This window comes from Prionailurus bengalensis, chromosome E3, assembly GCF_016509475.1.
Source record: "Prionailurus bengalensis isolate Pbe53 chromosome E3, Fcat_Pben_1.1_paternal_pri, whole genome shotgun sequence".
NCBI classification, from domain to species: Eukaryota; Metazoa; Chordata; class Mammalia; order Carnivora; family Felidae; genus Prionailurus; species Prionailurus bengalensis.
This window is the reverse complement of record NC_057357.1, coordinates 17,455,640-17,517,012: the sequence shown is the minus strand read 5'-3', so window position 1 is coordinate 17,517,012 and position 61,373 is coordinate 17,455,640. Positions and strand designations below refer to the sequence as shown.

The 61,373-nt window shown below is 47.9% G+C and overlaps 4 protein-coding genes across 16 annotated transcripts; 3 read left to right on the top strand and 1 right to left on the bottom strand.

The window, feature by feature from the left end:
* The first annotated feature begins 22,443 nt into the window (after positions 1–22,443).
* Positions 22,444–29,328, top strand: ARMC5 (armadillo repeat containing 5). The gene is made up of 6 exons (XM_043559936.1): positions 22,444–23,292; positions 25,185–25,292; positions 25,392–26,178; positions 26,921–27,426; positions 28,028–28,160; positions 28,263–29,328. Exons 1-6 carry the CDS (start codon positions 22,815–22,817, stop codon positions 29,080–29,082), a joined length of 2,832 nt encoding a protein of 943 aa, XP_043415871.1. The 5' UTR covers positions 22,444–22,814; the 3' UTR covers positions 29,083–29,328.
* Positions 29,329–30,952: 1,624 nt separating this feature from the next.
* TGFB1I1 (transforming growth factor beta 1 induced transcript 1) lies at positions 30,953–36,600 on the top strand. 4 transcript variants are annotated; one of them, XM_043559950.1, is made up of 11 exons: positions 30,953–31,174; positions 32,473–32,588; positions 32,714–32,766; positions 32,869–33,011; positions 33,176–33,263; positions 33,380–33,494; positions 33,597–33,791; positions 34,710–34,883; positions 35,157–35,238; positions 35,519–35,667; positions 35,899–36,600. In XM_043559950.1, exons 1-11 carry the CDS (start codon positions 31,162–31,164, stop codon positions 36,163–36,165), a joined length of 1,395 nt encoding a protein of 464 aa, XP_043415885.1. In that variant the 5' UTR covers positions 30,953–31,161; the 3' UTR covers positions 36,166–36,600. The 4 variants fall into 4 exon arrangements, with proteins under 4 accessions (XP_043415885.1, XP_043415886.1, XP_043415888.1 ...); XM_043559951.1 differs by having other exon boundaries at positions 31,037–31,174; positions 33,380–33,485; XM_043559953.1 differs by lacking the exon at positions 35,157–35,238 and having other exon boundaries at positions 31,080–31,174; positions 33,380–33,485.
* Positions 36,601–38,640: 2,040 nt separating this feature from the next.
* On the top strand, positions 38,641–46,314 carry SLC5A2 (solute carrier family 5 member 2). 5 transcript variants are annotated; one of them, XM_043559939.1, is made up of 14 exons: positions 38,641–39,020; positions 40,560–40,631; positions 40,708–40,812; positions 41,659–41,823; positions 42,125–42,230; positions 42,473–42,553; positions 42,706–42,935; positions 43,243–43,378; positions 43,625–43,732; positions 43,848–43,998; positions 44,124–44,292; positions 44,371–44,586; positions 45,629–45,758; positions 45,844–46,314. In XM_043559939.1, the coding sequence occupies exons 1-14, from the start codon at positions 38,967–38,969 to the stop codon at positions 46,068–46,070; spliced, it is 1,950 nt and encodes a 649-aa protein (XP_043415874.1). In that variant the 5' UTR covers positions 38,641–38,966; the 3' UTR covers positions 46,071–46,314. The 5 variants fall into 5 exon arrangements, with proteins under 5 accessions (XP_043415874.1, XP_043415877.1, XP_043415876.1 ...); XM_043559938.1 differs by lacking the exon at positions 38,641–39,020 and adding an exon at positions 39,404–40,015; XM_043559942.1 differs by lacking the exons at positions 38,641–39,020; positions 45,844–46,314 and adding an exon at positions 39,072–40,015 and having other exon boundaries at positions 44,451–44,586; positions 45,629–45,744.
* RUSF1 (RUS family member 1) lies at positions 45,032–59,774 on the bottom strand. Of its 6 annotated transcripts, none has more exons than XM_043559943.1 (13): positions 59,425–59,772; positions 59,092–59,206; positions 55,228–55,273; positions 53,563–53,595; positions 53,367–53,472; positions 50,803–50,904; positions 48,780–48,850; positions 48,516–48,700; positions 48,371–48,428; positions 47,934–48,004; positions 47,156–47,299; positions 46,971–47,048; positions 45,032–46,476 (listed from the first exon to the last, which is right to left on the bottom strand). In XM_043559943.1, exons 1-13 carry the CDS (start codon positions 59,722–59,724, stop codon positions 46,379–46,381), a joined length of 1,407 nt encoding a protein of 468 aa, XP_043415878.1. In that variant the 5' UTR covers positions 59,725–59,772; the 3' UTR covers positions 45,032–46,378. The 6 variants fall into 6 exon arrangements, with proteins under 6 accessions (XP_043415878.1, XP_043415883.1, XP_043415879.1 ...); XM_043559948.1 differs by having other exon boundaries at positions 53,563–53,648; positions 59,425–59,758; XM_043559944.1 differs by lacking the exon at positions 46,971–47,048 and having other exon boundaries at positions 59,425–59,774.
* Positions 59,775–61,373: the final 1,599 nt, after the last annotated feature.

The following is a 61,373-nucleotide window of genomic DNA, read 5'->3' as shown; positions in this document are numbered from 1 at the left end:
GATACATGCTACAACATGGATGAGCCTTGAAAACATTATGGTAAGTGAAAGAAGCCAATCATAAAGACCCATATGTTGTATGATTCCACTTATATGAAATGTCTAGAATAGGTCATATATAGAGATAGGAAGTATATTAGTGAGTTGCCTAGGGCTGGAATGATAGGAGGTATTATGGACTGAAAGTTCATTTCCCCCTGAAGTTCATACATTGAAACTCTAAATTTTTTTTTTCAACGTTTATTTATTTTTGGGACAGAGAGACAGAGCATGAATGGGGGAGGGGCAGAGAGAGAGGGAGACACAGAATCAGAAACAGGCTCCAGGCTCTGAGCCATCAGCCCAGAGCCTGACGCGGGGCTCGAACTCACGGACCGCGAGATCGTGACCTGGCTGAAGTCGGACGCTTAACCGACTGCGCCACCCAGGCGCCCCCATACACTGAAACTCTAATGTGACTATATTTGGAGATGAGGCTGGCAAGGGTGTGATAAAGGCTAAATAATATAATAAGGGTGGAACCTTAATCTGACAGGTCTGGTGACCTTATAAAAAGATAAAGATACCAGAGTGCTCTCTCTCTCTCTCTCTCTCTCTCTCTCTCTCTCCATATGAGAATACAGCAAGAAGGCAACTGTCTGCAAGCCAGGAAGAGAGCTCTCACCAGGAACCCAACTGACCAGCATCTTGATCTTGGAATTCTCAACCTCCAGAACTATGATAAAGTAAATTTCTGTTGTTTAGGGCACCCAGTCTATGGTATTTGTTATGGTAGCCTGAGCAGACAAATACAGGGGATTGTGAGATTATAACTAATGTGTATGGGATTTCTTTTGGGATAATACAATTTTTCTAGCTTGATTGTGGTAATGATTGTACAATTCTGTGAATATACAAAAGCCATTGAATTGTACACTTAAAAATGGTGAAGTATATGGTATGTGAATTATATCTCAATAAAGTTGTTTTTCAAAAAGACACTATAGCTTTTCTCCTTCTCTTCTCCCCTACACTCAGATCACTTACTCTTGGGGAGGTCAGCAGCTTATTGTCATTAGCCCTGTGGAGAATCCTACATAGTGAGGAACTATGAGGACTTCAAACAATAGCCCGTGAGGAATTGAGGCTTTCTGACAATAGCCATGTTGATAATGGATCTTGTAGTCCCAGTCATGACTTCAGATGGCTGCAGCTCATCTGGATGGTAACTTGACACTACTCTCATGAGAGACCCTGAACCAGAATTGTCATAGACTCTGGGACTAAAGTTCTTTCTTGTTTAGCAAGAAAGCAGGATGCAGGATTAAAATATGAGAGATGGCTAATGTCCAGGAAAAGACAAGAGCCCTGATTAAGGGTCCTTTCTCCATTTTTATTAAGATCAGAAAGCTTACAAACATGGTGATGGACGTGCACAAAGGGACAATGAAACTGTGAACATTAACTCATGGGTGTGAGAGAGAGGGGATTTTGAATATATGTGGAGTTAGGGGTTTGGGCCAATACAAAACAAAATCCTGGCGCCTGGCAGCCAGGCAGAAGGTTGTTTACAGCAGATGTGAGGCGCCACCTCTGTTTACCTAAACTGGTCTAGGGGACAAGAAAGAGCATGTAACCTCAGGGTCAACAAGGCACCTTTCTTTTGTTAATTAGCTCCTCTCTGGGCAACTTCACCCTGCAGAGGTCTATAGCCCTATTTACTTGTTTACCTAATTTGGTCATTCCTTCCTGTGAAAGCAGCTTTCTGCTATAGTACTAAATTGGGGGGAATATCTGCCCTCAAAACCTAATCTTATTTACCTCATATACCTTTGTATTGGGGCCTTTCCCCCCACCTGTATCCTGGGGTCCTTTGACCCCCCCCCTACTCAATCCTGGGAGCCTTTGCCTTCCCTACTCTATCCCTGTTTAAACTTGGGTGTGAGCATCCTATGGCTTTGTAATTCTTTATGCCTTGTTAACCCATCAGTGCAGGCTCAGGGAATTCCTAAGCTTATTCCCCACACAGAATCACCAGCTAAACTGCTCCTGAATTTCTGGCTCTCAGAAACTGTGTGAGACAATAAATATTGTCATTTTAAGCTGTTAAATTTGGGGATAATTTGTTATGCAGCAATAGATGACCAATATAGTAGCTGTAGTAACAGCAGTCACAAATGTGTGAAACTTCCCAAGACTCTGAGGTTCCTTCCATCTCTAAAATCCTGTGATTCTGTGATACCTGCTTCCCCAGGGAGGAGAATCTTTAGCCAGTTCAGGGAGTAGCCTGGCTAAGTTTCTTTGCTTTTAGTAAGAGTTAAATCAGTGGGGTTACTTCAGGCCAAACCACACTTACTGAGTGTGTAGAGGGGGAAGTATAACTTCTGTTTGGTTTTGGGAAATGTTGACAACTCTCTGTCTCTTATCACTGCCTACACAATCTCCCCCTTTATGAAAAGAAAGGATGTCAGACTTGCTGGAAGGGCAGTGTTTCTATCCCACTCCATATTCTGCCTCTTCACCCTCCAGGTAGAGAGGATCGAGTGTACAGCTGAGGGGTATAACAGGGAAGGCAGGAGAATCAAGGATTCCAGCATGGCAGGAACTCAGGGATTTGAAAGAATAGTAGTTTCCTAGGACTACATATATTACCATCTACTAGGTAATTACCAATATATGGTGTCTTAAAACAATAGAAATTTATTCTCTTGTAGTTCTGAAGGTTGGAGTTCTGAAATCAAGGTGTTGGCAGGGCTGTACTACTTCTGAAGGCTGTAGACGAGAATCATTCCTTGTCTTTTCCAGGTTCTGTTGGCTGTAATATTCCTCGGCTTCCTTGGTTTGTGGCCATATCACTCCCATCTCTGACTCTGTCTTCACATCTCCTCCTCTGTGTGTGTTGTCTCTTCTTTCTTTTATAAGGACAATTACCATTAAATGTGGGACCTACTGGGTAATCCAGGATGATTTCATCTCAAGACTCTTAATTTAATTACATATGCAAGGACCCCCTTTTCCAAATGAAGCAACATTCACAAGTTCCAGAAATTAAAACGTGGGCATATATTTGGGGGGGGGGAGGGGTCACCATTCAATCCACTGCTAGAAGCAAATGGACCTGTTTCAAATCCCAGCTCTAACACTTTGTAGTTGAGTGACCCTGAGCAAGTCACTCTCCCTTTCTGAGACTTGGTTTTCTAACCTGTGAAAGGGGGACAATTGTACCTATGGTGTGAGGAGGATGTAAGGAAAGCTTAACATAAGGGAAGTACTCAACAGGGTGGCCACTGGGAGGCAGTTGAAATAGTTCCCTCTCCTGAATTCTTCTAGAGCCTTGGCATTCTGTCCTACTCCTTTGTCTCTCATTCATTGTCCTTATTATTTCATGCCAAAGTCTTATCTTTTCAGTGAGTTTTCACCTCTAGAAGGCAGGGTCAGTTTGTATTTCATCTGTTACCTCTTTATATTCCCTACAATTATAATAATGGTGAGAGATATCATCACTGAGATCCTGTATGTGCTGGATACTTTATATAAATTATCTCATTTTCACAGTAAGTATTATATAAACCATTGTACATTATTTAAATTTCACTGAAGTTTAAATAAGTTAGCATACCCTATGTGTGACAGTGTCAGGGCAAAACTAAAGTAGTTTTGAGCAGTACATTAATTGATTACAAAACTGTTGACTAGGCTAGACTTATGAGGATGGCTCTGTTAATACTACCATATTGACTCACTGAAGGAGCTTCTGCTACAATCATGAAGTGAGGAATCAGGTGGCTGCATTTCAAGTATTAAGTTTAAAATCCACACAACAGTAACTAAGGTCACTTGTGTACAATTGTGCAGATTGTACCCTACCAAAAGATTCCTGGATGGAGGGTAAATGGAAATTGAAGTCAAGCCCATGTTCTACTCACCAGGCCATGTATCCTGATGTGGAACTGCCTCCTACTAGGGGGAAGGTGCTAGATTTTCTTTGCACAAATGCATTTTTGACTCCCTAAACAACATGCACTCAGTGTGTGTCTTCCTCGGGAGGCACCTTTTTCTTCATATGGTGTTATATAAGCTAGAGGAGACTTGGATTATAATCTAAGCTATAGCTATAGCTGCAGCTATAGCTGAAAACCAGGGATTAAGAGGCTGCTTCAGGGGTGCCTGGGTGGCTAAGTTGGTTAAGTGACTGACTTGATTTCAGCTCAGATCATGATCTCACAGTTGTGAGATCAAGCCCCCAGGACAGGCTTTGTGCTGACAGGGGGAACCTTCTTGGGATCCTCCCTCTCCCCTACTCCCTCCTTCTCCCCCACTCATAATCTCTATCTCTTTCTCAAAATAAACAAATAAACATTTTTTAAAAAGGTTGCTCCATTACCTCCAACCTGCCTCTTAACCCAAAAGGCAGGAGATTGGATACTGCAATATTGCTACAGAAGACTCCCATGCTTACTCTCCTCTACCTTACTAGTCATCAGAAAATAGCCAATAGTAGTAAGAAAATGGCTCCTGTTTCATTTCCCCCTTCTAAATCTCATGCAAGGACATCTAGATGGAAGAACCTAATGTGCAAAGGGATGCAGGAAATGTAGTATTTAGTTTTCCAACATTTACAGTCCAAAGAGGGTCATTAGAAGGTAAGAATAGAATCTGGGTGTCAAATGTCACCCAAAGTAGTGGGAAAGACAAGATTTTTTTTTCCATTTACATCCAAGTTAGTTAGCATATAGTGCAACAATGATTTCAGGGGTAGATTCCTTAAGGCCCCTTACCCATTTAGCCCACCCCCCCATAATTCCTCCAGTAACACTCTTTGTTCTCTGAAAAGTCTTTTCTGTTTTGTCCCCCTCCCTGTTTTTATATTATTTTTACTTCCCTTCCCTTGTGTTCATCTTTTTTATGTCTTAAAGTCTTCATACAAGTGAAGCCATATGATATTTGTCTTTCTCTGACTAATTTCGCTTAGCATAATACCCTCTAGTTCCATCCATGTAGTTGCAAATGGCAAGATTTCATTCTTTTTAATTGCCGAGTAATACCAAATTGTATATACATATACCACATCTTCTTTATCCATTCATCCATTGATGGACATTTGGACTCTTTCCATACTTTGGCTATTGTTGATAGTGCTGCTATAAACATTGGGGTGCATGTGCCCCCTTCAAAACAGCATACCTATCCTGTGGAAAAATACCCAGAAGTGGAATTCCTGGGTCATAGGGTAGTTCTATTTTTAATTTTTTGAGAAACCTCCTTACTGTTTTCCAGAGTGGCTGCACCAGTTTGCATTCCACCATAAATACAAAAGAGATCCTCTTTCTCCACATCTTTGCCAACATCTCTTGTTGCCTGAGTTGTTAATGTTAGCCATTTTGACAGGTGTGAGGTGGTATCTCATTGTGGTTTTGGCTTGTATTTCCCTGATGATGAGTGATGTTGAGCATTTTTTCATGTGTCAGTTGGCCATCTGGATGTCTTCTTTGGAAAAGTGTCTTCATGTCTTTTGCCCATTTCTTCACTGGATTATTTGTTTTTTGGGCATTGAGTTTGACAAGTTCTTTATAGATTTTGGACAGTAACCCTTTATCTGATATGTCATTTGCAAGTATCTTCCCCCATTCTGTCGGTTGCCTTTAGTTTTGCTGATTGTTTCCTTCGCTGTGCAGAAACCTTTTATTTTGATTATGTCCCAGTAGTTCATTTTTGCTTTTGTTTCCCTTGCCTCTGGAGACGTGTTGAGTGAGAAGTTGCTGTGGCCAGGGTCAAAGAGGTTTTGCCTGCTTTCTCCTCGAGGATATTGATGGCTTCCTGTCTTACATTTAGGTCTTTCATCCATTTTAAGTTTATTTTTGTGTGTGGTGTAAGAAAGTGGTCTGGATTCTTTCTTCTGCATGTCGCTGTCCAGTTTTCCCAGCACCACTTGCTGAAGAGACTTTCTTTATTCCACTGAATATTCTTTCCTGCTTTGTCAAAGATTAGTTGGCCATACGTTTGTGGGTCCATTTCTGGGTTCTCCATTCTGTTCCATTGATTTGAGTGTCTATTCTTATGCTAGTACCATACTGTCTTGATGATTACAACTTTGTAATACAGCTTGAAGTTCAGGATTGTGATGCCTCCTGCTTTGGCTTTCTTTTTCAAGATTGCTTTGGCTATTCAGGGTCTTTTCTTATTCCATACAAATTTTAGGGTTGTTTGTTATAGCTCTGTGAAGAATGCTGGTGTTATTTTTATAAGGATTGCATTGAATATGTAGATTTCTTTGGGTAGTATTGACATTTTAACAATATTTGTTCTTCCTATCCAGGAGCATGGAATCTTTTTCCATTTTTTTGTGTCTTCTTCAATTTCTTTAATAAGCTTTCTATAGTTTTCAGAGTATAGATTTTTCACCTCTTTGGTTAGATTTATTCCTAGGTATTTTATGTTTTTTTGTGCAATTGTAAATGGGATTGATTCCTTGATTTCTCTTTCTGTCGCTTCATTGTTGGTGTATAGGAATGCAACCGATTTCTGTGCATTGATTTTATATCCTGCAACCTTGCTGAATTCATGGATCAGTTCTAGCAGTTTTTTGGTGGAATTTTAGGGTTTTCCATATAGAATATCATGTAATCTGTGAAGAGTGAAAGTTTGATCTTCTCCTGGCTGATTTGGATGCCTTTTATTTCTTTGTGTTGTCTGATTGCTGAGGCTAAGACTTCCAATATTATGTTGGATCACAGTGGCGAGAGTGGACATCCCTGTCTTGTTCCTGACCTTAGGGGGAAAGCTCTCAGTTTTTCCCCATTGAGGATAATATTAGCTTTGGGTCATTCATATATGGCCTTTATGATCCCCAGGTATGATCCTTCTATCCCTACTTTCTTGAGGGTTATTATCAAGAAAGGATGCTGTATTTTGTTAAATGCTTTCTCTGCATCTATTCAGAGGATCATGTGGTTCTTGTCCTTTCTTTTATTGATGTAATGAATCACTTTAATTGTTTTGTGGATAATGAACCAGCCCTGAATCCCAGATATAAATCCCACTTGGTTATGGTGAATAATTTTTTTAATGTATTGTTGAATCAGGTTGGCTAATATCTTGTTGAGGATTTTTGCATCCATGTTCATCAGGTAAAATGGTCTATAGTTCTCCTTTTTAGTGGGGTCTTTGGTTTTGGAATCAAGGTAATGCTGGCTTCATAAAAAGAGTTTGGAAGTGTTCCTTGTATTACTATTTTTTGGAACAGCTTCAAGAGAATAGGTGTTAACTCTTCCTTAAATGTTTGGTATAATTCCCCTGGAAAACCATATGGCCCTGGACTCTTGTTTTCTGGGAGATTTTTGATTACTAATTCGATTTCTTTACTGGCTATGGGTCTGTTCAAATTTTCTATTTCTTCCTGTTTCAGTTTTGGTAGTGTATATGTTTCTAGGAATTTGTCCATTTCTTCCAGATTGCCCATTTTATTTGCATATAATTGCTCATAATATTCTCTTATTACTGTATTTCTGCTGTATTGGTTGTGATCTCTCCTCTTTCATTCTTGATTTTATTTATTTGGGTCCTTTCCTTTTTCTTTTTGATCAAACTGGCTAGTGGTTTATCAATTTTGTTAATTCTTTCAAAGAACCAGCTTCTGGTTTCACTGATCTGTTCTACTGTTTTTTGTTTGTTGGTTGGTTGATTGGTTGGTTTTGATAGCATTGATTTCTGTTCTAATCTTTATTACTTTCTGTATTCTGCTGGTTTGGGGTTATATTTGCTGTTCTTTTTCCAGCTCCTTAAGGTGTAAGGTTAGGTTGTGTATCTGAGATCTTTCTTCCGTCTTTAGGAAGGCCTAGATTGCTGTATACTTTCCTCTTATGACCGCCTATGTTGCGTCTTGGAGGTTTTGGGTTATGGTGTTATCATTTTCATTGGCCTTCATGTACTTTCTAATTTCCACTTTAACTTCTTGGGTAGCCCATTCGTTCTTTAATAGGATGTACTTTAGTCTCCAAGTATTTGTTACCTTTCCAAATTTTTTCTTGTGGTTGATTCCGAGTTTCATAGTGTTGTGGTCTGAAAATATGCACTCGATCTTTTTGTACTTATTTAGGGCTGATTTGTGACCCAGTATGTGGTCTATTCTGGAGAATGTTCCATGTGCACTGGAGAAGAATGTATATTCTGCTGCTTTAGGATGAAATGTTCTGAATATATCTGTTAAGTCCATCTGGTCCAGTGTGTCATTCAAAGCCATTGTTTCCTCATTGATTTTCAGATTAGATGATCTGTCCATTGCTGTGAGTGAAGTGTTGAAGTGCCCTACTATTATGGTATTATTATCAATGAGTTTCTTTATGTTTGTGATTCATTGATTTATATATTTGGGTACACCACATTTGGCGCATAAATGTTTACAATTGTTAGGTCTTCTTGGTGGATAGAATCCTTAATTATGATATAATGCCCTTTTTCACCTCTTGTTACAGTCTTTATTTTAAAGTCTAGATTGTCTGATATAAGTATGGCTACTCCGGCTTTCTTTTGTTGACCATTAGCATGATAGATGGTTCTCTATCCCCTTATTTTCAATCTGAGGATGTCTTTAGGTCTAAAGTGGGTGTCTTGTAAACAGCATATAGATGGATCTTGTTTTCTTATCCATTCTGTTACCCTATGTCTTTTGATTGGAGCATTGAGTCCATTGACATTTAGACTGAGTACTGAAAGATATGAATTTATTGCCATTATGTTACTTGTAGAGTTGGAGTTTCTGGTGGTGTTCTCTGGTCCTTTATAGTCTTTGTTGCTTTTGGTATGTATGTATGTTTGTATGTATGTATTTATGTACATATTTTTTCATCTTTTCTTCCCTCAGAGAGTCCCCCTTAAAATTTCTTGCAGGACTGGTTTAGTGGTCATGAACTCCTTTAATTTTTGTTTGTCTGGGAAACTTTTAATCTCTCCTTCTATTTTGAATGACAGCCTTGCTGGATAAAGAATTCTTGGCTACATATTTTTCTGATTCAGCACATTGAGTATATCTTGCCATTCCTTTCTGGCCTGCCAAGTTTCGGTGGATAGGTCTGCTGCAAACCTGATCTGTCTTCCCTTGTAGGTTACAGACTTTTTTCCCTTGCTGCTTTTTGATTCTTTCCTTGCCTGAATATTTTGTGAATTTGACTATCCTATGCCTTGTTGATGGTTGGTTTTTGTTGAATCTAATGGGAGTCCTCTGTGCTTCCTGGATTTTGATGTCTGTGTCTTCCCCCAGGTTAGGAAACTTTTCCGCTATGATTTGCTCACATAAGTCTTCTACCTCTGTTTCTCTCTCTTCTTCTTCTGGGACCCTATGATTCTGATATTGTTCCTTTTTAATGAGTCATTGATGTCTCTAATTCTTAAATCGTGCTCTTTTGCCTTAGTTTCTCTCTCTCTCTCTCTCTCTCTCTCTTTTTTTTTTTTTTTGGCTTCATTATTCTCCATAAGTGTGTCCTCTATATCACTGATTGTCTGCTCTGCCTTGCTGCTGTGGCATCCATTCAAGATTGCAGCTCAGTTATAACATTTTTTATTTCATTCTGACCAGATTTTACTTCTTTTATCTCCACAGAAGGGGATTCTAATCTATTTCCAACTCCAGCTAGTATTCTTATTATTGTGATTCTAAATTCTGTTCAGACATCTTGCTTGTATCTGTGTTAGTTACGTCCCTGGCTGTTGTTTCTTCCTTCTCTTTCTTTTGGGGTGAATTCCTTTGTTTCATCATTTCAAATGGAGAAAAGGAATTAATAAGATTAAAAAATTTTTAATTAAAATTAAAAAAAATTAACATTAAAAGATTAAAAACAACAAACACACAAAAAATCAAATAAATGATGCTATATCCTAGGTGTGTTTGGGTGGGTGTTGAAATGGGCTTGATAGATTAGAGAAAAAAATGGGAAAGAAAAGAAAGTAAATGATTTAAAAATTTGAAAAAATGAATACACTGAAATAGAATAAAATGAAATGATGGAAGTAAAATAGAATTTGAAAAAATTTACACAAAAGAAAAATACATAGTAGAAAAAAGTTAAAGAAAAATATTTTCAATAAAAATTGAAAAAAAAAACTGTTTCTCTTTCTGTATTCAAGAAAAAGAAAAGAAATGAAAAAGAGGAAAAGAAGATAATTGAATAGATGGACCAGCAAACAGACTGAAATACGATTGAAATTACTTCATTTTCCCAAGATGTCAAACTATGAAGTGCTTTATAGTCTGTAAGCCAAGCAGGTGGAGAGACTTGTGTTCCTGAAGAGCAAGTTTGGCCCATTTGGGCTGGGCTTAGCCTAATGGCTTTGTTCTCCACTAGATGGTGTTGCTTAGCTTACTGTGGTGGATTGTTGTGGCACTTGTAGGTGTGTATGCTCATGCTGGGAGTGGTGAAAATGGCGTCACCCAGCTACCCAGTCTCTAGTGTTGGAACTCTTCTCCCCGATCAGCAGTCACGCACCCATCCTTTGTCTTTGGCTTCCATCAGCTCCCTGCTTTTACACTGTCCGTGACCAAGCCCCAGGCAGCACCTCCCTCCTGAGTTTTACCTCAGATGTGGCTGTGTTTCCTGACCCCTTAGTTCTGAAGGACTTCAGCTTTGACCTGTTCTGACCCTCTGCAGGGGGGTCTCAGTGCACAATGGCTGGGTGCCGGCCACACTCAGGAACATTCATGGGACTGTGCTGCTGCTGATGCCCAGAGACTGTGACTGGATTTCAGTCACAGAAAAAGTTAATGTGACTATGTGGCAGCAGTGTTTCAGGGATTATGGCAAATCACAACATGCATCTGGAACCAGGCTTCACTCCCAATGACCTTGTTCCAGGAGCAGCAAATGTGGTTGTTCTCCCAGGTCCACTGGGGCCTTTATCTTTGGGGGATCCACACAGCCTCTACCAGATGTCCTCCTAGCAGAGGAACCACCTCTCCCCATGTGGCCCAAAGACCCCCAGACTTCACTCTGCTCCTGGGGATTCACTCTTCCCACCAGAGCACTGCCGGGTATCAAGCTGTGGAGTTTCAGACTCTGTACTCCCCCTATTTATAGAGTCTTAATGGAATTTAAACCCTCTCTTTTCTCCTTTCTCTCTTTTTAGTTCAGTCCCTGTGGCTGTTTCCACTTTTCCACTTTATTTCCAGCTGCTTTTGGGGGTAGGTGCTTTTCTTATATTCTCCCCCTACCCCATTTCTGTCCTCTCTCCACAAGCAAAAACACCTCCCTGCCCTCCACAGCTTCTCTCTCCCACAGTTCACCTTTCCGTGCCACATACCTGCTGAGTTCTGTGGTTCAGGTTGTGCAGATTGTTGTGTTAGTCCTCAAATCAGTTTTCTAGGTTTGCATGATGGGTTAGTGTTGATCTGGCTTTATTTCATGGATGTGAGACACAATGCTGCTCTGCCATCTTGGCTCCTCCTGGGAAAGCCAAGTTTAATGCAACTAAGAACACCTGCTTACAAGCATGCACCCTATATATAATAGAATCATTAACTCATTTCAGGATAGCTCTGGAAAAGGCCTTGAAGACCATTTAATCCTGTTGCTCATTTTGCAGATGAAGAAACTGAGGCCCAGATAGAGGAAGTGATGGGGGGTTGTTAAAAAAAAAGTGGCATAAAATGGTTGGCATGGATTGACTGAAAGAAGAATTTTCAGGAAACTTCTAGGTGTCCAAAGAGTTTCTGACTTTACAAAGATTGAATGTGTTGATTCTAATTCAGATCCAATGGGATGCTGGTCATTAATAGATGCAAGCATTTTGAACTGGGAGAAGATAAGAATAAAAAGGTCCATGTGATCCAATTCTAAGCTTTAGGATTTTTTGTTGTTGTTCTAATTTTAAGAGGGAAAATGTTGAAACAATAGAAAAATTACATATAGGAGAATAAGTACAATGATATTTTTACTTCCAAAAAAGAAAAATCTGCACAGGGTGCCGACAAAGCTCAAAATCTCCAGGTTGCAAACACTTTCACATCTGCTTATATGTGAGAATATAGTGACTTGTGCCTAATTACTTAGAAAATGTGATCAACTGCTGAACAGAGCAGCAGTGTCATGCACAACGAAGGTGATGGAAGTAGTTCTCTGTACTTTGCCCTTATGTCTCTCTGACTTGTTCTACACCTCCATGTCCTCACCCTTGCCAAGGTCTTCCTTCCAAACCATTCGGGGTTTTTAGCCTAGAAAATTGCTACCATCAAAATTAGGGTGGGATCTAGGGAGAATGTTACATTTGACAGACAGAAACATTTTACAAGGCATGTGAGTGGTCAATGAACTCCTAGTTCAACTAGGAGTATGGAAAACGACCTTGAAGATAGGCCCAATTATTTCTACCTCCTAATACTCATGCCTTCCTATAATCCCCTCTCCTTGAATGTGGACTGGATTTAGTAGACTTCCTTTTAGCAAATAGAATGTGGCAGAAATGATGGGATGTCACTTCCAAGATTAGGTTACAAACAGATTGGCTTCTGCTTGGGTGTCCTCTCTATCTTGGTTGCTTGGTCTCTGGAAGCCAGCTGCCATGTTGTAAGCTACCCTAAAGATTGACCCACATGTCAAAGAACTTATGTCTCTGGCTAATAGCTGTGAGAACCTGAGGCCTGTTGAGAACTTCAATAGTTATGAGAATGATCTTAGGAGTGGATACTCCTCCTGTCAAGGCTTGATATGACTGCAGTCCTGGCTGACACCTTGATGCCAAAGGCACCCAGTGAATCTGAGACAAAATTCTTGACCCACAGAAATGGAGATGATAAAGATTTGTTGTTTTAACTCTCTTAGGGAAATGATACAGGAGTCATTTACTGACTACTGTTGACTGTTTTCTGGTGGCCAGTAAGATAGAGACATGGGGATTTCCTATGGCAATGTTGTAGTGATAGATAATCAAAAAAGGAAGAAAATAATCTATTCATTTCTTATATGTAACTGAACCATGGTTTTCCTTCCATGTTAAGGCCTCACCAAGCTGAAGTTGGCAAGCTATCTGGAGTTGGACTAAACTGAGATTCTCAAAAGCATGTGGGCTCCTCTTGTGAAGCTAGCCTTTCCTATACATCTCCTACCCTTTCCCTTTGATACCCAGTCCCAGTCCCTATTTCCCACCGCCATCTTTCTGACATCACCAAGACCCTTAACTCTAGCCCCTTGTTCTGCCCAATAAGCATTAATAAAAAACTATGTGAAGAGTGGGTTCTGGGTTTCCAAACTCCAGCCCTCAGATTTCCACTGGGGGAATCCACTCTAGACTCTTGCAACTATTACACTGGCTCTGGGGCTCTCATTTCCAAGTATGCCCACATAGCTCAAGATGAAGTGAGTGGAAAGAGGGAATACAGAGTAATCCCACGTTAATATACTGCAACAAAAACTCAGGCGTGTTTTGGGAAACTGAATTGTTTGCAGAAAGGGTTTGCCCTTATCAGATCGAAATCTGTATGCAGTGTCATTATTTGAAATACTGATTTCCTTGTTTTCTTAAATGGAAAGCAAAAAACAGAAAGAAAACAGAAAAAACAAAGCCCTAGGGCCTTTCTGGTGAAGCCCATCTCCTCTGGGAAGCCTACCTGTCTTCTGGAGCTACTCCATCCTCTGTTTTCTTAAGGCCTGAATCAAGAAGACTGTGAGTTCTTTGAGGGAAGAGATGATAACTTATTCCTCAGACTGAAAAAGCCTTGAGAACTGAGACCACATCTACTTTGTTCACTGATGTATTCTCAGAACACAGCACAGAATCTAGCACTTGGCAAGCATTCAGTAAAGGATTATGAATGAATGAATGAATGAATGAATGAAGTTACTTAGTATAGTGTAAAATTTTTGATGATTCTAGGCCACAATTAAGGACATCAGTTTTCTTTCAACCTTTAATACAGTGGTATTTTTTCTGGTGTAGGTCTAAGCACTCAAACTAAGTACTTTGATTATTTTCCTAAAATTCTTTTTGAAAGAAAAAACTTACAGAAAAGTTGCAAATCTAGTACAAGGAACTTTTCCCCCTGAACCATTTGAGAATAAATTGATGCCTTGATGTATTATCATCTCTGAACACTTCAGCATGTATTTCTTATAAACAAAGCCATTCTCCTATATAACCACAATACAATAATCAAAATCAGGAAATTGCTATCAGGACCTCAGACACTGCTTGAGTTTTATCAGTTAACCCAAAATGTCCTTTACATCAAAAAGATCGATTTCAAAAGCATATATTGCATTTACTTGTCATGTCTCCTTAGTTTCCATTATTCTACAATAGCACTTCAGCCTTCTCTTGATGTTGATCATGTCAAAATTTTTTGTTATTGGAATGGCATTGCTCCAAGACTCTTCAGAACTAGGGAATATATTAACATATACGTGTGTATATACATGCATATACATTTATACCTATATTTATTTCTGTATCTATACGTTTGCTGAAAATCAAAGCCACTGATGCCTCCAGGTCCAACCTAGAACCAGAAAGGCTGCCTGAGTTTTCTCCCTTTCCCTATTTGTGTCTTCCTTTTCTGACACTAATATATGTAATTATTTGATCAATACCCAATTTAACCAGACTTCTGTCTCCCCTACCATTTCTTTCTCTTCCATGATGCCCTCCTAACCCTGTCAGGCTCTGACACCCAATGCTAGGCCACTGTCTCTTGTGGACACTCTCTTTACCCTGCCAGGGCTTACACACAGTACTGGCCCACTGTGTCTCACCCCACCCTCAGTAGGTGACTGTCTTTCTCTGCCCTTTAAAGGATTTAAGGCCCAATTTTTCAGGAAGGGCAGGGAAGGGAAGGGGGAGGCAGAAGGAGGAAGAGCAGATCTCTTTTGAAGAATTTTTCTTTTTCTTTTCTTTCCTCTTTTTCTTTTTGTGTGTCCTTTCATCTGACTAATTCTAACATTCTTTTCTTTTTCTAATTTGCTATTTCTAGTAAGTCACTGGGTTAGAAACCAGATTCACTAATTCATTCACTCACTCTTTCTTTGTACAATTTTTTTATACTGCATAAACTGAGAGGCCCTAGGTTCTGAGTGTGGTCTTTCCTGGGGGTTGACTGCTGGAGCTTGGAGACATAGACTTGGAGACATTTGAACTTCCAGAGGCCCCCTTTGCTTCACTCCTGGACTTCAGCTGGATTCTGCATAGGGGAGGTTGGCAGACCTGGGAGAGGTCACACATGGATGTGCTCTGTATCACTTAGGGAACACCTAGGATCTTAGAGTCTGTGGTTGGCTTAGAGAGCTGACACTGGTGGAGAGAGGTAGAAGAGTTGTGTGATTGGGACCCCTGAGGTCCAGAAGAGGAGAAATGTGGGATACTCTGGTGGCAGGTGTCCTGAGACACAGATGATAGAATTCAAATCCTGGCTTCTTCCAGTTGATCCTGGGGATAAACTGTGAGCCCTCTGGGTCCCTCTGGGTCAGAGCTTTGCTCAGAGATGGTAACAGGAGTAGGGGTTACTTCTCTTGCATAGCTCATGAAACTTCTCCATCCCCAAGTCCTTCACAGTCATGGCCCCAGATGGAGGCTCGGTCTCTCCCCTCCTCCCTTCCAACTCAGCACAACTGCAGCACAAGGGCTCAAGTAGATCTGAGTTCAGAGGAGGTGAGACACAGCATGTCCATGACCTGTAACAGTTTGTGGGGGAAGGTAGGCTCTAAGGGCATGTCCCAGGAATCAGATTCTTAAGCCATGAGCTCTTAGCCCTTAACCAGGAACTACTCAGACATTCCCAGAGATCTTCACACCACTGAGATAAAATCAGGCAGGAGTAAGGTGGAGATGGGAGTGTCCTAGAGAGGGAGCTGTCATATTCCTGTACTTCTTTGTCCCTTCTCCCTCTCCCACCCTCCATGAATAACTGGGATCAGGGAATCCCTGAGCCTCTCCCTTTGCAGGTCTTGGATCTGGCTAGCTACTCCCTCCAACTTTCTTCCAAATGATCCCCTAGTCTCTGCCCCTTCCCAAGGGTTCACCCACCCCCATGCCCTGAAGTTAACATCCCTAGCCACTTCAGTCCTGCAACTGGACTGGGGTATTTTCTGATCCTCCTTCCCCTCCACTCCTCTCCTCCAAACAGCAAATTGGAAATCTAGATTGTGGTGTGAAATCTCCTGATTTCAATGTTGGTTCAATTGTGTAAACACACACACACAGTGCTTATGCCAGAGATAGTAAACTTCACTGTGTGTTTTGAACTTCACTGTGTGTGTGTTCACACAACTGAGCTATGATAGTTTTATTCTTCTTGTTGTAAAAACCATTAAAAATAAAAACTAGAAAACTAAATTTTAAAAATTCCTGGGTAGAGATAAGTTGGTTGGGGTAGTAAGGGGACCCTGGGCCTGTCTCATGCTTCCAACACAGCTAGACCAACATCAAATCATTTCGAACACCTAGGAAATCAATGTGAGCATTAAGGTAACAATCTGCATATTTTGAGGGAGAGAATATAGCAGGTACATGGTGTGGAGAGGTGAACTGGGGGAGAGGAGAGCCATGGTGCCACAGAGGGGAGGGAGCCCTTTTCATGGAGAGGACAAAGATAGAAGGGGAGAGAGACCAGCACATTTGGTTCCTGCAAAAAAAGCACTCCCTCTGAAAGTAGCTAGAGACATAGAGAAAGAGTAAAAACAGGTGCAGGGACTGCACAAAAAAACTGGTCCCCTAAACAATTGATGGGCACAAAGGAGAGTTTCAACACGGCCAGGTTTTTTTTTTTAAGTTTATTTATTTTGGAGAGAGAGAGAGAGCAAGCACACAAGTCGGGGAGAGGCAGAGAAAGAGAGGGAGAGAGAAAGGGAGAGAGAGAAAGAGAATCCCAAGCAGGCTCCATGCTGTCAGCATGGACCCCAACATAGGGCTCCAACTCACAAGCCAAGAGATCATAACCTAAGCCAAATTTGACTACTTATCTGACTGAGCCACCCAGGTGCCCCAACTGCCATTTTTTTATAAGCAGTGAAGTTCTGAGTCTGAAGTTTATGAGCTCAGCACCTGGAGGTGCTCCAGTGAGGAAGCAGGACAAAACCCTTGGAGCTGGCAGCAGGGTCTGAGGATCCCCTGGGTTGCATGGGGAGAAGCAGTTTCCCTGCTTGGAGCGGGAAAAGCCCTCTCCGCAGGCAAGAAAGAAAAACAAGAAACAAAAAACAAAATAACAAAAAACAAAAAACAAACAAACAAAAACCACCATAGGTGTCACAAAATTACCCCGTTCACAGGTATAGGAACTCCTGCTGAGAGCAGCAAAACCTAGTGCCAGCTGTGTGTTGCTGTTTACCATAGACTCCAAGCCACTGCCACTATGCAGTCACTCGACCATTTTCTGGAACAAGCCAGTACTGGCCACAGCATGGCAAGACCCTCCCCCAAAGGATCAGCACAGGTCCCAGCCACGTGGTGTTCTGAGAAAAAACATAGGAGGGTAGTGCCGCCTGCAGACAGACAGCTCAGAAACAGACAGGGTGAAGGCAAGGAGCTTACAGAACCAGGGGCACAAAAGGGGTGATTGAACTTTCCATTCTGGAGATTAGAGAGCATGGTGAAGCCACTTTCACAGCCCACCAGCACTGATCAACCTCAGTGAGCTAAACAGTGCCACCAAGTGGAGAATGGAGCCATTATACCAAGCCCTGCCCTCTGTGCCTTCCAGGCACATCTCCACTAGGGCAATCACCCTGAGAATCAGAACAGCAGGATCCTCCCCCAGAAGACCAGCACAAATCCCTTCTATGCACTAAGTCTACTGATCATAGAGCTCTGCAAGGTTTCAGCTCCACAGGAAACTAGATCTAGCTTCATTTAGGTTGTTTGTTTGTTTGTTTGTTTGTTTGTGTTGCTTCTACTTTTTTTCCCCTTGGATACAGAAAGCCAATTTTTATTTTATTTTTTGTTTTATTATTTGTTAATTTTTATGTTTTTTTCTTCTCTTTTTTTCTTTTTCCTGTAAAGTTTCTCTTAACAAGCAGACAAAAAGACACCTAGAATCTAGCTTCATTTATTTGATTTAAAATTTTTAAATTTTATTATTATTATTTCCCCCCAAATGACAAGATGGAGGAATTCACCCCAAAAGAAAGACCAGGAAAACATGATGGCCAGGGATTTAATCAATACAGATATAAGTAAGATGTCTGAATTAGAATTTAAAAAAACAATTATAAGTACTCTATCTAGCTGGGCTTGAAAAAGCATAGAAGACATTAGAGAATCCATATTGCTGAGATAAAAAATAAAAGCTAAAATCTAGTCAGGCCAAAATTAAAAATGCTATAACCAAGATGCAATCTTGAATGGATGCCATGAATGCAACGATGAATGAAGCAGAGCAGCAAATCAGAAATATAGAAGATAAAATTATGGAAAATAATGAAGCTGATAAGAAGAGGGATACAACACTTAGAGAACTCAGTGATTTATTAAAGAGGAATAACATCTGAGTCATAGGAGTTCCAGAAGATGAAGAGAGAGAAAAACAGACAGAAGGTTTATGTGAGCAAATTATAGCTGAAAACTTTCCTAATCTGGGGATGGACACAGACATCAAAATCCAAAAAGCACAGAGAACTCCCATTAAATTAAATAAAATTAACCATCACCAAGGCATATCAGTCAAATTCACAAAATACACAGACAATGAAAGAATCCTGGAAGCAGCAAGGGGGAAAAAGTCCTTACACTACAGGGAACACTTTGAAAAATTAAATATTACCTAAAGGAGAGAAGAAGATATTTATGAGCAGCGCATAACAATTTTAGAGAAGATGGAGGCCATGGATACTTGCCTTAATCTGAGAAATTAACCTGCAGTTCTCTGAAGGGATTTTGCAAATCAGTCTTGTCCCATGCCCAACTCTACCACATACCTAATATTCATATAAAGTTATAGATTTTATAGATTACAAAATGGCTCTGAGGAAGGTGAATCCCAACACAGGTAAGCAGTATAAACAGGACCCGATCATAACAACTATTTACTGAGTGCCAACCATGTGCACACTGGGTTCAGGCCTCCAATTCAGACCCTAGCTTGTGCTCTTTGAAGTGCCACTGATAGGAAACATGGCAAGAATCCTTCCCTTCATCACTAACCCCAGGCCAGGAGCATTTGTTGCTCCCGGTTTGAGAAGTGAAGTAGTATTAATCAGATGTCACCTCATTGAAGCCTCTCAGACTTGGTTCAGGTTAGGCTCTTTCTCCACCACCAGGATTTTGCACTCTGTGCTGTTACTGGTCCTGAGTCCATCTCCTTCATGACACCAAGCTACCCCAGGACAGAGGCTGTCTTGCTCATTTCTGTAACTTTAGGGAGGAGCTAGCACATCAGCTGGCATAATACTTATTGAATGACACCACCAGAGAAAGGGCTCTAGACTTTTAAGGAGATAGGAGAACTGAGGTTTAGAGTCAGTCCCTTGACCCAGGTGTTTCATGTAGGTGATCCCATGGAATCCTCAATAGTACTTAGTGAGGTAGCCATCATCATTTCTGTTTTACAGATAAAGAAACTGAAGATCAGAAGAGGTAGACCTGTCCAAGATCACATAGCTAGGAGGAGATAGGCCTGGACATGCTGCTAGAAACTGAGACAGTGATTTCTTCACATTCCTTCCTTTTACCCCTATTCTCTATGAGTACAACTCTATACATAGCAAGCCTGATAAAAGAAGGCAAAATTTGGGGACAGGGTGTTACATGCATGGGGCTAATGATGGAAAGATGGTCCCACAGATGTGGGCATTAAATCTCCTCTGACCTCAAAAAGACTAGCCTGTGTCTCTCCGAGGAACACAGACAGCTATGGGAAGGGCTTGGGCACAGATTGTGTAGGGCTTTGGGAAGCCTCCTTCTAACTTCTGTAATAGAAGTGCATTTATTTGGGCAGCTCTGTCCCATGCCTAGGCAAAAGGGCCATGTTCAGTCCTCAGTGTCCAGGCACAAGTGAATCTTTACCATTTTTTCCTCTGTTGATGGATCGGACAAAGGATTTGGGGAACCTGCAAGGGAAGGGGTGAAAGAAGGGAAAGGGGCCTATGACAAACCTTGGGCCTTTTGCTCCTGCCTAGAAATGTCACAAAGCACAAACTCAACAGATAGGGCTCCTGGTCCTTTGCTTTGGCCCTGGGCCCCACCAGCCCTAGCTTCACTCTGTAAAGACAATTATCTTTCTTTCACAGGGGTCATATATCCCAGTGCTCACATAATGGTCCCAAGTACAATTTTTCTGGTCTTTCTGTTAGAATACAGCCCTCCTTATGGTCCCCTTTGGAGGTTAAGTCCCCCCCACCAATTATGTTCCTCAAGGGGTGCCTGGAATCTTGTCCCATTCCTCTGGGATGAGGCAGTTGTTGCTCTTGAAATGATTAATCCCATCATTCCCTAGGCCCATGAAGGGATCAGCAGCTGCCAAGGATGTCCTACATCTAGAAGTAGCTGCGCCAGTACTGGATAGCTCCTACCAGCCAAAAACTCTCCCTCCAGCTGGCATTTTGTCTCTGAGGCCTCAAAAAACAGGGCTAAGCTTTCTTTTCTTGGAAGGCTCTTTGAAAACAGTACTCCCAGCTCTACTGGTTATAATTCTTCCAGCCTGGGGTTCTCTGATTCAGTCCATGAATCAACAGCCCTAGAGGAGCAGAAAGGAGGTTTGGTTAGAGATGCTGGTCCGCTCAGGCTCCTTGAGGACTGGAGCAAAGTTAGAACTGAAGTTTGGGCTGAAACTGAACCCAGGGATATTGGCAGGGGCTGCCACCCTGGTGCATCTGTTGGTGTTGGCCTAGGTTGGAGCTGTGGGCAAATGCCTTGCCACACTGCAGGCAGACATAGGGCTTTTCACCCTCTGGGCCACCTGATGGATGAACAGGTAGGAGCTCTGGGTGAAGCTCTTGCCACACTCACTTGCAAGTGTAAGGCTTCTGACCTGAGTATGTTGGTGCTGCAGCAAACTTGAACTGTCTACAAAACTTTTGCTGCAACTGGAGTACTTATAGGGCTTCTTCCCTATATGGTAGCATTGCTGTTTAAGGAGCTTGGGGCTGTGGGAAAAGATTTTGTCACATTCTGAACAGGCAAAGGGTCATTCACCCAAGCGGATGTGCTGGTGTTCAGTGCATTGGATGCACTCACTAAAGCCACAGCCACACTCAGAACACTTGAAGGATCATTCTTCATTATGTGTGTATGTTTGTGTCATAGGCAGTCCAAACTGTCTGTGAAGTTCTTGCCACACTCACAGCAATTATAAGCCTTCTCCCCAGTGTGTGAACATTGGGGCTTGAGCAGATAAGAGCTGTGCCCAAAGCTATCACTGCACCAGGCAAAGCAGTAAGAGCTTCACACCCGTGTAAGCGCTGGTACTGTAACAGGTTGGAGCTAAAGCTGAAGCTCTTCCTGCAGTCCCCACAACAGTAGGGTTTCTTGCCTGTGTGGGCGCTCTGGCGCTGGATTAGATTGGAACTAACGCCGAGTCTTAGTACATTCAGCATTTACAGGACTTCTCACTGGTATGCTGCCGTTGGTGTTTAACCAAGTCAGATCTGCGGCCAAAAGCCTCCCCACACTCTGGGAATTTGTGGGGCCAGAACCCTGAGTGGGAAACTACGGTGTGGCAAGAGATTGGAGCTAGACTGAAGCAACAGCCACACGCATGGCAGAGGCATGGTTTCTCGCCAGTGTGTATCTGGTAGTGCTTAACTAAATCTAAGCCACGTTGGAAGCTTTTGACACACTCCGAACAACAGTACAGGGATTGCCACCCACATGGCTGCTTTGGTGGTGAAGAAGGTCAGGGAGGTACGCTGCGATCAGTCCACACGCCCGGCACCCGAAGGCTTTGGGGAGTGCAGGACAGTTTGTCCTGTCAGAAGCTTCTTCCCTGGGCCAGAGCTCGACCTACATAGGCATTCCAAGTCCAGCAGCATTTCCCTGGCGGCCGGCTATCGCAGCCACACCAGGGAGGGCAGCTCTGGTGGAACAACTCCGCCAAAGAGGGTGAACCTCGGGGTTTCCTTGGGATCCTGATGTCCAGTTCCCTGCCGCTCCGCCCCGTCTTAGTTCTCCCTTGCCACTTCTGGCGACGTTGACTGCATCGCCGTGAATAAAGCCCCGTTTCCTAAAAACCACCCATTCAGTTCACAAGCACAGCGGCAAAACATTCGGGACCCAGGGAATCCAGCACCGGAAGCGGAAATGCCCAATAGCCCGTGCCGCTCTAGGAAGTGGCAGGGAACGGTCTCGGTAGGTTTAACCCTCTCATTCACTTGACTGAGCAAGAGCTCCCAATCTGCGGCCACTAACAGCAACTTGACCCTTTTGGCCTTGCTCGCGGTCCTGAGTCCGTCAGCACGGATTTCGGTGCCCTGGCCATCACTGTGGGGAGCGAAGCGAGCCGGAAGGAAAAGGGAGGGTCGCTGTGGTGGACACGCGGGGGACGGAATCGCCACGTCACTTGGGGCAGCACGGTACTGAGACTCCATGGTCGGATGTCTGGGTTCTCCAAAAGAACCAGCCCACTGCGAGCCGCCTGAGAGTTTCCCCTCCGTCCTATAACCTAAGCGTGCTAAGCAAGGCGCGGACTACATATCCCAACATGCACCGCACACGATTCTTGGGTTCGCACGATTAGATAACCATTACTCTACGTGCCTTCAGCGACTGTCCAGAGGGCCGGGATCGAGAACTACAACTTCCAACTTGCAAAATAACTGCGGCGGCGCTACTTAAAAAGCGTCAGAGAGGAGGTGCGTGGCCACGCCCCTCCTCCAGTTCCGCTCCCTTGGACGGACGGCGAGGCGGGGGCGGAGCCTTAGGCCTGAGCCAAGATGGCGGCTGCGAAACCGACTCTCACGGACTCGCTCTCGTTCTGCCTCGCGCAGCTCACAGCGGCGGCCGGGGAGGGTCTAGGTGGGGGAAAGGACACAGCTACCAACGAGACACCCTTGGGCCGTGCGCTCTTAGCCCTCCGCACACGCCACGTCAAGGCAGCAGGGGGAATCGAGCGCTTCCGGGCGCGCGGCGGGCTCCGCCCCCTTCTCGCGCTGCTGCGGCGAGCGGCGGCAGCGGGTCCCGCCCCGTCCCAGGCTGGCTCAGGCTCCGCCCCCTCGTCGGTCGAGTCAGCGATTTATGATGGCCCCGCCCCCTCGTCGGGCCCTGCCCCCTCCTCTGCGTCGTCGTCGTCGCCCTCGCCGCCAGCGCGCCTGCGCAAGACCCTGGACTTGGCGCTCAGCATCCTAGCCAACTGCTGTACGGAAGGGGCGTGCCGGGCTGAAGTGCGCAGGCTCGGAGGCATTCTCTCTTTGGGTAAGTGCTCCGCCCTCATTTCCTAGAAGGATTCCACTCACAAATCCTTCCTTCTCTGGGCTTGGGCGGAGTCTTGAGTTCTTTGTGTTGTATCCTGGAAGAACACGCCTTTAGACCGTGTAACCTCCCCCCCCCCCCCCCCCCCCCCCCCCCCCCCCCCCCCCCCCCCCCCCCCCCCCCCCCCCCCGGCTCTCAAACCTTCAAGCCTTCCTTATAGATGATACCCAATCCTGACCAGATCAGATAATTACAGCCATTACCTGCGTGTTGGTTGTTGGGCACATCCCTCGAATCCGAGCTACTGGAGACCAAAAGATTATTTGGTGACTTTTGGGTAATTCTTACCCTCCATTTATGAGGTTTATAGCAGACACTACATGCCTACTGAGTGGCCCTGTGCAGAGCTCCCATTTGGTGAACTTTAGGTCAGAAGTTGTGGTTTTCTGCAGTGAGCTAGACCGAGAGAACCGAGGCTAGAATTCCTTGTTGTAAAATTGAATAATAATAGCTACCTTACAAAATTGAAGTAGTGAGAAGCCGAGTGCAAACATTGAACGCAGATATTCTAAGACCGGGTACTTTCAGGTATTAAAAACCAGCACAAGAAGAACAAATCCTAACAAAAGATCGCAGGCGTTTGTTTACCAGCTAAGTTGGCGCCACCTTGTGGCAATGTGAACACAGTTTACAGAGTGCCTACCGGTTACGAAATTATGCCAGCTTTTTTTTTTTTAATGTTTATTTATTTTTGACAGAGAGAGAGAGACAGAGCATGAGTGGGGGAGGAGCAGAGAGAGGGAGACACAGAATCCAAAGCAAGTTCCAGGCTCTGAGCTGTCAGCACAGAACCTGACACAGGGCTTGAACTCATGGACCGTGAGATCATGACCTGAGCTGAAGTCAGACACCCAACCGACTGAGCCACCCAGGCGCCCCTGAAATTATGCCAGTTTTGATGAAATCTTAATTTTTTTGTACAAGACGAAAATTTAACATTTTTAAATTGTATAAAATGCATCTGGACCATAACGTGTTTGACAAGAGGCCTGCCACATTAATAAGTCCTCAATAAATTATAGATCTTGTTATTAGCATATAACTCTCATCATTCAATCACTATTCTGTATTAAAAATTTTTTTTAACATTTATCTATTTTTGAGACACAGAGTATGAGTGGGGAGAGAGCAGAGAAAGAGGGAGACACAGAATCTGAAGCAGGCTCCAGGCTCTGAGCTGTCAGCACAGAGCCTGACGCAGGGCTCGAACCCATGAACTGTGAGATCATGACCTGAGCCAAGGTCAGACGCTTAACCGACTGAGCCACCCAGGCGCCCCTTTTCTGCATTTTAAATAACTCCTATGTCCGTCCACATTTATTCCTTCTTCTTTCATGTGCCCAGAGACTGGTGCCCATGTGCTGGGCTGTGGTGGTAGCTGACTTGCTTTAAGCCACTGTCCTTTCTCACCTTAACAAGAGTCTCCTTGCCTCTCTCCCCGCCTTACTCTTTTTCCCTATAATCCATTCTCCCCATGGCTACCAGATTGTATCACTTCACTTCTATTCTTAAAACCCTTTGTGGTTCCCAGTGCCCTCATATTCAAGTCCTGCCTGATCCCTTGGGCTGGCATTTGAGGCCCTTCATGAGGGCATAGCACAGACATTGGATCTCACTTCTGGGCCTTTGCAAAGGCTGCTTCCAAATTTGAAATGCCCTGTAGCACCCCCATCCACTATCTTTCTAACAAATACCTACCTGTTTAACCTTTCAGATCCAGTAAGTGTCAGCCTCTTCTGGAGGCCTTCCCTGACCCTCTCAGGCCACATTCTTAAGGTCATTAATGAGAGAGACAAGAAGGGGCAGGACCCTCAAGAGACCAAATTATCTTGCAGTGACTATTCTTCAGTGCGTGAAGACAGACAGCATCCAGAACAGAACAGCCCGTGCTCTGGGGAATTTAGCCATGGAACCTGAGAGCTGTGGGGACATCCATTCTGCTGGTGAGAAAGCTATTAGTGTGGAGTTAGCTAGGGCTTGGCGTGGGAGAAGGAGCGTAGGTATCTCCTTGCTCACTCTTTGTACTCCTTTTCCCTCTCCAGGTGCTGTTCCCTTGCTGGTTGAGAGCCTGACAGCCTGCCAGGACTCCCAGTGCCTGCAGAGTGTGGTGCGTGCCCTCCGCAACCTGGCCGACTCACCCCAGCACCGCCTGGCCCTGGCACAGCAGGGAGCAGTACGCCCTCTGGCTGAGCTTCTGGCCGCTGCCCCAGACCCTGCACTGACCTTGGCCCTAGTCCGTGCCCTCTTAGAGCTGAGTCGAGGCTGCTCCCGGGCCTGTGCTGAGCAGCTAAGTCTGGGTGGAGGATTAGGCCCACTGGTCAGTTTGGCCTCCCACCCCAAAAAGGCAGTACGGGAGGCAACTATCTTGATCCTTGCCAACCTGTGTGCCCAGGGCCTTGTACGGCCTGCATTGGGCAATGCTGGTGGTGTGGAAGTACTACTGGGTGAACTCCGGCGGCGCAGGGGACCTAATGGGGCTGGCCCAGCCTCTCAGCAGCCCCTGGTACGAGCCGTGTGCCTGCTGTGCCGGGAGGCCATCAACCGGGCCCGGCTGCGGGATGCTGGTGGTTTGGAGCTGTTGATGGGCCTGCTACGGGACCCTCGTGCCAGTGCCTGGCACCTTCGTGTTGTGGCTGCCCTCGTGGGCTTCCTGTATGATACTGGAGCCCTGGGCCGGCTACAGGCTCTGGGACTTGTACCTCTCTTGGCTGGGCAGCTGTGTGGTGATGCTGGTGATGAGGAAGAAGAGGGAAGAGAAGCTGCTTCCTGGGACTTTCCTGAGGAGCGGACCCCTGAGCGGGCAGAAGCTGGAAGCTTCCGAAGCCTAAGGTGAATCCCCACCTGATTGCTGTGGGTTGAGGACTCTGGCTGTCTTCACTACCCCATTCTATCTCAGTCAACTCTTGTTGACTCTGATTCCTGATTCCTCATTCTCCCCGGACATGACCACTTTCTAGTCATCATTAAACATTCTTTTTCCTGGGGCGCCTGGGTGGCGCAGTCGGTTAAGCGTCCGACTTCAGCCAGGTCACGATCTCGCGATCAGTGAGTTCGAGCCCCGCGTCGGGCTCTGGGCTGACAGCTCGGAGCCTGGAGCCTGTTTCCGATTCTGTGTCTCTCTCTCTCTCTGCCCCTCCCCCGTTCATGCTCTGTCTCTCTCTGTCCCAAAAATAAATAAATGTTGAAAAAAAAAACACCATTCTTTTTCCTGAGTCCATCTTTGGCCTTGGCTCTACGCCAGCACCTCTGAACTTTGGGACCCAGACAGGTTCACTGGACCATTTTTACTTTGTTGTCTGTTCACCCCTTAATAGAATATAAACTCTGGTAGGATGGGGACTTTAGTTTTCTTACTGTTCATGCCCGGTACCTAATACTGGACTTCGTACATAATAGGTATCAGTAATTGCTGACTGAGTTGGGGTATTTTTCCCCATTTCCCTTTCTCTCCTATCCCCCCTGGCCTCATTTCCTCTCCCTGGCTTCAGTCACTTAGTTTTACATGACAGCTCTTTGGCTCTGCTCCTTTGTTGTGGTTCTGGGTTCAGTCTCCCCATTTTCCCCTCTACAGGTCATGGCTGATCTCTGAAGGCTACGCCGCAGGCCCGGGAGACATCTCTCCTGACTGGTCCCCTGAGCGATGTCCCCCACCTCCACCGCCACCGGAGCCAGCTGAGCCAACCAGCCCCACCCTGGGCCCAACTTCACTGCGGACGCCTCGCACACTGCGCACACCTGGCCGCAGCCCTGCCGCCACCTCTGAGGAGCCTTGGGGCCGTGAGGGGCCAGCGCTGCTGCTGCTGTCGCGCTTCTCCCAGGCTCCCGACCCAAGTGGGGCATTGGTGACCAGCCCAGCCCTATGTGGCCTGCTGGCCTATGTGACGGGGTCACCGGGTCCACCGAGCCCACGTGCACTGCGCATCTTGGCACGCCTTACCTGCAACCCTGCCTGTCTTGAGGCCTTTGTGCGCAGCTATGGTGCTGCACTGCTGCGTGCCTGGCTTGTGTTAGGTGTTGCCCCGGAAGATTGGCCCACACTGCGTGCCCGCCCAGTTCGACGCCAGCACCGGGAGCTGGGTGTGTCCCCCATAAGAGGCCCCGTCCCCCTCTGGTTCTGGACTGAGAACCTCACTCTGCCGTTCATACCTTTCTCACTGCCCTGCCCAGCCCACCATCCAACCTCAGTCACCAGGTGGGAAGAGGGAGGGACTCCCAGCATGCAAAGTTCCGCTCCATCCTCTGCCCAAGTCTTAGGGCCTGTGTACCCCAACACCAGGCTTGGTCCTAACAACTTAGAATCATGTTTGTCTGTATTTCATTACCCAATATGCTCTTGGTTCTGTACTATCCTGATTGCCTTCCCACTGGGCACACTGAGTTAGAAAACTCTGGCTCAGGCACCATATCCTCCTAGGCCCCCCACCAATCCCAACACTGCCAGGGACTTCCCTGTCTTCTGTGTCCTGACTGCAGGTTCTGAGTCCTTTAGAACCCAGATGTATGCCCTATCACACTTTGTTCTTGCCCTTGATCTTCAGTTCCTAGCATCTGGACCCTTTCCCTCTAGGGCCTGCAGTCCTACCCCCTTCCATGCCGTGAGATTTTAGCCTCATTCCTTTGAAGGACCCAGAGTTGGGACATCAACTCCCAACCTGACTTGCTCTGCCCATCTCTGCAGGTGAGATGCTGCTGCAGAACCTGACTGTGCAGGCTGAATCACCCTTTGGAGTGGGCGCCCTCACTCATCTGCTGCTCTCTGGAAGCCCTGAGGACCGCGTGGCCTGTGCACTGACCCTGCCCTTCATCTGTCGGTGAGGGGGATGTGGGTACCTCACAGGGATCAGGGGAGCAAGATTGCTATTCCCTAATGCTACCGTTTTTCACCTTCTGAAAGATTCCCTTTCTTCCCAAAGGAAGCCCTCTCTGTGGCGCCGGCTACTTCTGGACCAGGGCGGCCTCCGGCTCCTCCTCTCAGCGCTAACTCGGCCAGCTCCACATCCACTCTTCCTCTTCTTTGCTGCGGACTCCCTTTCCTGCCTCCAAGGCCTGGTGTCTCCCACTGTGAGCCCAGCCCTCCCACCTACAATCCCTTTGGATCTAGATGCCCCCTCCCCTTGCCTTTATGAACGTCTGCTGGGCCCAGCCCCCATCCCAGCCCCTGACCTGCATTTCCTACTGGACTCAGGCCTAAGGCTCCCTGCCCAGCGAGCTGCCTCAGCTACTGCCTCCCCTTTCTTCCGGGCCCTGCTAGCTGGCAGCTTTGCCGAAGCCCAGATGGACCTGGTGCCACTTCGAGGCCTGTCACCCAGTGCAGCCTGGCCTATCCTGCATCACTTGCATGGCTGCCGGGGCTGTGGCGCTGCACTGGGGCCTGTTCCCCCACCAGGCCAGCCCCTGCTGGGCTCAGAGGCTGAGGAGGCACTGGAGGCTGCTGGCCGTTTTTTGCTCCCTGGGCTAGAGGAGGAGCTGGAAGAGGCTGTGAGCCACATCCACCTGGGACCCCATGGTGGCCCAGAGTCAGTGGGTGAAGTATTCCGCCTGGGCCGGCCCCGACTGGTTGCGCATTGTGCCCGCTGGGCTCTGGGGCCAGGGCAGTGCCCTCGGAAACGGGCCTTGGCCTTAGTGGGGCTTGTGGAGGCAGCAGGCGAGGAGACAGGGCCCCTGACTGAGGCTTTACTGGCTGTGGTAATGGGGGTTGAATTCGGGGGCAAGGGTTCCAGCTTAGACTGTTGATGTCCCCTGGGAGGGGATCCAAGGATGAGTTGGCTATGAAGGAGGACTCCCTCAGAGCAGCATAAGAGGAAGCTGAGCAGAAGTCACCATTGAGGACCGATGAGAGAATGGAACTGTACCCCAGGATGATGGTCTGAAGACGCCAGGGTCCGAGTGTGGGACCCACAGATGAAGAACAGCCCAGGGCTCCAGGCACCTGGCCTGGGCCAGCCTTCCAGAGTTGAGATTAAAAACTTTGGAATTGGATACCCCTATTGTGTGGTGTCTCTGCTTACTTTCCAGTGGGAGTCCCCCCACTCCCTTCACCTATCAAACAGGGTCTTGTCCAAGTTGATGTGTCTCAACACAGGCCACCCTTGGCATGTAGGAGTTTAATAAGTAATTATGCAGTGGTTCCTGGAGTCCTGGGATAGAGTAGAGTACTGGGAGAAGCCTGCTTTCTGCTTATGCAACTTCATTGCTCAGGTATCCAGCGAGACACACAGACTTTGGTTAGTGTCTTTTGAAGGGGCTGGGCTGAGGAAATGTGAGTGTGGGGATGTATGTCCAAGGCCTTGGCATTACCGTTTCCTGAGTGACCTTTGCTCATCTTGGGTCTTCAGTCTCTGTGTCTGTCTTCATCTCTTGGACGAAGTGTCCTTCTGCTATTAGCCTGAAGGAAGACCTCTATGTTCCTAGAGTCCCCAAAGCCCTGTCTTAGTTTTGCTCAGAGAGGGCCAGAGCTCCAGGTTGTATTCAGCTTATGTTGCGCTGTGTATGATCTCTCAAGGCAGGATCTACATCACCAGGATCCCAGATCAGTAAACCACTCAGGTGGCAGCCTGACTTCAAGGAGGGTGCCCGGACTGGCTGCCAGTTAGCTTCTGGGGAGCTAAGGTTGACACTTGCTATCTCTGTGCTTCTGTGAGTGTCCAGGTCTCTGTTCTTGGGCTGTGCATTAGAACTACCCAGAGAGCTTTTTAAAAATACTGATGCCTAGGCTCTTTCTCATTGAATTGGACTGAGGGGAGGATGCTCTGGGCATCAGTATTTTTAAAAAGCTTCCCAGGTTGTTTTAATTTGCTGCTGGGTTGAGACCCACAGTCCAGGGACTGCAACACTGTCGTGTCTGTCCAAACTCCGCTCTAAGTGTTCACTTCCACCTTGATTACCGGGGGTCTCAGTCCAGGGAAGGCCCCTTGTTCCTTTGTGGATGGGGTCTGTGTCTTCTCTGTGTTCAACAGTATCTTGGGAAAGGGCTCTTTCCCAAGGGTCGCCTCAGTGTTGGGGAAAGGCTTTGTCTTGAAGGCTGGCTATGGTCTGGTTGCCTGAAAGTGTTTTCCCTGAGTCTGCATGGGGCTTGGGCCTGGGTTCAGTTTACCTGTGTCTATATGTTTGGTTCCAATTTTTGGAGAGAAGGTCCTGGCTTAGAGGATGGGAGAGTTCGTTGTGTCTATCTGTCTCCATTTCTGAGAGATTTGTGTCTAGTATATGTGCCATTTGGGATCTGTTCATGTCATTGCTATCAGGGTCTCTAAGGGAATGTCCCTGAACCTGCTGTCTAACTGATCCTTAGAACGATCACTTCTGCCCCCAACCCAACAATTCTGTCTGGGGCAAGTCTCTCTGGAACGGCCTGAGTGGACAGGGGCTCTATCAAGGACTCAGGGTGCTAGCCTTGGTGGGGGGTGTCTGCTTGGGGGCCTCAGTCTGGTCTAAGAGTCTCATTGAGCAGAGGATCTCCAGCTTGGTCTGGGAGAGCCTCTTCTCTGACTTTGGCTCAGGCAGCCTGGGGCTCCCTGTAGCTGAGGCCAAGGCTGGGGTGTGGCTGCCTCCGCGGCAGACAGGCGGGCTGGGCCTGGGTGGGCCTTGGCCCTCCTTCCTTTACACGCCCCCATCCTGGGTTCTCCCGTTCTTTGCACCCTCGCTACCCAACCCCCCCCCCACCCCCCCCGCCCCCCACCAGCTCCATCCCAGCGGGTCCCGGCTTCCTTACATGGTCACGGCCGGGCCTCCAACTCCCGGACGTCCCCCACCCCCCGCCCCCACCGGACACAGCCCCCGCCCTGCTCGCCCCGCGCGGTGCGCCCGTGCCCCGCCATGGAGGACCTGGGTGAGTGGGGCTTGGGTCCCCTTATCCCCAGCTCCTCACCACCATCTAGACCCGCTTCCTCATCCTGGAGCCCCCTTGCACTCCCCAAATCGCCCCATCCCTGCCTTCTGTCTTCTTGATTCTGGTCTTTGCCCGCGCCTCCTTTCCGACACCACGTCCCCCTTCCTGCCTCTCCCTTCCTGCCTTTCCCGGACTGGCCGCTCCCTCCCTTCTTCCCTCGCTCAGCTCCCTCCCTTCTTCCCTCGCTCAGCTCCCTCCATCACAGGCTGCTGACAGATGGGCAGGGAGGTGTAGCGCCTGCCAGTGGGCGCCTGGGCTCAGGGGCTCTGGGAACGGAAGGGTTAAAGGGGTCTTGGGGTCCAAGCCTGGGAAAGTAGATGGGAAGGGAGAATATGAAATCGAATTCTCGAGAAGAAAATGGGCCTGCCTCAGAGTTTAGGAGAAGAAAAGAGTTAAGGGACCCTAGGTATGGTAGGGGTCGGGTCTTTCCGCCTAGAAAGAGAACAGATGAGTGCCAAGATGCCAGGAAGAGGTTAAGGGTTCCACTGTGGTACTCAGAGATGAATAAAGGAGTAGGGACTTCTAGGTTCTGGAAAGGAAAGGATTCAAAGGATCTAGATCTGAGGATGGGTGGGGGTGGGGGGTTGTCTTGGAGGAAGAAGGAGGACCGGCATCTCCTCCTCCTGGTCTGTTGGAAAGGCTGTACTCTCCATGGGAGAGAAGGGGTTCAGGCACCCTTCAGTAGGGGGTGCTGCTCAGTAGGGGCAACCGGCTTGTATGGAAAATAAGCCAATCAGAAAGCAGGTCCTAGGAGACCTGCCAATGAGGAGCATAGGGTGGGACCCAGTACCTGGAGTTGTGCCACAGCAGGGCGAGTCTGTTTAGGTGGGGGAGGGGAGCAGGAATTACTGGGCAGAAAGAGCATCCAACCAGAAAACTGGGTGCCAGGCATACAGCCAACTGAGCAATTTGGGGTGAAGTCAAATTTGGCTTGCGTAAATCGTCAATTTTGACTGCATCAGGGAAGATGCAGAAAATAAAAGAATCAGGTGGTTTTTGTGCATGACTCCCAAGATGAGCCATTTGGGATGTTTTTGGTCATAAGTATTCCCTGCTGCACTTCTACTTCTCTGCCTTGGTCTGGTCTGTGTTTCCATCTGATTCTTAACTTCTGCTCTTAATACTGGCTTCTGTCCTCCTCAACTACTGCCTACTTGGAACTTCTAATCTCTTAAGTCCCTGTCTCTGCTCTAACCTTAACCTCTCAACTTCTCATCCTGACGGACTCTCCCCTGCAGATGCCCTGCTGTCTGACCTGGAGACCACCACCTCACACATGCCAAGGTCAGGGGCTCCAAAAGAGAGGTCTCCAGAGCCTTTCACATCTCCCCTGCCCTATGGCCACCAGTCACAGGTGAGATCAAATGTGGGGGACTGGGGTGACACTAGGGCCAAGTTTGGCCAGGACTAGGAGAATCTGAGCTTGAGTGGGGCAAAGTATAGATCTATCATCCCACACATGCATCTTTCTCTCTGTAGACAGGATCTGGGGAGTCTTCAGGAGCTTCTGGGGACAAGGACCATCTGTACAGGTGAGGGTTCTGGGAACTGCAGGAGGTGGAAGCCAGTTAAGACTCAGGTGAAGAGGCTTGGATTCCCCACCCCTGAACCCAGGCTTCCACCCTGTTTTCCAGTACGGTGTGCAAGCCTCGGTCCCCAAAACCTGCAGCTCCTGCGGCCCCTCCATTCTCCTCTTCCAGTGGTGTCTTGGGCACAGGCCTCTGTGAACTAGACCGATTGCTTCAGGAACTTAATGCTACCCAGTTCAACATCACAGGTACCAGGTCACAGAGATAGGCCTTGATGGAATGGGGACACGGTGGAGAAGGGAAAAGACTGAGGGGTATACTCTTCCAGAGTAGCAGCTAACAGGACACAAGTCTTAACTGGAAGGGGATAGAGTATGACCCCATATCCAGTGCCCTTCTCTCCTCTCTGCAGATGAAATAATGTCTCAGTTCCCATCTAGCAAGGAGACTGCAGGGGAACAGAAGGAGGACCAATCTGAGGACAAGAAAAGGCCCAGCCTGTGAGTTTGACATGGCTGGTAGAGCTGGGAGAGAGGTGATAGATGCCTAAATTACTGGAGGATAGCATTCATTATTCTGGGGGGCTCTGAGCTAACACAAGTTGTGTTCTTCACAGCCCTCCCAGCCCATCCCCTGTTCTCCCAAAGCCTTCAGCAACCTCGGCCACCCTGGAATTGGATAGGCTGATGGCTTCACTGTCTGACTTCCGTGTCCAGAACCACGTGAGTCAGGTAGGAGGTGGGCCAGTGTGGATTTGTGGCTCCCCAACCCCTTTTAGAACCATCCACTTCTTCTGCCTTGTTGACTCAACTCTGATGTCCTTCTTGCTGCAGCTTCCAACCTCTGGGTCAACTCAGCCACCAGTGCCAAGCTCTGTGAATGAGGGCTCCCCATCCTCACCAGGGCCAACTAGCAAGGGCAGCCTAGACACCATGTTAGGACTGCTGCAGTCTGATCTCAGCCGCCGTGGTGTTCCCACCCAGACCAAGGGTCTCTGTGGCTCCTGCAATAAACCTATTGCTGGGCAGGTAAGTGGAGAACTGTGAGTAGGGAGATAGAGCCCCATGAACCCATCCTGAGAGCCAGATTTTGTGTTTTTTTCTTTTAGTAAATGACTCTGGGAAGTGGGTATTACTGTTGTTCATATTTTACAGATGAGGAAACTAAAGCTCCGAGTCACATTGCACGTAAGTGGTAGGATGAGAATGAGAATTCCAACTCAGTTACCATTTATTGTGGTTCTACTTTGTGCAGGCACTATTCTAGCTCTCTTACAAACCTCCATCTCTTAGTCTTCACCAAAGTCTTATTGGGGCCACCTACCATTTCTCAGTCATCCACAAAAGATGTTTCTGCTCCACCAGCATCCGGTGTGTGAACTCTGGTTCTTGGCTAATTGACTGAGTAAATGTTGTTGACAACAGCTGTGCCCAGTGGTTGACCTAGATCCTCTTGCTAGATTTAGTGCCCTGCTTCCATCCCAGAATTTTTAATCTTAGCAGGGTGGCATTGTGACTTTTTTGGGCCCTAGTCACTTTCACCTTCATGGGTCCCTCCCTCCATTAAATTAAAAATTAAAATTGTGTTTTATGACTGCGTTGGTATGAAGAAGAATTTCTTAATATTATATATTAAATCATTTTCTTCCAGCTCATTTTTTTCTTCTGATTTTTAAAGTAATTACAACATTTTCATGAGCTTCACAGTCCTAAGTACTGTGCTGGAAGACCTGGGTTGAATCTCTGTCACTTACAGACTGACTTGAACATTAGGTTCTTCATCCTAATCTCTTAGGGTGAGTGGGAGAAATGAGGGAAGGGAGTCAAATGGTAAAAAGAAAAAAAAAAAAGAAAAGAAAACTTGAAATGTGCCATGTAAATCTTAGCTCATTGGGCGCATGGCAGCTCAAGGACCACTCTGATCCAGGCCTCACCCTCAACTCACAGGTGGTGACTGCGCTGGGCCGTACTTGGCACCCTGAGCACTTCATTTGCGGTGGCTGTTCCATGTCCCTGGGAGGCAGCAGCTTCTTCGAGAAGGATGGAGCCCCCTTCTGCCCTGAGTGCTACTTTGAGCGCTTCTCCCCACGTTGTGGCCTCTGCAATCAACCCATCCGACATGTGAGCTGCACCTGTCCCACAAACCCCACCTCACCCAGGGTCCCTGTGGGGTGGGCCCCATTCAAATCACAGCCCCCTGCCCACCCATGCTAAGCCCCTTGGCCGTGTCCAAGGCCCTTTGGACTCCACCCACTCTCTTTGACTTCCAAGTTCCTTGTTAGGTCTCTTGTGCCTCAAACTCCTACTTAAACCCAATTGCATAGGTTCAGGGTGGGAGAGGAAGGGAAGAAGGGATGGAAGGCCATACTGAGTGTCCTCGTTCATGCCCCACAGAAGATGGTCACTGCCTTGGGCACACATTGGCACCCAGAGCATTTCTGCTGCGTCAGTTGTGGGGAGCCCTTCGGAGATGAGGGTGAGAGCTTGGCTCCAGTCTTGAAAGCCACCGGTCTGCTCAACATCCCGCCTAACCCACTTTGGTCCAGCCTGCTAAGACCTTCCAAGTCTTCTGGCCCCACCCTCTCCCACTTGCGAGTCCCCATCCTATCTCCTCCCACTAGGCCCCCACTCTAGACCCCATCCCTCCCTCTCTGCTGCTCAATCTGACCACCCCTCATCTGGCCTTCCAGTCTCAGATCTTGCAAGTCTTGGGTGCAGCCTGCACCCTTTTCTTTCCTCCCTGCTCCTGCCTCTAGGTTTTCATGAGCGTGAGGGCCGCCCCTACTGTCGCCGGGACTTCCTGCAGCTGTTCGCCCCGCGCTGCCAGGGCTGTCAAGGCCCCATTCTGGATAACTACATATCTGCACTCAGCGCCCTCTGGCACCCGGACTGTTTCGTCTGCAGGGTGCGCTCCTAGGGGGGGAGGTGTTGGGGGGGGGTGGCGGGGAGCGGTGGATGGGGAGCTGGGCCAAAAGGGGAGCCTAACTAGGAGCCTAGGCCCAAGACAGGGTGTGTCACATCTGGGGTGGGGCTGTGGAGGGTGGGGTTGTCACAGTGGGTTATTAAGCTCCTAAAGTGAGTTATCTGGTCAGGGGATTGTTGGCTGACCCATCCTTTCACGACCACCCTCCCCCAGGAATGCTTCGCGCCCTTCTCGGGAGGCAGCTTTTTCGAGCATGAGGGACGCCCTCTGTGTGAGAACCACTTCCACGCGCGGCGTGGTTCATTGTGCGCTACGTGTGGCCTCCCGGTGACCGGCCGCTGTGTGTCAGCCCTGGGCCGCCGCTTCCACCCAGACCACTTCACCTGCACCTTTTGCCTGCGCCCTCTCACCAAGGGCTCCTTTCAAGAGCGTGCAGGCAAGCCCTACTGCCAGCCCTGCTTCATCAAGCTCTTCGGCTAATGGCTTGTGGGGCTCTCCACCTACCCCTGATGCCCCCACCCAGGAGACCAAGGCCCCAGAGACCCCCACTCTTCCCCAAAAGACGTGCTCTCCTGACCCAAAGGCCTTGCTCTTTGAGCTTGGGGCTCTCCCCACCCCATCCTGTGAGGCCCCACCCGCTAGAGAGACCCCCCACCCCCAAGGTGCTGTACTCTTAAGTTCTCTGTGGTCAATTCAGAAAAGATCTGGCCAGTTTCAAAGCCACACTGCCCCAAAGTGGGTCTCACAAGTAGAGCCACCCTGCGTGAACTCTTCACTTTATCCCCAACCTTGAGGGAGCCCCCTTATGGGGCAATTCCTAATAATCAGAGGACAGGACAAGACATCCCTGCTCCCTGCTCCCTCACTATTCTGAGCACTTTTTTTTCTACCTGCATAAAAACATGTTCCACATCACACTGGTGCTGTGTCTCTGACTGCCCTGGGGTGGGGGCGCGAAGTGGGGAAGGCTTGCATGGTGAAGCCCTGCCTCTGGTGTCTCTGGCTGCAGCAGGTTCTAGGTCATCACCCTGTGGCCGCAGTGGACCTACAGCCTCAGCCGTTGCATGCTGTCCTTCACATATCAAATGAGCCTGCGCAGGATTGTACAGATAGTGGCAAGCCAGGACAGGAGCTCAAGCTGGGCCCCGTGGAACCTTTCCACCCTCATTCCCCACTTCTTTAGCTCCATGTATTCTTGAAATAAGCAATTAATCTGTCTCCACCCTCACCACCTTGTCTAATTTCCAGATTTTTAAGACCCTCAGAGAGGGGTTCCATCCAGAAGTGCCAGTTTATGCCCACCCTTTGGATCTGGGCACTAAGGCACAGCTTCCCTCTTATTTATATTGACTCATTACATCTCCCCTAGGCAGAGAATGACATGTGGGATGGTCAGGACAGTGACTGAAGGAAGCACTAGGGGCTGTAGGAGCCAGAAGAAGGCTTTTAACTCAGATCAGGGGTCAAGGAGCTAAGCCACAGCAGAAAGGGGTGGGGCCAGGGATTTTTAGGTGTGGAGTTTAGGCTCTGATTCCCCAAATCCCTCTCTGAGCCCCTGAACCTTCACTTTGAACTCTGCAATTCCCTAGTGAGGGGGCCTGGGTTCCTGGATCTAAACTATAAATCTAGATCTAAACAATAGCCTTTGAGGCTGAAAATGATGGATTGATTCTCAGAGGTCCTTCCTACTTAAGGAAGACCTGGTAGCCAAGGAGAGCATGTGTGGGTAAGAGACAAAGGTGAGATGTTCTCTGTCCTTGCTTCGAGCTCACCACCCCCATATCCTTTCCTAGGTCTTACCAGGCCTCCTGCTCTTCTCCTTCCATATATTCTCCCTGGGGAATGCTGTCTATTTCCTGGATGCTAACTACCTCTCTGTCTTGAGAATGCTCAAATTGGCCAGCTCTTGTCTCAATTCATTCATTCATCAAGTGTTCTTTGAGTACGTACTGTGGCAGTTTCTATACCAAGTGCAAGGAGACCATAGGGAACCAAGCAAACATGCTTCTTGACCTCTTGGAGCTGAAGTCTAGTAGAGGAGACAGATGACAAACAAGTACACAAGTGACATGTGTAATGAACTAATGGAGACTTTCCTGATGGTTTAAGTGAAGTTCACTCTTCCCCCTTGTTTCCATCCGCAGCACCTCTCTAGTCCCTCATAGCGCTTATCTAATGCAAATAGGTGTTTATTTGTTGCTTGTTTATGTCTGTTTCTGAAATTTGAATACAAGCTCCTGAGAGCTATCTGTCAGATTACACATTTGTTTTGCTTACCATTGTCTCTCCAGTTTCTAGAATGCTATCTAGCATGTGGTAGGTGCTTAATAAATGTTTGTTAATGAAGGAAAGAATGAGGAAGAAAGGAAAGGAGGGAAGGTGAAAAGGGGGAAAAAACAGAACTAAGTTGGGGAAGGGATTACTTTAACCAGATAGTCAGTCCCTGTGAATATGTAATGTGTAAGTTGAGACTTGGAAGGTTGACAAAAGAAAACGGTCAGGCAAAGAGCTTAAGGAGAGGATTTAGGGCAGAGGAAACAGTAAGACCAGGAGGTAGGAAAGAGTTTGGCATATTGAAAGAAAGGAAAGAAGGCCATATGGCTGGATTAGAGAGAGGAAGGGGGAGAGTAGTAGAAGGTGAGATCAAATAGGAAATAGGAACCATATCATGAAGGGTCTTGTGGGCCACAGGACAGCAGATAGATTTTAAGTGCCTATAATCCCAATATGCCCAACACTTGCACCTGGATTTCTCTCAGGCACTTCAAATTCATCACCCCTTGAGGCAGACACTGTGGATGCCCTGCCCATATCCACTTGGACCACTATGTACACAGTTCCCAGACACCTAGTCTCCCCAGCTGCTCCCTGAGTTTCTCTCTGAGGGTGCTCTCTGGGATAACAAGTGTGCTCCTGCACCGAGCAGGCCTGAAGTAGGAGGGGGAGGTTCTGTAAACTTAGAGACAGGAATTGATAAATACTCTAGCTCCCTGGCTCTGAGGGGTCAGTTCTGAGGTGTGTTCTCCACAGTATCTCAAAGAGTCCTCATTGGGATTGTTCACAGTGGTAGCCTTTTAGTCATCATTCCCTTTATTGGTTTTTCTTTTTCTTTGTCTCACTTCCCTACTCCTTCATAGTCCTTCCTGGGGTCACCTCCTCAGGAAAACCCTTGCCCTAAATTCTCATCTTAGGGTCTGCTTTTGAAGGCACCTAAACTAAAGCATTCCTTAAATATAACTCATATCCCCCTAAAATATTGTTTTCTGTTCTCTATCTCAGGCATGAACCCAACTGTCATAATCAGACATCCAAATCTGGTCAATTCTTCTAGAAAGGTAGAGATACTGATATTTATCAACATCCTCCCTTCTTATAGTCAGCCCTGTGCTGAGCAATGGGACTCTAGGGATGAATCTGATCATTTCCTGCTTGTGAGTAGTCTCTAGTCTGCTGGGAAGACAGACCTGGACCCATATGAGGACAACACAATGTGCTCAGAACTGTATCAGAAAAGTCAGAGAATTCTTTCCTGAAGAGTTGACATGAGCTGGGTACTGAAGGCTACTACTTGAGAGGAGTGAGCCATTTGGGAGGCAAGAAGGCACTCTAAGCAAAAGCACAGCTTAGGCAAAAGTTTGGGTATGTGAAAATACATGGGCTGGGCAGGGCAAGAGAGGTGGAGGGAAATATGAGTTCACTCTATGTTTGGTGTAGAGGACCAAGGGGAGGGGTGGGCAGGAGTCAGGGTGTGGCAGGCCTTGAACATCAGGCTAAAGAGTTCCTACTTCCTTCCTAGTATGATGGGGAACTGGGAAGGGTTTCTAAGCAGGGGAGCCAGCTGTCAGATTTGGGTTTGAAAGTGATCCCTCTGGATTAGTCAGAATCAGGAGATTGGCTCAGCCCTACTCCCTAGATCAAGGCTGAAGGGTGAGCAATTTTAGGGGATGAAAGGAGAGATTTTGAGTCTGGGGCACTGGGGCAGGGATGGGAGCTAAGGCCCAGGAAAGAGTGCCCCTGAACTTGAAAGTGACCAACTTCACTAGATGAGCTTTCGGCCTTGATGTGACCTGACTCAGCTAAATGAAGCTGGGGAGGGGAGAAAAGACCTGGGGGAGTTGTCGGCTCACTGCTCCTGAGGTAACCATTAATCCCTCTCCTGGGGAAATCCAGGGGCTGGTCCCTAGAGGGACATATCCTAGGCAGAATGGAGGAACACATGGAGGCAGGCTCCGCACCAGGACTGGGAAACCAGAGGGTCCTAATTAACAACCTTGCTGACATCCTGGTCATTGCTGCTTATTTCCTGCTGGTCATTGGTGTCGGCTTGTGGGTGAGAAATTAGGGTGCTTCTGGGGGTCAGGATTCTGGGCCTGGGGGAAAAGTCTCAGGCAGACCCTATGTTCAGCAGGGGCAGGATGCCTGGATCTTTGAGGGAGACACCTGGGGCTGAGGGGCAAGCAAGTCTTTTGATAGCCTCAGGAAGGCGCAGCCAACACTCATTCCTTGTCTTCCCACCTTTGGATTGGGCTATTTGAAGTGGTCAGTGGATTTCCATCAGGGACAGCATTCTAAATGAGGTCTCTGTTCCCCTGTCTACATATCTGACCAGAAGCCTATTCATGACTCAAGGTCTCAGGAAAAGTCAGGTCAAATCCAGCCACACTTAAATGTGGGTGTTTGGGCACTAGGTTGGGGCCTGGGTTACTCTGGGTGCCTTGGAGGAGGTTGGGGCAGGGGGTTGGGTGGGAACCATCAAAAGAGCCCAGGACTGGTTAATCTTCAGCCTGAAACAAGGCTGAGGAATGTGTTGAGAAGGCTAATGAGGTCCAAAGATGTGCCCTGAACCCAAGTCTCCTCCCACTCCTGTCCCTCAGTCCATGTGCAGAACCAACAGAGGCACCGTTGGCGGCTACTTCCTCGCGGGACGAAGCATGGTGTGGTGGCCGGTGAGAGAGGCTGTGCCATGGAGTGGGAGGAGGCCTAGAGAAGCAGCCTAGTTCACCCCCACCTCTGGCCATCTAGGTCGGGGCCTCTCTCTTTGCCAGCAACATCGGCAGTGGCCACTTTGTGGGCCTCGCAGGGACCGGTGCTGCAAGCGGCTTGGCTGTGGCTGGATTTGAGTGGAATGTGAGACCCCCCCCCTTTTTTTGCCAATAACCCCCACCCCAGTGGGAGCCCCTGGAACTGTCACATCTGCTCCAAGCAGGGGGCATATAAGACTGGATGTGGGACTTCCCAGTAGTGGGGTGTGGTTGGGCTTTGAGTGAGGGTCGCACATCTTGCTTGGAGGCAGGGGAATGTTGGAGATGACCACTTTCAGGGCAGGGGTAGGTCTTGCTCCTGACTTGCTGTCTAAGCCTCGACCAGCTACTACCCTCTGTGGCCTTGAGTTACTCCTCTCTGAAGTGGGGTGAAGAGCCTTAAAGATAGTGAAGTCCTTACTCTGATGCTGTCTTGAATCTGTGGCCTGTGAGGATCTCTGGACCAAATTAAAGCCCCCTGCAGAAGTGGGAAGGAGACAAAGCTCTGGGACTGAGGCTTGTCTTTGAGGGTTGGGGAGACCAGGGCTTCCTGGAGGAGGAGGCCTCTAAGCAGAGTCTTGAGGGACAGAAAGTTTGGGTGGGTGAAGAGAAGAGGGGAAGTCGCCCTTCCTGGCAGAGGCTGAGATCAGGCTGAGGAGTCTATGGTTGGATTCATGTGCTGGGGGGTGGGGGGATAGGACCCATCTTAGGAAGAACTGGCCTGGGAGGATTGGCAGGGTTCTAGTTAAAGGCCCAAGAAGGTGTCAAGACCCTGTCCCTTAATGTCCAGGGCCCAGGGCCCAGGGACATCCTCTGCAGTTGTATCCTCTGAGCCCCCATTTGGACCTTTCCTTGGTGTAGCACATTCAGGAAGAGGTCTCTTAGACTCTAAGGGGAGGGCTAACTCAAGGAAGGATCTCAGTCATTCTCAGCTGTCATGCTGTGCCCGCAGGCGCTGTTCGTGGTGCTATTGCTCGGCTGGCTCTTCGCGCCCGTGTACCTGACTGCGGGTGTTATTACCATGCCACAGTACCTGCGCAAGCGCTTCGGAGGCCATCGTATTCGCCTCTACCTGTCAGTGCTCTCGCTTTTTCTGTACATCTTCACCAAGATTTCGGTGCGCACTCATGGAGGGGCCCTGGAAGGGCGGGATTCACGGAGTGGAGGTCTCTAGAAAGCCCTGGAAGGGGCGGGACCAAGGAAAAATCGCTGTAAGAACCATGATGGAGGTAGGGTCTGGAAGGAGTAGGCTTTGGGGCTGGGGCCACAATAGGTGGGACCTGGGAGGCCAGACCTTCGAAAAATGAGAGAACCTCTGAAGCGTGGCCACATAGGGTCATGGTCTGGAAAGGAGATAGACCTGGGTCCCTTGCTCTGGTTCCCAGGTCCTGACCTGTGCAATCACTCCTTCCCCCAAGGTGGACATGTTCTCCGGGGCAGTATTCATTCAACAGGCTCTGGGCTGGAACATCTATGCCTCCGTCATTGCCCTTCTGGGCATCACCATGATCTACACTGTGACAGGTTGCTGTGGCAGGGGCTTAGGGAAGGAATGGGCTGGAGAGATGTGCTGGGAGCGTCACTGAAGCACATTAGGCTCACTAAGCCCTGCCTCCTGATGCCCGGGTACATGAGCCTGAAGAATGGGCTATTTCTTTGAAATTTGCTCTCCAGGAAGGGGCACAGTTTTCAAATTTGCACAAAGACACCATATGTACGCGGGGCAGCCTATTTGGGCTGTCTCCACTAACCCAGACCCTTTGCAGGAGGGCTGGCAGCGCTGATGTACACGGATACTCTGCAGACTTTCGTCATTCTTGGCGGGGCCTTCGTCCTCATGGGTTACGGTACGGAGCTCAACCAGTGGGGGAGGGGCACGGAGGTTGCAAGTTGCAGAGTTCTCCACCTGGGAGCAGAGGCAGCGCGTGTCTCCAGCATGTGGGTCCTAGGGAGGGCCTTGGCGTGGGCCCCAGATCCCCTGACAGCCTTGCCCTCACAGCCTTCCACGAGGTGGGCGGGTATTCGGGGCTTTTCGACAAATACTTGGGGGCAATGACGTCGCTGACGGTTTCTGAGGATCCGGCTGTGGGCAACATCTCGAGTTCCTGCTATCGACCCCGGCCCGACTCCTACCACCTGCTCCGGGACGCTGTGACAGGGGACTTGCCGTGGCCTGCACTGCTCCTGGGTCTTACCATCGTCTCAGGCTGGTACTGGTGCAGCGACCAGGTGCGGGGTCAGGGCTTTAGCCGGGAGCTAGGCCAGGGCAGAACCAGAACCGCTATGAGCAGGGCTGAGATGGGTGGAGCCAGAACACATCTGTGGGAGCCCCACTGCATGGTCTGAGGGGTCGGGAACTTGGCCAGGATGGAGTTAAACCAGTGCCACTGGGATCCAAAGAATTTGGGTCTGTAAGTGAAAGTGAATTGCCAGCAAGTGAATTGCTGAGCCTGAATTAGGGCAACCAGTTAAAGCAAAGCCTGAGGGGCAGGGAATCCAGGACTGGTCACAGATTGTTGAACGGACCTTGCCCCAGGTCATTGTGCAGCGCTGTCTGGCCGGGAAGAACCTGACTCACATCAAGGCGGGCTGCATACTGTGCGGCTACTTGAAGCTGATGCCCATGTTCCTCATGGTCATGCCAGGCATGATCAGCCGCATTCTTTATCCGGGTAACGTCTGCAACCCCACCCCCATCAAGTGTCCTGTGCCCCATCCAGCCCCTTTCTTGTTGCATGCATTCAAGTGCCTGTTTTCCATTTCTGTTACTGTCCTTTGATTTGGGAATCCAGTCACCCAGTCCCACCTCCCACGAGGGGTCCCATCTCTCTTCCACTAGGATCTCCCATCCCCACTTCAGGGATCCGAGTTCCCAGACAAGGTCCCGTTCTAGCCATGTCACGCTCTCTTGCCTGCAGATGAGGTGGCGTGCGTGGTGCCCGAGGTGTGTAAGCGTGTGTGCGGTACTGAGGTGGGCTGCTCCAACATTGCCTACCCGCGGCTGGTCGTGAAACTCATGCCCAATGGTGAGGGCAGGTGCACTGCGGAGACTGCCACTGGGAGGAGTGACCCCTTGCCAAGCCCGCACCCTCCTGGGGACACGTTGGTGGCCCTGGACTCACAGTTACAATCGGCCTGCAGGTTTGCGTGGACTCATGCTGGCGGTCATGCTGGCTGCGCTCATGTCCTCACTGGCCTCCATCTTTAACAGCAGCAGCACGCTTTTCACCATGGATATCTACATGCGCCTGCGGCCCCATGCAGGGGACCGTGAGCTGCTGCTAGTAGGACGGTGCGGCCTGGGTTTCCCCCAGGTCCTGCCCCACAAATCAGCCTTGGGGTGGGGGCAGAGAACACTCGGAGGATTGGGGGAGATGGGGGTCCTGGGTGTAATCTGCTGATGGCCACCCACTGCAGGCTCTGGGTGGTGTTTATTGTGGCTGTGTCAGTGGCCTGGCTACCCGTGGTGCAGGCAGCGCAGGGAGGGCAGCTCTTTGATTACATCCAAGCAGTGTCCAGCTACCTGGCGCCACCTGTGTCTGCTGTCTTTGTGCTGGCGCTCTTTGTGCCCCGTGTCAATGAGAAGGTAAGCCTATGTGTAGGTTGTTAGCTTGGGTCAGAACTGGGGACACCTGGAAGAGGCTGACATTCTCTCCCCTGGCAGGGTGCCTTCTGGGGACTGATTGGGGGCCTGTTTATGGGTCTGGCACGCCTTATTCCCGAGTTCTCCTTTGGCTCGGGCAGCTGTGTACGACCCTCCACATGCCCAGCACTCTTCTGCCGTGTGCACTACCTCTACTTTGCCATTGTGCTCTTCGTCTGCTCTGGCCTCCTCATCCTTGTAGTATCACTGTGCACAGCACCTATACCACGCAAGCATGTAAGTGCCAACTTCTGGATGGGTACCAAACATGCACTGTGTGTGAGTGTATCCCTCTCTACCCCTAGTCTGCCAGTCCACTTCCAGGAATGCCCAGTGGGGAAGACCTGAATTTCTATGCTGAGGGTTCATTAAGGGTAGGCTGGGAGTCCAGTTGGAAGTTGCATTTGTAAAGCAAGAACAATGTTTTATTTATTTATTTATTTATTTATTTTTTTTTTTAAATTTTTTTTTTCAACGTTTATTTATTTTTGGGACAGAGAGAGACAGAGCATGAACGGGGGAGGGGCAGAGAGAGAGGGAGACACAGAATCAGAAACAGGCTCCAGGCTCTGAGCCATCAGCCCAGAGCCTGACGCGGGGCTCGAACTCACGGACCGCGAGATCGTGACCTGGCTGAAGTCGGACGCTTAACCAACTGCGCCACCCAGGCGCCCCCACAATGTTTTATTTAAATGACATTTATTTGAGGTGGTCTGGGGGGAGGTGGCTTGAAGACTGTCCCACAAAGTCCCTGGCATGGCCTGTGGAACTCAAAACACAGGATCTGACTGGTGGCTGAGAGGGGCAGAGTACCATTTTGAAGGCCCACAAAGAGTTTGGTCTTATGCTGTTGCGGGGCAGATGCCCCAGGGTAGGGTTGATTGGGGGCCAGGACAAAAGAGCTGGGCAGAAGGATAGGCCGGTAGAGAAGGGGGGAAAGGCAGTAGGAGGAAACTATGTGGACAAATATCCACAGGAAGGTACAGTTAGCAGGACTAGAAGACCAGGGTCTAAAGTACTACAATTTGAATGTAGAGAGGGACCTGGGTTGATGAAGCAGGGGGTGAGCAGGGCCAAGAACTTGAAACACACAGTTGAAAGGCCTAGGTTTAGTATGAGCGCAAAGGGCAGCCATGGAAAGTTGGGTTTGAGTGAACGGAGTCTGGATTAAGTATACAGGCTGGACCAAGGGTGCTAAGGGGGTACCAGGTGGACAAGAGACTTCAGGGTCTGGGGTGGGGGAACAGCACTTTCACTTGGTCCCCACTCCCTTCCCCAGCTCCACCGCCTGGTTTTCAGTCTACGGCACAGCAAGGAGCAGCGGGAGGACCTGGATGCCGATGAGCTAGAAGGTTCAACTTCACCCCCTGTACAGAATGGGTGTCCTGAACATGCAGTGGAGATGGAGGGTAAGGCACTGCTTCAGGAGGCGGGGCTAAGGACTAGGGGAGCCAGGTTTCCTCAAACTAACTGTAGGGTGTCAATTTTCCCTAGAGCCCCAGTCCCCAACACCGGGCATGTTCCGCCGGTGCCTGCTCTGGTTCTGTGGAATGAGCAGGAGTGGGGCAGGTAGTCCCCCAGCACCTGCCCAGGAGGAAGTGGCTGCAGCAGCCAGGCGGCTGGAGGACATCAGTGAGGACTCGAGTTGGGCCCGTGTGGTCAACTTCAATGCCCTGCTAATGATGGCCGTGGCCACGTTCCTCTGGGGCTTTTATGCCTGAGGCCAACCGTGTTGGACACCATGAGCCACTGCCAGGGCAGGGCTCAGCTTCACAATGAATGGGAGTGGGGAGCCTGCAGTGGTGAGAAGGGAGTAGGGCAGGGAGAGGGAGGGGGAAGGCCCTGGTTCCCTTTCTCTCCACTGCCAGGGGCCCAGTCTACCTGACTGGCAGTCATAGCCCACGAGGCCTTGGCCAAACTGCCACAGCAGTTCCCCTAAGCAAAAATAAAGCTGCTGTTCCCACATTGTGCTGTGGCCAAAGTGTGCTTGCTTCAGGCTCCTGTCCTGAGACCTGGGTGGGCCTCCACCTCACAAGACCTTCTTTTCTGGAGACAGAAGCCATGTGGCTCTCCACTCATCCACCTCTAGCTGGTGCTTCTCAGTCTTCCAGCCTGCATCCTGCAGTCCTGGGGAGAGGTCATAAGGGTGCTGCTGGGACTGCTGGAGAGAAGACTCCAGGCTGACCCGGGGGAGAGTGGTAAGGAGTGGCACAAGCCAGGTACATGCTCTGTGCACTGCCCAGGCTCTACCAGCCTCTGCAGGGTAGTTTCTGGCACAAAACGGGGCTAAAACCTCATCTGGCTGCAGCATGAAGTCACTGAGTTAGTATATGGAAAAATGCTGGAATGGAGTAGGTGCTAAATGAAAGATCATCATCATTTGTGAGCCTCCCCCCAGTTCTTCAATGCCAATTGGGATTACACAAACTGCTAACATGACACAGCCTCTGGGACCATTCTACCTCCCTATCCTATTGACGGGGAAATGAGGTCCAGACTTAAGATCACAGAGAGAATCCAGGTCCTCCACCTCAAAGCTAGAGGTGTGGGGACAGCGTTAGGCAGAGCCTCTGGGGAGGAAGCCTCAGAAGCCAAGGAGCCATGGGGCTTAAAAATGTTACCTTTCAAGAACTTTGGGAATAGCTTGTCCAACGCTTGGTGTGTGTCCCTGACGATGACCCAGTTGTCTTTCTCAGGACCTGGAGGGGGGTGCAGACCCAGAAGTTCTCAGGTCCCCAAGTGGAAGAGTCCTTCCTCTCTCTATGCCTCTTTGAGCCAGCAACAGTCTACACTGTGAGGTGCTTACCTGCCCGTACTTGGTTCCTCAGTTCCTCCAGCCCTCTTGGGAGGGGCCCATCTCCCTGCAGGGCTTCAAGCACCAGCCCGTGTGTAGCAGCCCTTAGGATGGTTTCAGGGCCTGCCATCTGGCTCAAAACGACTTGCACCTGGTCTGGAGAAACCCAACACAGACTGGTGCTAGGGAAGGGCCACCTCCCAAAACATTCTCAAACTAACCACCTTGCTTCATCCTTGTCTGCCCTGAGGCCTTGGCCTGCATGGATGGAGGCTATCTTTCACCCTTTTCTCTTCCAACTTCTCTCCTGTTGTTCCCAATGTCTGGCCAAACTGAAATGCCCAATTTCCAAATACAACTTTATAGCAGCTCACGAGGCGGGTTTATTTTGCATGTCCAACAAGAAGAAGCATCTTTTAGCACACAACCAGCTGACCAGTAAACTCCAATACTTGTTTCCTCAACAGGTGACTCCGGATGGGAGAGAATAGTTCTCCAGGGGTAACCAAAGGTCATAATCTTATTTGAGTATGTTGCAATCTACAAAGTGCTTTACTTAATTGCCTTTCTCATAAAAACACACAGGCAAGTAAGGCAAGTACACAGGGACAAAGTGCATTTCATTGAGGCTTGCAGCTATAGTTTGAATTCACTAAGTTTTAGTCTAGAGCTCCCTCCAGGATACCAGGCAGCCTCTAAACTGTTCAGGGCTTGAGGCTCTGGAGCTGGTGGAATGAGAAGTTGACCTCAGAAGGGTGAATCTAATTCTGGAAGAGCACGGCACACTTACTTTGTGACAGGTCCCAGCGAAGGAGGTAGGGCTCTTGGTGTCCCTCAACCAGCTGTTGCAGGTCAAAAACACTGAGGGAAAGAAGAGAGTGAAGGGTGGGAGGAGGAGAAAGAAAAGCAGGAGTAACCATCCAGTCAACTGAACTGTCCTTACCTCATCTGTCCTTCACCTACTTCCCATCTCTCAGCCGTTACCCACGTACCCCATATCTATCTTTTTCTTCCTGCATCTAACAAATATATCCCTTGTATTTGCTGTTACAACCCTGCTCCCCTCAAGCATCCATGCTGACCCCAAGTCTGCTCAGTAGAAATAAAGAAACTAGAATAGAGAGGTGAGGCCCAATCAGGGGAGGCCAGAGTGTAACTGTAATAAAGAGCATGTGCGGGGAGGGTGGGAGGGCAGTACTGATGGGTGGGAGACACTGAGCCACTTACCTGGAGGTCAAGCGGTGTAGGGGGACCCCCAGGGATAGAGACTGAGATGGCCAAAAACCTGTGGGAAGCTGGATGTCAGGAGTCAGGATGCCCAGACAGGGGGAGAGACTGGGAGACAGTACTTGAGACTAAGGGGGTGGATCACCTGTCCACAGTGGCTCCATCTGATTAGCTGAAGTGGGGCCAAGTACCTCTCCCCTCTGAAGGAAGTGCTTCAGGACCAGCCGGAGTCGGCCTTCATTCAAGGTCTCTATGACAAGGGCTCGGACTGCCCGGTAATTGGCGTAGATGTGAAGGGCAGTGAGGAAGAAGAAACAACCAAGGCTGAAGCTGGGGTGAGAGAGTGAGGTGGTCAACAGGGGCAGAGACCCAGCTGGGCACCTCTTCCCTGCCCTTGATCCCGGCTTACCCAGGGCAATCTGACACGAGGGGAAGCATCAAGAGACTGACCAGGAGCCCTGCCAGGTTTACCAGTGTCTCCTAGAAAAAGGCAGAGGGGTTGGAAATTAGAGGTCTTCCTTCCAGGCCAGGCTGCATATCCTTGAGTACCTTTCATCACATTCCTCCCTGCTCCAGAACATCCCAGGGCTCCCTACACTGATGAGGGTGCCTTAGTAAGTTTTTAATGTTTTTGTTGAGTGGGTTGTCATTTAAGATACGAGATGCTTCTCTGTCCAGGTACATACAATATCCTTGGAACATATCTTCTTTGTTTTGCAAGAGTCACCAGAGTAGTCCTACGCTTAGGCAACTGAATGTCCACAGAATAGGGAAGTACTTTTATTTGGTGGCTTAAAAAGATTGATCCCCTTGGTATGCAAAAACTGGGAGGCACATCTGCAAAAGGGTCAAGGAACCATCCAGGAAGGCTCAAGATCCAAACCTCTTCTCTTGAGAATCAATGTTACTAGAACCCTCTGCTGGCTTGAGATAGTCTGACTGAGCTCACCCAAGGGTGACAAACATCTGCCCTTAAGTCATCATGAGGGAGGAAGAGTCTGGTTTGGTGGCCCTGACTAGTGGGGTCCAAGGGAGAGTTGGTCTTGAAGCTGGGAGAGCTCTTCTTACCCAGGTCTCCTGGCAAGGGGGCAGGCTGTGGAAATAAGGCAGTGGTTGTCATGGTAAATAAGAGATGAGACCTTGGTTGCACAGGAGCAGGAAGACCTCTTCTCCATCAGGTGGGAACAGTCATTTCCAGTGGCCACATCAAGTGGCAATAAAGCAACATCAGCAGAAAGCAGGGGCCTGCTACAGGGCTGAACACATGTCCTGAGTTGCCCCTGAGATGTGTTCCTGCCTCTGCAGACTGAGGAAGTCCTGGGACTTGGAAAATACAGCTTGGGGACATGGGGAGAGCTGGGGGTTAGAAAGAGAGCAGGTGAGAGACAGCAGACATGAAGCTGGGAGATCCTAAAGTGCAGGACACGGGTTATACTTATTTCTCTCTTCCTAACAACCTATGGAAGAGACAGCAGGGAAGAATTGGTTCAACCATTTCCTGAGAGAAGGGATGTGCCCAAAGGTACCCAGGGTCATTGAACCTCTGACTTATTTCCTCTTTAGAAGCCAATGAGTACCTCCTGTATGAGGCCACTGTTAAGTATTTAATGAGTTCATATAAATGACATACTTGGCACATGGTTAGTGCTTAATAAATATTAGCTCGTGTTAATATTTTTAGTTGTGTTAATATTATTGAAAGGAGTTAGTTTTAAATTTAAAAATTTTCTATTTAGAAACTGAGCAAAACAATTTAAGAGAAGGACAGAAAGTAGTACTGGACAGAACAGAGGTTTCTAAATTGCTTCACTGTCAAAGAAAACTGTGTCACACTTCTAACCTGGGCCTCACTTTCCTCTTCTGTAAAACAGAGATAATAATAGTATCTGCCTCATGGGGTTGTGTGAGAATTAAACAGTGCAATGCACATAAGCACTTAGCACAGGGGTTTGGGGGGATCCAATACCCGTTGGATTCAGCCTTAGGGGTGTCCCCACCTCTACTTGAGGGTGCTCTGGTCTGATGAGGGGCTGGACCAGAAAGGCCTACAATACTGTCAAGTGGAGACCCCTGGCCAATGACCCCAGCCATCTCATATGCTGAGCACTTTTTGACTTGCCAAGTGCTTTAACATATGGGACACATGACCAGACATCCTCCTCTCAGTTTGGGACTATGGCCTAGAGAGGGTGAAGGTCAGGGCAAGGGCCCACTCTTGGCCACACAGGGAGAAAGGAGGGGCTGAGATGATCAGCTTGGGCTTTTTGCCACTAGAACTCACGCCATCAATTTGAGTCAAGAGCAGGGACTTCTTCCTGTGTCTCCCCTATCTACCCTCAGGAGCGCTTAGGTACATCTCTCCACTTTCCCAAATAATGGCCTAACCTGCCTCCCCGCTCCAACTCCCCCCAACCCCAATTCCAGCTGCTCACCTGACTGCTATCCTTGGCTGACACATCAGCCATGTTGTTTCTCCGGGCCTGGTGCATGGTCAGGGCAGCCCGAGTGGCCCCACCAGCCACACTCACAATGCACTAGGCGGGAAAAGGGAGAGTGAAGGTCAGAATGGCCATGTGTTATGGCAACATAGGCACCTCTATGGCTGAGCTGAGTAAATGACCCAAACCAGTTTGAGAAAACCAGGCACCAGGTGACCAAACAGCAAAATTTTGAATGCTGTCCTTAGTGTCTTGTTCTCATCCCCATACTTCCACTAGGTCCCCCTCCCCTCTTATTCCTGGAGAAAACTAAAGCTCTGCCTGCCATATCTCCCTATGACCCAGTCCCAAGGAACTCCATTTCGTTCCCCAAGGTGGAGGCCCACAGACTGTTCTTAGCTCAGAACTTCCCCAGCCTGCAACTCCTACTTTGGCTGCACCCACCCCTCTGCTAAGCTCCCAGGCCCAGTCTGGTTTCCAACTTTGTGCTTACATTCTGCCTATAACAAATTCCTCTCCTCCTGTCCCAGAGGAGGACTAGTCAAGTCTTCCAGGCCAGTTCAAAACCCACAATGATGGTCCTGACCTCCCAGTGTACCTGGACCTCAATCCCTGAGATCTAAGATGGTAGAAATCATCAATGAGGGTCACTGATCACTGTCATCCATCTCATTATTTATCAAATCTCTTTTAGATGCCAGACACAGATTTAGTGCTGTGACATAACTTAGATATAACCCTTGTTCTCATGAAATCTACAAATCAATAGACAATAAATAAACAAGTTGTTGTGCAGGCAGAAGAAATGTTCAAAGGTAAGAGGAATGTGGTACAAATTGAGGCTGGAGTGACCTGATCACGTGGAATCTTGCAAACCTTGTTAAAGTCTTTATCCTAGGACCCACCAGTCAGGGAAGTGAACTTATTGGATTTCCATTCTTAAAAGGATTATGGGCTGCTCTAAGAAGTAACTGAAGAGAGGCAGAATGGAAGCAGGGAGACTACCTAGGAAGCAACCATGCTTTTCCAGCAATAAGGAACCACCAGGTGACGGCACAGGTGGAGTCAATGGGTTAGAGAGATTTAGGAAGGAAAAATAACAGAACTAAATAGAGGTTTAGCTGAGGGGGATAGTGGGCTAGGAAGACAGGCATGGATGACAACCAGCCTTCTGGATGGTGTACCTGGGGGACAGAGGTATTAGTCACGGAGACCAGAACTCTAGAAAGGGTGGGGGTGGTCAGGGAAAGTTCATGGCCCTATTCTACTCCTTTATTTGACAGATGAAGAGACTGAGGCCTTAAGGGCAGAATATAATACCTAACTTGAAACAGATGGCAGAGCTTGCAATCGTTGGTTCACAGCTGCAAGCAATGGTTTTCTCTGGTGTTTCCTGTTCTGGGGTTGGAGGGGGTGCTCAGGGCAGCATGCCTGGGCCAGTTACTGGTACCTGGGCTAAATGTACTCCACACAAAGAACTGCTGTATCTGAAATGTCACCATGGAGAAGCACTGCTCTAAAGTGATTGTGAACAGATAGGTACGCTTTTGAGATGGATCTTAACATGTCTTCTTGAGTCACTGCTCTGTGCCAGGTACTTAACCTTTGGTGAAGACAGGCTAAGCTCTTACTGAACTTTGCTATGCTCCAGTTTTCTCATTTGGATGCAGCCAACCTGAAGGAATTGTAAGGGTGAGCAGCTTGGCAGAGGAAGAGCTCACATTCACCCCATGTCACCCTCCAGCCTTACCATTCACTTTGTGTTGTCTTGCCACTGAACCATGACCCACACTATTCCTTCTGCTCAAAAACATCCACTGTTTACCTTAAACCCATTCTTCAGGACCCAGGCCCAGGAAAGGTCTTCCTGCATCTCTTGACTAGGCCACAACTTCTGCTCAACCCTCTTGCAGCCCCCTACACTTCTCATCTGGAATACCTGTAGCTATAATTCTATAAATAGTTGTTTAATTATGTGCAGCTTTCTTCAAAGAAGATATGGGAGGGCCCTGGGGCGCCAGGGTGGCTCAGTCAGTTAAGCGTCTGACTTCGGCTCAGGTCATGATCTTGCAGTTTGTGAGTTCAAGCCCCAGGTTGGGCTCTGTGCTGACAGTGCGGAGCCTGGAGTCTGCTTCCCCTTCCCTGTTCGGGCTGTCTCTCTCAAAAATAAATAAAAATTAAAAAAAAAGGGGGGGGGGAGGTCCTATATTCCATGCCAAACATGCAGTACATACTCAATAAATATTTTACTGAAAGAATGAAAGAGCCTGGGAGCTGATCCCAAGATGTTGACACTGGACCACACTTTCTATCTTTCAGCTCAGAGCTCCCTCACCAATCCTGTGGCTTCAGACACTGTCTTAGAATATGTGAGGCACTAGAAGCTACCTGGCTGGAGTATCAGAAAATGTGGTTGAGTCCGAGTAGAAAACTCTGAACTTTTCCACTTTTCCACAAGTGTTTTGAACACAGGGCCCAGGCTGGGCTCACCTGTGGGCCCACAGTAAGCCCACACATCACCACCAAGGGAGGTATACGGGTGCCCCAGAGGTGGGTACCTTGGCCAGGTTGCTGGTACAGATGGTAATGGTGAAAAAGATTGGATAAATGGGAGCCATAATCTCGAGGAACATAGCTACATCGTTGAGGATATCAGCAAAAAGCCTGGGGGGAAAGGATCAGAGGTTAGAGATCAGAGGTAAGTGACCTTCACAATAGAAGACTTCCCTCCCTTCGGTCTCAGCCCCTCCTTACCTCCATTGCTTGGCATTGCAGTCCAGTTTACTCCTGTTGGGGAGGAGAGGTTGGTTTGCAATTTGGATATAAGGAGAAAACACATCCTGTGGGCAATGCAGGCCATCCTTAGTCTGAGGTAAGGTCTGAAGGCTCAGCAAAATCCATACCCCAGGCAGACATCTATCCCAACACCCTATCACTGCTGCCTGAAATACCATTAGCTGGGAGGACCTTCAGTGGTCACTTAGTGTTGCCCCTTTACTAACACATGATACATCTAGGAAAAAAACTGATTTGTCTTGTGGTTGCTCCTCACCCTCTGCCCCTCCTGTAAGAGGTCATCCCTGGGTCCCTCTTCCATCTCCCCGCCCCCCCCTCCACCCCGCCCCATCTTCTTCCCACATGGTCAAGGGTACCCAGCAAGAAGTCCACATAGTTTGGACTGGTAAACAACTACATTTAGTGTAACTCCTGCTCAGAGAAGGGACATGACTTCCCTCAGATCACATGGAAAGCGGGATCCAAGAGAAAAAAAAAAAAAAAAGAAAAAGGCCAAGAGAAAGAGGCAGGCTCTGACATCCAGGCCTAGGACATTTCTATCACATGAGAGGATGGATACCTCTTCTGCCAGGCAGAGGGACTCCTGGCCCGTGCACAAACACTCTTCTCCAAGAGTCCAGTGGCAGGGGATGTTGCAGCCCTCAGACCAGCTCAGAATTTAGCCCTGTTCTTACTTTGAAATCTGGAAGGAAAGGGAACACTCCTAGGTGGGGTATGGGACACACAAGAGGAACTCCTGAGGGAATAAATGGCAAAGGCAGGACTAAAACCGTGGGCCTCGTCTATGGCTCTGCCCAATAAAGCAGCTTGATGCTATTAGTTATAAGCTGTGCGACTTGGGCAAGTGACTTCCCTTTTTAGGTCTGCTTTGCATCTGTAAAATGTACATATTCAATCCTCTCTACAAAGCTGTTCTAAGGACTAGAGATGATATATGCAGAGCTTGTGAGGCATGGAGCTGTTAACAGCAGCTAGTGTTTTCTGAGCACTTACTATGTGCCACAATATGGTATGCACTTTGCATAAGTTATCTCACTGAACAAATTGTAGGTATTGTCTGCCTATGATTATTGGCAGATAATAAATCACTCCTACGGTTGCCCAATACTGGCTTGAGGAGGAAGCAGGCAGCATAAGATCCTTAAACTCTTCTAGATAAATGGGAAGTCTGACTCGATGTGGGACAAGGATCTTGATTACTTGCCCAAGTCCACTCCCTACCAGGCTCAACAAAATCCAATCAGGTATCTGAGCCACCAAAGTAGCTTCTGAAGTAAAATCATTCCTTTTGAATTAAGCACTATCCTGTTCAGGCTTCTCTTTCAACAAGCAGAGGACATTTAGAGCCTTGTGGCTGTATTTTTCCATGATGGGCAGCAGAGTGGCATATCAGTGCTCATGAAGGCAGATCTGATCATAGCAATGGCTCTGTGGCTTCACTGCTAGGGTGATTCCCCTGGACTGGATACTCATGAAGGGCTCCTTTGCTCTGATAAAGTAATTCCTAAATCTCCCCTCCCCTTGAGACTGGCAGGAGAAAGGCGGAGCTGAAAATACAGCCAGGGATGAGACAGACATGACCCCTGCCTGGGGAGAGTGGCCAGATCAGGAAGACAAACTCACCCTTTCCACCAGGCAAAGATGATGCGGCCCAACATGCCAGTTGAATCTGGGGGAGAGAAGCACTGGTAAGGAACAAGGGAGAGCCTTGGGGGCTGTTGAGCCTGGCAGACCCTGGCACTGAAACAGATGATTCACCTTGGGTCACTGCTCTAGGAGCTCAGTTTGGTACAATAAATATTGGATCGACAGAGCTGTATGATGGGGTCAGAAGTGTCTAGACTTAGTAGTTCCTGAGTATGTACCCAAGAGAACTATGCACCCATGCATGCCAAGACACGGACCAGAAACATTCTTTGCATAAACGGCAAAAAACTGGGAATAACACAAATGCTCACTGACAGCAGAATACACAGATTCTAGTACATTCCCTCAGTGGCACAGTAGACAGCAGGGAAAATCTAATGCACAACTACTCATATCAAAATGGAGGAATCCTAGTAATATAATCTTGAATGAAAAAGTAAGCCATGAAAACTACATAGAACAAAATACACTTTTCATAAGGCTTTAAAACTGAGCAATACGGTATTTTGGTATATATATCTATATGGAACACCTATTAAAAAAAAAAAAAAAGGAAAAGCAAGAAATCCTGTGTGGAAAGTTGAGAGGTTATTGTTGATATTCTAGTTCTTAGGTTGGACAATAGGTTCACAGGTGAGTTTTAATTTAAATTTTAATTGATACTCATTAGAGTATAAATTTTAAAAACGGGACTTGAACTGCAGGTTGATGACAAAGAGCTGGGGGCATGGGGTAGAGGGAGAGGCTTCCTCAGGCTAAAGAGAGTCAGAGAAGTCTCTAGAATCAGCCAGACCTTCATTTGAACAATAAATGCTTACTGGCTACTTACTTGCTGCCAGACACTATGTGAGATAAGGGGAATACCAGTGACTCAGAAGGTCATGGTTCTGGACTCAAAATCCAGTGTAAAAGGAAAACAATCAGTATGAAAAACATTGATTTAGACCAAGGATCAGTTAACTGTGGTCTGTAGTCTTCTACTCCCTGTTTTATAAAGTTTTATTGGAACATAGCTGTGACCACTCATTTACAGACCGTATATGGCTGTTTTTGTGACATGTAGCAGAATTATTTGCTGTGACTGAAACTATAGAGCTTACAATGTGTAAAATATTTATCATCGCATCCTTTACAGCGTTTGCCAACCCCTGATTTACACCCTTTATACTGAGAGTAGCACTCGGTAAGTTCAGGAGGGGGATCACAAAGGACTGTTTTAGAACCAAACAATTGGGAAGGCCTCATACAGTGGACAGAGGACTCTTACCTTGTTTGAAATTGAAGGCATGGACCCTTAAGTGGCAAATGCAAGGAGAAGAGAAACTAAGCTGTGAGGAGGGTTGGAAGTCTCCTACAACATATAAAGGTGGGGACCATAAGATGGCCTTCCCCATTCTCCACTGGAAAAGACGTACTCACCTCTTGCCACAACCTCTATCCTTCGGCAGTGAGGCCTTCTATCTAGACATCTTTATCCAACCCTGGGCTTGAGGAACACCACTAAACACTCTGGTGGGCACCTGAAATCCCTACTGCTTTCAACCTTCACAACAATCCTATGAGCTTCCAAGAGAGCACTCCCTTTCACAGATGAAGCAACTGAAGCTCCAGGAAGATAGTCAATAAAAACGGGACATTTTACAAGAAAATCTGCATTTCCTGCTTTTTTTGGAAGAACCTGAAGACATGGCAATACTGAGCCTGCCTTCCCTTACTACTGCAACTGGCTGGGGCTAAGCAGTGGCTACCTCAGAGGAGGCATGTGTACAACACATTTCTCATCAGGCCTGCTCTGCTCCTACATTTCTGTCCCCTGTGTATCCCTGGAAATAATACCCACCAAGTGGCTTTACAGGCTTCCTCCATCACTTATCTTACCCTCTTCCTTTCAAGTATATTTTATTCTCCACAAAATTTTTATTGTTCTACTTAAGATTCTTGTATTGGATCAACTTAGTGACTTTGAACATGCTCAGATTATTTTTACTTGTTGAGGGAGCTCACTGGGCCAGACTCTCTTTTTCTTCCTTCTGACTGCACACTCACATCCCAATGAGGTGTATGTCCTGCATACAAGGGCCACTAGGTAGAAAGGGGGCGTATTCTACCTTTCATCAACAGTCTGCAAGGCCCTTGTCAGAATCTGGAAGTTGGCACTAGGATGTAATAATGACACATACCTTCCTATTATCTCAAAGTCAACACTGTCCACTAGACTAGGAAACTTAATTCCTACTTGCCTCAGTTACAATTAGTTGAGCTGTATGATCTAGAAATTTTTGAGCAGCAGTAAGGGATCAGCTGTCTACAAATTGTACAAGGCTCCACTCTCAATCCCACTGGCAAAAGTCAGTGGTAGTTAAGAGTGGGACACAGGAGTCCATTGGTGTGGGTCCAAATCCTGGCGCTACATTAACTTAGGCCAAGTGGCTAAACCTCTCTGTGCTTCAGTTTAATGAAAGCTTGTTTTGATACCAACAGCAGGCTTTAAAAAGTGGATATTTCTGCATATCTTAAAGTGATCTCATTTTTTTTTTTTTTTAGTAACTTTAAGACATACATAGGCAACATGTTGGCGAAAAGAGTAGGGTACTTAGAAATGACATGAAAACATCAACTACTGAATTCCAAACACCCAGCCTATAGCAGAGCAACAGAAAATGTCCAAATTAAGGACACACTCTGGTTCAAATCCACGTCCTATAAGTTACTGGCTGTGACCCTAGCCAAGTTACTTTTTTCGTGCCTTAGTTTATCTGTAAAATGGGGATAATGACAATACCTATCTCAGAGCTACTGCAAAGTCAGTACACTTAATGACGCAAATAATAAACACTGTGTCAACTACTATTATTAAAAGAAGAGGTAGCTACAACAAGCCACAGATCACCACTTCTCCACTATCAGAGAAAGGGCTTCTTTCAAGAGGTGACTCACATTTGGCCAGTTTGCTCAGTCTTAATGGTAAGGATGCAAGCATGGGCTTCCTGATCCTCTAAAAGATCCATGGAGGCTCACTAGAGATGTGGCCAGGCTCATGCTGAAAAAGGGCCTTCCCTTGGGTCTGATTTAAGTTCCCACTGGGAATAGTAATAAAAGACAAGGGACAGTGGAGACAGCCACAAATCCTTTTCTTCAACTCTTCATGCTCTCTAGGTGGCATGGTACCAAACCATATGCTTTACTTTTCATTAATGGTTTTTAAAAATGCTGTACACATCCAACAGATAGTTATAATAATTATACCATCATCTAGTATTCCAAGAGTTTCCAAAATGCCTTTCATTCTTCCCATAACCTCCTCTTTCCTACTCAGGACTATTACAAAATTGTTTTTTTTTTCTAGAACAAATTTCCCACACTTCTGGAAGCTGTTGGTTTTATTCAATAACCATAGTCTTATGCAGCTCTACACAAAGACTAGGGGTAAAGGAGGGGAAAGATTAATTTAGCGATTCAAGCTCCAGGTGATTTACGGACTCTGAACAATATGTATAGGGAACTGAGTGTGGCTGCAAAGCTGGTGCTCAGGATGAGAGCATTCTGGTGGTGGGCGACTAATTATCGTTGAATAAAGCAATAAAAATATTTATAATTAACCCAGCTCAATTTTGTTTTTTAACAAGGCACAAGGCACTGTTCTAGGAACTGGGGAGAGTTGGCTCCCAGATCCAATCAGGCACGAGTCCGGAAATAATACACATCACAGCCCAGTACTAGAGGCCAGACCACTGGGATGGGGGAAGGGAGGGGCTGGGCTTCCCAGTCAGGGCAAAAAGAGGCCAGAGAGGTGGCAAGGCTGACAGCAGTGACAGGCGAGGCCCCAGGGGCCAAGCTCACCTTTCACCAACCAGGTGGCAGTGGCAGCTGAAACAGAAGCTTTTGCGTTCCCCACCCCTATGCCCAGCAAGACTGCGTGGGTGGCGAGGGAGCCTGAGAGGCTGGAAGCAAAGGCCTGGAGAAGAAAAAAAGGTGCGGTGAGGAGTGTGCGCAGGAGCACGATGGCCTAAATTCTATTTATCATCAGCTCTTCCAGATGTGTGAACTGGAACTTGTCACAGTCCCGCTCTCGGCCTCAGTCTCCAATCTCTAAATGGGGAGACAGAGGTGGCCCGCATTGCCTCCCTCACCCGTGGATATAGGCTCCCCCCGACCCCAGTCGGCCGGGCTGACCTGCACGGAATCCCATAACTGGTAGGGCAGATAGTCCGGGCTGACGCTATCGGGGAAGCCCTGCGGCAGGAACACGGCTATGAGGCTGGAGAGAGGTGGTGAAGCAGTGCCGAGAGCACCCCCTGCGCCGCCAGCTACTCTTTGGGGTTTCACTGTAAAGGCCCCGGAGAAATCCCACCAGCGCCACCCCCAAGCTTCCCACTGCAGACTCCCGTCGGCGGCGGCGAAACAGCCCCGCGCCGCCCCGGAACCGAACTGTTCACAGCACAGTGGGCGATTAAGATTCGTGGCGTCAGCCATCTCGCAGCTCTTCCTTCAGGCCCGCTAGACAGGAAACGTGGCGGGACTACATTTCCGGCTTGGCTACGGCGGCTGTAGAGGTGCAATCTTTCCTCGCCAAAAGGTCGCGGGCATTCGCGTCCTGCTTTGTGCCGCCTGGGAACCCACATTTCCTCTCTTACCTCCTGGCTTCTCTGAGGACACCCCAGGACTGGTCCCCGCCCTTTTGTAGCTGGGCCGCCCGAACAGTGGGAACGGTTTAGCCTGCCAAGTCCTGGAGATACCTGCTTTCCTGTAACCCGCAACTCTCAGTTTTGGGGAGAAGGAAAGAGGGCATCCCTGGGGAACCGTTGTGTTTGAGAACCAGTGCGGCCACAGAATTTTTAGTTGTGTGATTTTGGGAAAGTCAGTGTCCCTCTCTGGGCCTCAGGTACTTTTGTTGTTGTTGTTGTTGTTGTTGTGAAGGCAGGGACTATATATTACTCCTTATTTTATCCCCAGAACCTAACACACAGTAGGTGCTTAAAAGATACTATGAATGCATGCATGGATGAAAGAATGAACTAATGCATGAGAAGTTGGAGCAAATGATCCATGAGATCCTGGGATCTCATGACTGGAAGAGTATTATTTCTGAAAGGATCTTTAGGACATCCGAGGAATGAGAAAATCAAGGGGTTCTAATTAATAGTCTCAGAAAATGAGAAATAGGCAAGAAGTTCTTGTGTGTTTACTGGGGTGTCTATTGTGTGTTTATTGTGCTTATCCATGAAATTGAGGGGAGAGTCTAAAGACAGTGATTCTGTCTCCCAACTCACCCCTTTTTCTCTTTCCCTCTCTCCCTTTCTCCTTCCATCTAGTGCAATGTACTGATTCCAAAGTTGAAATTTGCTAAAAGTGCCCCCTCTCTCTTTTTTTTTTGAAAGCAGAAAATAAAACATCTGGGTTTCTTAGTCTGGCATTCTTGGACTCCCATAGTCTGACTCCCTGGTTGAAACTTCTGATTTTTCCGAACTGATAAGGAAGCATAAGGCAAGTGAGGGCAAAGCACAAGCCAGCAACCCCCTACACCCACCCCAGGTGGGATATATGTGACCTTCCTCAGGCACTCACAGTTGCCCAAGAACAAAGGAAAGGGGAAAACCAATGGATAATTGATACAGAGCACAGTCATTCAGGACATGAGTCTCCATAAGTTTATAAATGTCTTAGTAAATTATAAGAAAAAGGCCATCTTATCAATAGCCTAACCTCCAGAAACCCATAGACTCAATTTCCTGGAGCCCTAACACTACCCTCCCCTCCATGGTGATGTGGAGAATAAAGGCAAGATGAAAATACAAATAAAATTAAATTTATAACCTGCAGCCCATTGACAAATATTTGAGATAGGCAGAGTAAAACATTCCTCCAATAAACTCCCAACTGTCTTGTCATAATGTTAATATCTTACTAGAGGGAAAACAACTTTAACTTGACAATAGCAATGCCTCCAGTATGGTAGGAGTCCTCTTTAGCATATGAAAGTCTTTTGGAGGACTCCCTTTTGCCTTTACCTCCCCCAAATCCATAGTATATAATTGGTCACTCATCACAGCCCTAGTGCAGCTCTTTCTGCTCACAGGTCCTGTCCCTGTGCTTTAATAACATCACCTTTTTGCACCAAAGAT

Bases quoted from the DNA above. Each gene is read 5' to 3' on its own strand.
- ARMC5 (XM_043559936.1), top strand. From the start codon at position 22,815: ATGGCGGCTGCGAAACCGACTCTCACGGACTCGCTCTCGTTCTGCCTC. The intron at 27,427-28,027 runs GTGTGTCCCCCA...CCATCTCTGCAG, and splicing joins ACGCCAGCACCGGGAGCTGG to GTGAGATGCTGCTGCAGAAC. The intron at 28,161-28,262 runs GTGAGGGGGATG...TTCTTCCCAAAG, and splicing joins ACCCTGCCCTTCATCTGTCG to GAAGCCCTCTCTGTGGCGCC.
- SLC5A2 (XM_043559938.1), top strand. From the start codon at position 39,890: ATGGAGGAACACATGGAGGCAGGCTCCGCACCAGGACTGGGAAACCAG. The intron at 42,936-43,242 runs GTGCGGGGTCAG...ACCTTGCCCCAG, and splicing joins GGTACTGGTGCAGCGACCAG to GTCATTGTGCAGCGCTGTCT. The intron at 45,759-45,843 runs GTAAGGCACTGC...AATTTTCCCTAG, and splicing joins ACATGCAGTGGAGATGGAGG to AGCCCCAGTCCCCAACACCG.
- TGFB1I1 (XM_043559950.1), top strand. The intron at 32,767-32,868 runs GTGAGGGTTCTG...CCTGTTTTCCAG, and splicing joins GACAAGGACCATCTGTACAG to TACGGTGTGCAAGCCTCGGT. The intron at 35,668-35,898 runs GTGCGCTCCTAG...ACCCTCCCCCAG, and splicing joins CGGACTGTTTCGTCTGCAGG to GAATGCTTCGCGCCCTTCTC.
- RUSF1 (XM_043559943.1), bottom strand. From the start codon at position 59,724: ATGGCTGACGCCACGAATCTTAATCGCCCACTGTGCTGTGAACAGTTC. The intron at 50,905-53,366 runs GTACCCACCTCT...TTTCCCGCCTAG, and splicing joins GTACCAGCAACCTGGCCAAG to TGCATTGTGAGTGTGGCTGG. The intron at 48,429-48,515 runs GTGATCCACCCC...AGCTTCCCACAG, and splicing joins GATGGAGCCACTGTGGACAG to GTTTTTGGCCATCTCAGTCT.